General features: G+C 38.9%; 2 protein-coding genes, 1 long non-coding RNA gene and 1 pseudogene across 4 annotated transcripts; 3 read left to right on the plus strand and 1 right to left on the minus strand.

Annotated features, from left to right (window-relative positions):
- The first annotated feature begins 5,871 nt into the window (after nt 1-5,871).
- On the plus strand, nt 5,872-24,009 carry LOC128594613 (uncharacterized). The gene is made up of 4 exons (XR_008382609.1): nt 5,872-6,087; nt 6,543-6,582; nt 10,212-10,323; nt 17,335-24,009. It is a non-coding gene; the product is annotated as an uncharacterized LOC128594613 (long non-coding RNA).
- Nucleotides 24,010-25,502: 1,493 nt separating this feature from the next.
- LOC128594882 (olfactory receptor 10C1) lies at nt 25,503-26,526 on the minus strand. The gene has a single exon (XM_053603787.1). It carries the CDS (start codon nt 26,465-26,467, stop codon nt 25,520-25,522), a length of 948 nt encoding a protein of 315 aa, XP_053459762.1. The 5' UTR covers nt 26,468-26,526; the 3' UTR covers nt 25,503-25,519.
- A 35,224-nt stretch (nt 26,527-61,750) lies between these two features.
- On the plus strand, nt 61,751-62,959 carry LOC128593982 (replication factor C subunit 4-like; annotated as a pseudogene). The gene has a single exon (XR_008382434.1). The product of XR_008382434.1 is annotated as a replication factor C subunit 4-like (transcript).
- Nucleotides 62,960-68,963: 6,004 nt separating this feature from the next.
- Nucleotides 68,964-69,911, plus strand: LOC128593222 (olfactory receptor 11A1). Its single transcript, XM_053601052.1, has one exon. It carries the CDS (start codon nt 68,964-68,966, stop codon nt 69,909-69,911), a length of 948 nt encoding a protein of 315 aa, XP_053457027.1.
- The last annotated feature ends 2,178 nt before the right edge of the window (nt 69,912-72,089 follow it).

Here is a 72,089-nt window from a genome sequence, read left to right on the forward strand (position 1 = left end):
GACCTCCTGTGAATCCTAGAAGGGACAAGGCAGGTGGGCCAGGGGTTGGCGAAGGGAGAGGCGGGGCTTCCGGCGGAACGTAAGCGTCTCCATGGCAGCGGTGACGCATTCACGACTGGCGTGCCAGAGGTCCCCTGGCTTTTGAACCTCCCCCAACCCCGCCCCGGCTCCTGGTGTTCTCTTAGCGTGGTGGGTTTAGGCTGGCAGAATTAAGGATCACCGTTGCATTTCGTTAACTCAGAGATATCTCAAGAGCTCACATCTTAGCTACTTATAAAAGCGTGCTGAAACGGGTCCATTTTCCGGGTGAGAAAGCTGAGGAATCAGAGGACTTGCTCCTGGTGACAGTGTTACCAGCCCAGCCAGGCATCCAAGGGTTCTGGGAAGTTGCTGTCTTTGGGCGCTGTGTATGTGCGTATGGATGTGCTGTAATAGGTGTGAGCAGTAAGAAAAATGATTATTGTGTGTGTATGTGTGTGTATTGGAAAGAAACATTCAGTTATGAGGATATTAGAAGGAGAAAGAAAAATCTTAACTGAGAAAAATAATTTTATTTTGGGGGGGGCTTGGATAATTTCTTTTTGATGTTTGATGTTTTGAAATATTTTTGGACTACTTGACATATGTAGAGGTTAGAGAGTTTTGGTAATTAGGAGAGGACAAGATTGCAAGAGTGTCATTTAATGTAGAGTTATGAGGAGATATGTATTTATTTATATTTTTGAGATGCAGTCTTCCTGTTTTGGCTTCAAATTCCTGGACTTACGGGATCTGCCTGCCTCAGCTTCCCAAGTAGCTGGAATTACAGGCGCATGCCACGGCACCTAGCCCCAATTATATTTTGAAAGCAGTTTTGGATTCAAAGCCATATTGAACAAAAAGAACAAAGATTTCCTATATACCTTCTTCCTGCCGTAATGGACTCTTCCACTATCAACATCCCACACTTGGTATGGGTGTGATAATTTGTTATAACTAATAAGCTTACAACGACGCATCATTATCACCCAAAGTACATGGTTTACATTAGGACTCACTCTTGGTGTTGTGCATTCTTTGAGTTCAGACAAATGTACATACCAAATGGTTTGCCCTAAAAATCCTCCATGCCCCTATTTATCCTTCCCTCTCCCTATTATCATTCCCAGCAATCACTGGTCTTTTTACTACATCCATAGTTTTGCCTTCTCCGAAAGAGTTTTAAGGGTGTTGGATCAGGAGAGGGTAGAGGTTAGAGCAAAAGAAAGAGAAATAAAATGTTGAGTGATTAAAAATACAGAAATGGGTCAGGGAAAGCAAGAAAAATGTTGGGAGAGAGTTCAGGAAGAACATGAGTATCTTAAAGAGACATAGGGATGGGAGTACTGGGTGATATCAGTAAATTAAAAAAAGGAAGGTAGTCATTGGAATTTAAGATGGAAGTCATAGGGCTTCCATTCTTCTTTCATCTCTGCTCTTTCTTTTAGAGGTTTCCCTGGTTGGAGGTAGGCCCAACTAGCTCCCCAGAGCTTCTGATTTAGTGGTAATTCTAGGATATCAGATATCAATGTGTCCAGTATGATACCAAGAAAGAATACAGAAGGCTTGAAGAAGAATGGGAATTCATTAGAGGAGTTGAGTGGCATTCAGAACAGACACAGGAAATTCCCTGAACAGGCCTGGAAAAATGGGGTTCAGCCATCAGTTTAGTGGACTACTCAAGGAGAACCTATGGCTAGCCTGTTAGACATTATTCTGTACTGGCAAGTTCTTACACATCTGCAGTTTCCTTCCCAGATTTGTTGCTTTTGTTACCTGATCCATATGAGGCATTGATTGTGGCAATGCAACTACTCATAGGCCCTAGAATTATCTAAGATGGACTATAGAGACAATAGCATTGGAGAGCAACCCAAGACCCCAAGTGCTGCTTTCTGTTCTTGATCTCAACCTGGCATCCTCGTTCCCTTACAAAAGGTCATGTTTATCACTTTCTGATTTCTTTTGAGTACTGATGGAATGCTTTAGACTGGCTGAAAGGAAGAACTAAAGAATTATGATTGGTTTACTTCCTATAGAACACCACTGAGGAAGCCTAAGAATGCAAAGGAAGCGTATCCAATGTTGGGGAAGAACTGAGAAAGAGCCAGCACCTGAGGAGACCCAGCCAGGCTATCCTAGAAACAGGAAGACTTTTTTTTTTCCAATTCCCATTTGTATTTGGCTCTTCAGGGCAATGTCATCTTTTCAATATGAAAAAAAAAAAAAGCAAGTTCAACACAAAATAGAAATCTGAAGTGTAGAATGGGACAAAACCAAGGGTTGGGAGAAAAAAGACAACAGCAAAAGGAAGATGAGATACTGCAAAAAAAGAGAGGGTGGCCCGTCCCCTCTCTGGGGAATGACCCATTTAGGTGGCAGTGCATATCTTCCCACATAAGTGAGGGATGTTATTACTTTTCTTGTGGGTAAGAAAATGTGGGTATGAGGAGGGCATTTCTGGAGGCTTAGGAACTGAGGCTGATCCTCCTGATCCTCTTCTCCAATCAGGGAAAGGAAGGATTCCAATGTATGAGTGAGGTGAAGTGTAAGAGGGGAGCATCCCACTTCACTGGGGCAGAACTCTCCAAAGGACAGAGCTTGGAGGGAGATTGAAAATGAAGATAATACTGTTAATACCTCCCTCGAAGCCTTGAGACAGAACCCCCCTTGCTACTACTTGGGCTTAGGTGTCATCTACATTTTCAGCACCCAGTTGGGAACAGGAAGACTTAAAAGCCTTACTATGTAGAAGAAAATCAGTCTTTATGTCAATAATAATTTCTGTTTTAGGTTCTCTCTTTGCATAGTGCAGGAGAATAACTCTACAATGCCTTCATCCCACTGCCAGGGTATCCATAAAGGTGATTGTCTGAACAGTATATGGTCTGCATACTCATTCCCATTTGGGGTGAATCCTGTATTAATCTCAAGGCTTTGTCCAGTTCATCTCCAAATTCATGCTGGTGCAAAGCCTTACAAGTCCTCCACCCAGAAGAGTCTTCCACCACTCATTCAATTCTGTCCAACAAATGTTACTGAGCACAAAATTCCTATGTGGCATCAATGATATAAAACCATCTTTGCAAACTTCATTTCTCAAATTACATGTTTTTGGAAGCTGAATGAACATTAAAATGACAATGACCAATGCGTATTGCAAAAATTCTATGAATAATATAATGGTTGCTATAGAAAGTTTCCTAAATGTTGCAGGGTAGTAAAGAAGAGGTATCGGGCGGTGCCTGTGGCTCAGTCGGTAAGGCGCCGGCCCCATATACCGAGGGTGGCGGGTTCAAACCCGGCCCCGGCCAAACTGCAACCAAAAAATAGCCGGGTGTTGTGGCGGGCGCCTGTAGTCCCAGCTACTCGGGAGGCTGAGGCAAGAGAATCGCTTAAGCCCAGGAGTTGGAGGTTGCTGTGAGCTGTGTGAGGCCACGGCACTCTACCGAGGGCCATAAAGTGAGACTCTGTCTCCACACACACACACACACAAAAAAAGAAGAGGTATCATGATTGCCTAGTACAATTTTTTTTACATTTGGAGTTAAGAATGTTTAGAGTTTGCAGGGCTATGGTCTATGTTCCTTTATGTGAATGGGGAGTAAGACCCAGATAGCAGAAAGTTCACAGAAATGTCATCAATTAAAAAAAAAAAAGGAGAAAATACTAGTTTGGAATATAAGTTCCAGTCCTTACATTAATATTCTTGTTGTAGAAAATGTTTTGTTTACTGGGAGGCTGAGGTGGGTGGATTGCTTGAGCTCAGAAGTTCGAGACCATCCTGAGCAAGAGTGAGACCCTATGTCTACTAAAATAGAAAAATTAGCTGGTATTGTGGTGGGCACCTATCTTTCCAGCTACTTTGGAAGTAGGCAAGAAGAGGATCTTCCCAGCTACTTGGGAGGCAAGATGATCACTTGAGCCCAAGAGTTTGAAGTTGCTGTGAGCTATGATGCTACAGCACTCTAACCAGGGAGATTGAGAGAGAGACTGTCTCAAAAAAGAGAACAAAAAAACAAAAAGATTTGTTTAGGTTCATCAAGAGGCCTAAGGTAGACAGAGCCTTTAATTGTGTTCTTTTCTTTGTTTGGGTTTTAAACAACCCATGACTTATTATTTGGTTTTCTGAAGACAGTGATTGCAAAACTGATCCTACTACTTAGACCAGATGTTTTGTCTATTCAGAAGTAGTCTGTTGTTACTTTGGCTCTAAATCAGTCTTTGTGAAGTCGGTTTTGGTAATCAGTCACTTCCTGGACCTGGTCACTGACCAGTTTTTTATTGGTCACATTCTAGGCATGCTGAGACTGAAACAAACTGGGTTCTCCAAAAACAGGGAGAGAGGTGATGTAGCTTTTGTGTTTCCACCTCTTTGTTCCCCATGTGCCATGCCTCTACCCTTGCTTTTCTAAGTATAATCAAGACCATTTGTAGGCTGCTGTCCCAGCCCCCTGTTGCTTCTCAGCATTGCTTCTAATTGGCTTTCAAGACCCCTGGCAGGTGACATCATCAGTCCCAGCTTCTGGGAGAGGAAGCATCCAGGAAATGCCATTATATATGTAGGATAATATTTACAAATAAACTTATCCTACATCAAGCACACAAAGTAAATTCAGTGTGAGTTTAAAATGACATGCTTTTCTTCCAGAGGCTTAAGACGCTTGGACCCCCCTGGGTTACTCACAGAGTTAGGCTCTTTGGAAAATTCCTTAGGCCTTTTCTCTGAAGCAGTATACCCCGTGAAGCCTGAGATCCAAGGGCATGCCGCCCTTCCTCAGAGATACGGGCCAGAGGGTTGACATATGTTAACAACATATTGTCAGAGGTCTATAGGTGCTCTGCCCTGAAGGAAGGTCACAGTCGTTACTTCATACTGAGTAAACTGAGTGAATACTTGAAGATTAACTCTGTTCCCCTATAGCTATTTTTGTCTTTGTGCCCTGCTCGGAAAACTAGTCACTGTTTAGAGGAAGAGATTTACTACGCAAGTGGTTACATTGATATGATAAATTTCCTTTCAAGTTCAAATTCAGCTTATAGATAATGGATTAGGTGTGTACGTGACTGGAAGGGTATAAAACTTAAACGTGGAATAAAGAACTTTGCTATATGCCATCAAACGGTGTATAGTCTGTTTCTTGACTTAATAATTACAGGAGCGAGTTTACACCTACAGCAAAGCTGCTGCTCGTTCGCGTCTCGGTTCACGCAACAATATATGCTGGGCAGTGGCTATGGTTGATGAGGAAGATTGATATTATTGCCTATCCCAGCAGGGTATGAGATAGTCAAGGGAGGTTCATGGGGGAAGGAGGATGGGAGTGGTGGGGTTTGGGTGAGAGTGAGGGAGGATGAAGAACGTTGAGATGCTGAGTGGAGGAGGAAGGCAAAGGGAGTTTACCAGATCTTGAGGAATATTTAGAATAGGGAACATGTGGGTCCTTGATCATTGCTCACAGACTTGAAAGAAGAATATGGGGTTAGTCAAAAAAAAAAAAAAAAAAAAAAAAGAGGACTGAGAGTGAAACCTGCAGTCTGTCTGCACTGAGACCCCACCTCCTGTTTTTCTCAGCACCCAGAGGACCAGTCAGGAATCTTTGGGGCAGCAAGCTAGGTCAGCTCCTCTTCCTTTACCTATGGCTGGGGGTGGGAGTTGGGGTCCAGGGCCTCTGTTTCTCAACAGCCCTGTTGCATTACAATTCTCTTCCTTCTTCTCACCCATTTCTTTCTTCTTCCTACCCTTTTCTAGTTGTCCCTGACTGGGAAGAGTTAAGACCAGTGAGAGCACACACCCTAGAGAGGCAGAAAGTCTCAGCCACTCCCATTTCCTGGATAGCTGGAGCCTTTGTTCAGTATCTACTCCTGTATCCTACAGCCCTTTCCTGTCCCCTGTGTGACAACCCAACCCATTCAGCTCTGCAAGCCCTCCCTGGGACACTGATCTGTGAATCCTCTGCAGAGATCCTGAGGAAGAGAGTGAGGCAGGGGACCAGGCTGTACAGACTGCTCCAAGCTCTGAAAACAGGCTGGCCCAGGAAGTACATACATCCTTTTCCCTGTGAACTGGTGAGTTTTCCTCTGGGGTCTTCTGTTTTTGTCTTTACCCAATGGTTGAGCCTGCCTCTACCTCCTCTCCCTCTCCTTCTTTTCTCTTCCATCCAACTCCTGCCCTCCCTCCCCAACTCCCCAGTCACTTTCTACTTCAGTTTTCCAAAGCAAGGGAAAAAGGATACCCCTTGATAGCAGGTACCATCAGGGGCTGGGGACACACTTGAGACAGTGGGTCCTTTGGGACTGGGGAAATTAAGGAAGGGAGTTTCAGGGGATAGAGGCTGGAAGGAAGAAGCAGTGGGACAGGTCAATGCAAGTTCAAAAAGAGAGCCAGTGTTTTCTTAGGGCAAGGGCAGGGTGTGAGTTTGGGACATAGTTCTGGGTGTCAGGTTCAGGGAGGTAGAATGGAGTGGAGGGCTCAAGGTGGGCCTCCCTTAAGCTTAACTTTCTCCTTTCTTCACCCTCCACAGATTAACCATGGCATCCATACACTCTGCCCCCGGAGTTCAGGTGAGAATGTAGCCTCCTGACTTCCCCCTCCAGAATTTTCATTCACCTCTTCCTTTTCCTCACCGCTATGATCAATCTGTTTGTTTTCCTTTTTTTGCTTTTTGGGCCATCTCTTTTCCTTTACTCAAGTCTAAGCTTGGCCCCTTCTTTTCTCCTTAATCCTTGGCTTTGACTGAAGTCTCATGATGAAACTAAATAAGAAGAATTCATTCATTTGTTCATTCAACAAGTAGAGGGAACAGGAGCACAGTGGCCAGAGAACTTGTTGAGCCAAATGAGACCTGGGTTCTAATTCTAACACTGCCACTTGGTAGCTGTGTGACTTTAGGCACAGTTGAGCCACTTTAAGACTTTGTTTTCTCATCTCCAAAATGATGGAATTGGACCAGGAGAGCTTACTTTTCTGTTTAAATGCCATAATGATTCTAGATGCTGTGGTTATATTTACTGAACAGTGCTGGGCATTTTATTCATATTCCCTACATTTGGTTCCATATTCTCTATAGGTCACTCTGCCTTTGTCTGATTCTCATGTCATTTTTCTCTCTGTGTCTTTGTGTTTTGCTCCTCCTTCCATGCCTTTGGGTCCCTTCTTGTCTTTGAGTATCTTATGGGTCTCACACTTGGGCTGTCATGACATACCAGGGGTTGCCACTGACATTTGAGGTGGTAGCAGTGAGTTTCTCCTAGGAAGAGTGGAAATGTCTGAGCTCAGCACAGAGGGCCCTCTACAGGGACATCATGTGGGACAACTACAGAAATATGACTTCTGTGGGTGAGGCTTCCTTTCCCTTCCCTGGTTCAGAATTCTTTATAAACGGTACATAGATTCTTAGCACTACTCAATGACGGCATTCTCACTGACTCTAGCCCCAAAGCAAAGGATACTGAGCAGGGGTCAACTGAAGTTGGAGTGGCTTCATAATGCAGTATGTTTTTGGTCAGGACAGGTTGAACATCCTAATCTGAAAATCTGAAATCCGAAATGCTCAAAAATCCAAAAGTTTTTAAGTGCTGACACAATACTACAGTGAAAAATTCCACACTCAGCACCTTTGTTTTCTGATGGTTCACTGTACCCACAATTTGTTTTATATGCAAAATTATCAAAAATAATTGCATAAAATTATCTTCAGGCTATGTACATAGGTGTATATGAAATATAAATTAATTTCATGTTTAGACTTAGGTCTCATTCCCAAGATAACATTATGTACAGTCTGTGTAAATATTCCAAAATCTGAAAAAAAGAAAAAAAAATCTAAAGCATTTTTTGACCCAGGCATTTTGGATAAGGGATATTAAACCTGTATTACTTTTTTTTTTTTTTTGACACAGAGTCTCACTATGTTGCCCTAGGTAATGTGCCATGGCATCATAGCTCACAGCAACTTCAAACTCTTGGGTTTAAGTGATTCTCTTGTCTCCGCCTCCCAAGTAGCTGGAACTACAGGTGCCCACCACAATGCTTGGCTTTTTTTTTTTTGTAGTTGTCATTGTTGTTTGGCAGGCCCAGGCCGGGTCCCAATCTGCCAGCCCGGGTGCATGTGGCTGGCGCCCCTAGCTGCTGAGCTACAGGTGCCTAGCCAAACCTGTATTACTTTTAAAGAACTTCCTAGAAATTGACAAGATTTATACGAGAGCTCTTAGAACTGTGAGAAATAACTCCATATAATTCTTTCTAGAACTCTAGACTATTTTAAAGCAGCAGTATTCCTTAATTTGTTAAAGATATTCAGGAATCTAGGTCAAATCCATTACAATGAAAACTTCTGGGAGATTTAGTTGACCTTTGTCAGATCAGAGTCAACAAATTCATCGGCAGAAACAAGTTGTCACTAGCTGACATGCTTATAGTACGTGCTTTCACTTGTATTTCCTTCTTCTGAAACATCCATCCTTCCTACCCTCTTTGCCTTTCTCATCTTTCCTCTCTTCTTCGTTTTCTTCCTCCTTATTTCCTCTTTTCTTATTTTTCTTTACACTTCCCCCTCTTTTCTTTGTCTTTCTCACTACCTTCTTAGCCATGAAACTTTCAACCTTTACTCGCACCCAAATGCATATAACACTTCTTTCTTCCTGTTACTTTTTTTTTTTTTTTTTGAGACAGAGTCTTACTCAGCCCAGGGGTTTAGTACTATATAGCATTATAGCTCACAGCAACCATAAACTTTTGGGCTCAAGTGATCCTCTTGCCTCAGCCTCCCAAGTAGTTGGGACTACAGGTGCCCACCACAATGTCCGGCTATTTTTAGAGATGGGGTGTTGAGCTTGCTCAGGCTGGTCTTGAACTCCTGAGTTCAAGCAATCCACCTTCCTTGGCCTCCCAGAGTATAGAATTATAGGCAATAAGCCATTAAATTTTTATTGCAAACATTTTTGTTTCCCTAATAGTCCTAGGGGATATAATTGGAAATCTAGGCACCTTAATAGGCTGTATAAAATAAATAGGACTGTGAGTGGGAGATGTGATCCTGGTTGGACAGATGAAGACTTCCGAGTTAGTCAGTCTTTAGGTACTTATCTACTCCTGTTATGGGCATGAATTTTCGTAGGTGCTATGAAGAGATTAAGGCTATATGGGTCAAAGAAACTGGGAGCTGTAACAACTTTAGTCAGATCCTTAATTTACCAGTTCAGTATTATCTTTCTGATATTGATATCAAGATTATAATAGAGGGATTTAGTTGATTTCTATTACATTTTCCTTCCAATCTGAAATGTCCTCTATCAACCCTGATGGGTCCATCATTAGTCAGCCTATGCACATTATCTTTTGGGGTGGAGCAGGCTGGCTTCTGTCTGGTGGGACAAAGGTCTATACAGAAAAACCATCTGTTAAACATAGAAGACTAATATGTTTAAATTTGTGAGTGTTCTAGAGCTAAGTGTGACAGTCTGTGGAACAGTGCCAGTCTGGGAACTGATAGGATAAGTACATAAACTGAGAGAAAGCATTAAAAACTTTTATAGCAATCTGACATTTCCACAGCTTCCAAGCCCATGATCAGTGGACACATCTCATCAAGCAAAACAATGAAACCAAACAAAACTCATGGTCCTTTGCCATGGATAGCTTGAGAAGCAGGTGGAAAATGTTATATGATGTGGGGTAGTCAAGGATAGCTTTGTGAAAAAGGGAAGTAGAACTTGAAACATGAGCATAAATAATTAACTAAGGAGAAATGGGAAACAATGAAGGCATTCCTGGTGGAGGGAAGGGTGACAGCAAAGACTCAAAGGGAGGTAAATTCAATTGATGATGATAAATAGACCATTCTTTGTCTGCTTGAGAGTGTGAGAATGGTTACAAAAATTGGAGTTAGACAAAATGAATGAACTACATGGCCCAATCCTACCTTTGCAGGCAGTCTCATTTCTCATGACACTTTATGTTCCATGGGAAGAAATTCTAGAATTTTGAGAGTACAATGGACGTACATGTATGGAAGATACATGGGGGTGGATTAAGCTGGTGGAGGGGGTGGTAGTCACAAGGTGGAGTTATATTAGCTGAAGAATGGCTGTCTGAATTCTGTCTTTTAGTGTGTTGTGGCTCCGAGAATACAGGGAAGAATCACTGTAGGTAGTTTAGTAAGAAATTATTCATCTTCTGATTGATCTCACAGGACTCCTGTTTCCTAAACCTAAGCTGATCTCAGCTGGAGCAAGGTGAGGAGCCATGGATCCCTGATGCTCCCAGATCTCCTGGACTGGGTCTCATTCCAACCTTTTCTGCAGGTTAGAGTGCTGGGTCCAAAGTATAAACTGAGCAGAAGGGAGAGTGTGATGGTATTCAGTATTTGGGGAAGGGAGTGGGTGAGAGAGAATCAAATTTATTCCTTATTTTCCCGTTTTTACTCATACATCCTCTTACCAATCTACTCATCCAATTAATTTGTTGGGATATTATTTTTGTTAGCCATACCCTTCTACCCTTTATTGTTCCCATCCTCAGTCCCTACTCTCGAAGGCCTATGTCATGTATACCCCTTACCCTGGAACTGTCAATTCTGCATCTGTGTCCCACGTTGCCGCATATGGCTTCTCATCTGCAGGACTTATGTGTACTTTATAGCTATAGCTGAGTCCTGAAGGAGACTCATCTACATCCTTAACATCCAGATCATATTGTGTTCAAGTTCTTGCTTTGTTTGTTCATTTAGCAAGCACTTACGAGATGTATTGTGTCCTGGAATTGTGTATGTGCTTTCTGAGCTCTATCAGCATGTCCTGAGAAAGATGTCATTTGGAGTGTGAAGTAGATTTGGATTTGTTCTAGGGGTATAAGAGAGACACAGTACTTTTTTCTTTCTCTTCTAGGTAGCCTTGTAATTTTTTAAAAAATAAAACATTTTTCTCATTAAAAATGTAACTTCTGTTCATTATAGAAAAGTTGCAAATACACAAAGTTTAAAAATACCCATAAATACCACTACCCAGATATAACTTCTCTTTACATTTTGATATATTCCTCACAGACTTTTTTTTTTTGAGACAGAGTTTCACTTTGTCACCCTTGGTAGAGTGCTGTGGTGTCACAGCTCACAACAACCTCAAACTCTTGGGCTTAAGCACTTCTCTTGCCTCAGCCTCCCTACCAGCTGGGACTATAGGCACCCGCCACAATGCCCAGCTATTTTATTTATTTTTGTTTGTTTTGTTTAGCAGGCTTGGGCTAGGTTCTAACCCACCAGCCCCAGAGCATGTGGCCAGTGCTGGAACCGCTGAGTTATGGGTGCCTAGCCCCTCACAGACTTTTTAAAAGTTAGTTTAATACAAGTATAGAGACAATGTCCATCTTTTTTTTGTAGCCCAAAATGTCTCCAAGAATGAGAAGGTTAGAGTGATAGGAGGATAGAATACAATTACAGTCAATTTCTGAGGCTCTTTAAATCAAACTGGCTACTAAGACTAACTCTTGTATTTATATACTTTTTGGCACTGATAACCAGTAGTGTTTTGATGTTCACTTAAACTTGGATATTATATTCCAAACTCTATATAATTTTTGACATTTTGGTGATTTTTTAAAGCCCACGTAAGTTAGTTTAGTTTGAGTGTTGGAGGAAGTTTGGGGAAAAGTTTTTTCTGTCTTAATAATATCAAACCAGAAAGATCTGGTGTTGTCATTGGCAGGTGATAAGGGGATGTGGCTTCAGCTGCAGGTACATTCTGTTTTATTTAGCATTGTTTGTACCTATTGGTCACTGGCAGTAGTGTGGCAGGTTCACTGATATGCCACACATCTGAAATCATATCTCGCGAATTGTAAATATATAGATTATCTTCCTACATGGTATGTGTGTGTGCGCAGATCTTTTTGAGTACGTGTTTGTGCCTCAGGCTAAGGAAGAGAGAGTCATGTTTGATGACTTTTTATTGCTAAACAGTTAGAAAGGGTTCCATAGTCATAGACATGCCTGGCCCTATCATCCTGCACTAGCCTACTGAGATACTCCAGGTATCCATCCCATCCTTATTTATAGAGGGTATCTATCTATGCGTGTAATTGGTATAAATTGTTATACATGTGTTTTGCTCTCATTTTTTGCTTGAGAGTCCCAGAGGAAAAAGATGATTTAGAAGAACTCAAAGCCAAATGATACATATTAGGTATAGTTTATATGCAACCACTTTTCTGGTCTTCATTTAATAGAAGGGAATAATTGCAAAGATATCTAAAGACGTGGATAAGACAAAATAACAAAAAATTTAAAGAAGTAGTTTATTTGGTTTTGGAATGTGTTTTATCATGATTTTTATAAGAAACATCAAATTGGTTCAAGATTTTTTTCTAATATATCTGAGAATATCTTACCTCAACATACTTTAGAATCAAAATGGTAGCAAACATTTGTGTAGTACTTACTACCTGTGAAGAATTATCCTAAGTCCTTTAGGCATATGAATTCCCTTTTATACTTGCATTTATCCTATGAGTTAGATATTACTATCATCATCCTTATTTTTCAGATAAGGTAACTGAATTTCAAAAGGGGTAAAATACTGTATGGAAATTGCAGCATAAGTCACTGATAGAGCTGGGAATTGAGCTCAGGCAGTCTGACTCCAGAACTTTTAACTCTCATCTTTTAAGTTATATTTCCTCTTTTCTCACTTAAACATAAGCTAAAGCTGACACTGGAGTAACTTTTTGGGAAAAGTATGTCATGGAAAATCTTTCTTCTAGGAGGCGCCTGTGGCTCAAAGGAGTAGGACGCTGGCCCCATATGCTGGAGGTGGCGGGTTCAAACCCAGCCCTGCCCTGGCCAAAAACTAAAAAAAAAAAAAAAAAAAAAAGGAAAATCTTTCTTCTAAATTCCCTTGACTGTGTCCTCTACTTTTTATGATTACATCATCTGTTGACTTTAGTCTCTCTCTCTCTTGTTTTATTTTGTATCCTGTGGTTTAGTAGGACCTTGAACCAAGGAATAAAGATCTTGGTAATTAAAGAATTAAATAACTTCTTTAAGTGCAGGAGATGTGTGAGCAGTGTTCATGAAGATGGGGCTGCATGAGAAAATCAGGCCATTTCCCAGGGGTCAGTTGGTAGGGCTTTGCCATTTTTAAAATAATATTGGTCCCCAAATATCAAAACTCATGTGTAAGGAAAAACATTCCACAGCCAGCTAGTAAACATTGTGCAACAGCTTCTGATTTGGGGTATCTTCATTATCCAGCCTCTGACTATGGTGATATGGAGAATTATAACAACTTTCAATGGTTTTTGTGTGGATCCATCAATTCCTAGATTACATGTCTGAATCTTCTGTTGATATTTCTTTTTCTTTCTTTCTTTCTTTTTTTTTGTAGAGATAGAGTCTCACTCCACCCTCGGTAGAGTGCCGTGGCATCAAACAGCTCACAGCAACCTCCAACTCCTGGGCTTAGGCAGTTATTTTGCCTCAGCCTCCTGAGTAGCTGGGACTATAGGCGCCCACCATAATGCCTGGCAATTTTTTTTGTTGTTGTTGCAGTTTGGCTGGGGCTGGGTTTGAACCCGCCATCCTCGGTATATGGGGCCGGCACCCTATCCACTGAGCCACAGGCGCTGCCTAGTTGATATTTCTTTACCATCCTACTCCCAAGGCCACTCCACCCATCCAGAACAAGCACCCTGTTTCCTGGTGACTCATTCTACTTGCTCAAATTATAGAATGTTAGTGTTAAAATGGACTGTAGGAATAATTCTTAGAAAAATAATTTGAGTCATAACCTACAAACCATTATAAGTATACAATTTAATGATTTTGAGTAAATTTAAAGAATTGAAAATCATTAGCACAATCTAACTTTAGACTATTTCTGTCACCCCTAAAAGATCCCTTATGACCATTTATAGTCACTCTCTGTTCCCATCCATGACCCCAGGCAATTACTATCTTACTTTCTGTCTCTAAATTTTCCTGTTCTGGACATTTCATAAAATTGGGATAGTACCTTTTAAGAAACTGCCAAAATGTTTTCCCCAGTGGCTGCATTATTTTACATTTTCGTCAGTAATATGTGAGGGGTCCAGTTTTTCCACATTCTTGTCAACCCTTGTTAAGTAGAATGAGATGGTTGTAGTTTCATTTTAGATCTTTTATTTTTCATTGCATTTTAGTTTTTATTTTCCTAATGACTAATGATGCTGAGCATCTTCATGTGCTTTTTAGTCATTTGCATACCTTTTTTTGTAGGGTCTTTTCAAATTGTCCCATTTTAAAAGTGGGTGATTGGTATTCATTTTATTAAGTTTAAGAAACTCTTTATATATTTTGGATACAAGTATCTTATTCAATATATGATTTACAAGCATTTTTTTCTCATTCTGTAACCTTTAATTTTCTTGATGTTATCTCTTGTAGTGCAAAAGGTTTTAATTTTGATAATGATCAAGTTTATTTCTTTTTCTTTTCTTTTCACTGCATGCTTTTAGTGTCAAATCTAAAAAATCTTTGCTTAAACTAAGAAATAAAGATTTCTTTCTATATTTTCTTCCAAAGTTTTAGCTCTGTGTACGCTTGAGAAAAATGTATATTTTATTGTTTTTGTGGAGTGTTCTTTGTCAGGTCTAGTTGTTTGAAAGTGTTAAGTATTCTAAATCCTTACTGGTTTTCTGTGTTGTTATTGCATCCAGTATTGATTGTGGGATATTGAAGTCTCCAGTTATTACGTATTATTGAATTATCTATTTTTCCCACCCCAGAATATCTTTCTATTTGTGTAAACAACAACAACAGCAACTTAGCTCAATGTCATTTGAGAAACCATGATTTGGGGGGATATTTTTCTGCATGTTTGGTGCTGTGTAGGAATGGGGAGAGTAATGTCATGGAGAAAGTCTGATTCTCTTACTGTCTTCTTGGAGTTTTTTCCCTTCTCTGTGGCTTCAGGAACTGTCTTATACTATTATCTGAGTTTTGGGTTGTTGCTGGTGAAAATCTCAGCGTTGTGTATTTGTTTTTGGTTTTCTATTGGGGGTGGTTAAGCCAGTTTGCTTCTATACTGCATTTCAGAACTGGAAGTTCTTCCCTTTGATTTTATCAGTTTTTACTTCATGAATATGGGGTTCTGTTGTTAGGTGTGTATATGTTTATAATTGTTAATCCTCCTGATGAATTTATCATTATAAAATGTCCCTCTTTTTCTACTAACATTTTTTATTTCAAAATCTATTTGTCAGCTCGGCACCTGTAGCACAGTTGTTACGGTGCCAGCCACATACACTGAGGGTGATGGGTTCAAACCAGGCCTGGGCCAGCTAAACAACAATGACAACTGCAACAAAAAATAGCCAGGTGTTGTGGTGGGCGCTTGTAGTCCCAGCTACTTAGGGAGGCTGGGCAAGAGAATGGCTTAAGCCCAAGAGTTTGAGGTTGCTGTGAGCTTGTGATGTCACGACACTCTACCAAGGGTGACATAGTGAGATTCTGTCTCAAAAAAAAAAAAAAATCTATTTGTTTAACATTGATATACAGGGTAGCCATAAAATAGACAACTATTTTAAATTGCACACGAACTTTATGGCTACCCTGTAGTCACTCTGCTTCTCTTATCAGTATTGTTTGCATGGTCTCCTTTCAATTTTCTGTTTTCAGCCATTTGTGTGTTTGAATATAAAGTTTATCTTTTGCAGATAGGCTCTAATTGAATTTTTAATGGTGGTCTGACAATCTCTGCCTTTTTATTTGGTTCTTTGGTAATTTTACTTATGTATTGATATTTTCTATTTGATGAGATATTGTCATTATACTTAAAAACCTCTTCAATTGTTTAGTTTTTTGGATATATTTGCAATAGCTTCTTTGAGATCTTTGGCTGCTACAGCTTACTGATAGGCGCCCTCAGATATGGTTTCTGTTGATTTATTTTCTTATATATGGGTCACACTTTTCTTTTTTGCATTTCTCATAACTTTTTGTTGATTACTAGACATTTTAGATAATATAGCAAATCTGATTCTGATTTTCTCCGAGGGTGGTGATTGTTGCTATTTATTTGTTCAGTGACTTTCCTAGGCTAATTTTGCAGGGTCTTATTACTTTGTTTTGGCCACAGTATTTTTAAATTCTTGTTTTCATTTTTAAGGCTCTTTTCATAGAGGTCACCTCTGGGTCAACATAGTTTATTCGTTAGCCAAAGATTGGTTAGAGGTTGTGCTTAAACACTTTGAGGTGGTAAGTCTTTTTCCCTTTATTGATGGATCTGTGTCTTGGTGAATGCATTCAAAATTTGGGCAGTTTGTAAGTTTGTCTTGGCTTTTATTTTCTGTGTTTGCAGGGCCTCATGTTCAGCCCAAGATGAGCAGTTTGCTAGTGTGTATAGTCTTGCACATGTTCACAGCCTTCCAGATCACGATGGATATATAGAATGTTATCGAGAGCCATTTTGGATGTCTTATTCTCCAGATCTCCCTGTTGAATTTCTGGTTGGTCTCAGGTTTGTTGCTTCCTTCAATCATTGTGTAGACCTCAGGCTAGCTGAGGTATTGCCTTTCCTTATTGGTTGCCACTGAGATTGTTGTTGTTTTTGACAATTTCCTGTGCTTGGAATTTTCTCTGTTCTGTTCCAAATAAAGTCAACCCTTTCCTTATGATCTTTTTGGCCTGTCCTTTCCTGGATGAACTTTGAGGCCAAGGAGTTGGGTGGTGATAGGAACAGGTCCAGGTTAAAATGCCACGGTCTTATATTCTTGCTAAGGCTCAGAAAATACTTTTGAATAAACATTTTGTAATTTGTTGGATACCTCTAGATAATTTCCAGAGTTTTTGCATGGCTGTTTGTGACAGTTTGTCCAGTTTTATTATGGCCTTTCATAAGATTATTTGTTGAGTGCTTCACTCAGCCATTCTAGTAGTTCTCCTCCACATAATTAGAGTAAACCAGAATTAGGAATTTAAACCTAGTAAATACAAGTAGGAAGAACTTTATACTTTTTAAAAAAGTCGTGTTTCTGGTGAGAAGCTAGGTCGCTTACTTTGAAGTCATTGTGAATACTGTGAATGTGCATATCCCTTTATTCCTTTACTTTTCCAGATGCTCCATGAAGCAAACATTTATTTAGCGGCCACTTAATCATTCTAACAGACCTGTTAGTATGTCGTGTTTTCCCCACTTTACAGATGAGGGAAAAAGCGTATAGATATTGAGTGATTTGCCCAATGAGTCAAAAATAGCGTCAACACTAGGGCACACATCTCCAGATCTGCCCTCTGGTCCATTCCCACACATCTCTAATCCTGGCCTCTGTTTCACCCCCTGCAGGTGACGTGCATGAAGCCCCCAGCGCACCGAGGGAGAGCTGTGAGGTAGGAGCCCTTCAGGGACTCCTTTCCCCCGCCCTGCCCAGTGGGATCGAGGCCTCTGGGGAGTCTGGTGATAAGGTTTCCTACTGGCGTACCTTGGAGGACAAGATGTTGCTTCCCTGTGTTGCCATCAAACTTCCCTCACAACTACTTTCTCTCCCAGACCTGCCCAAGCCTTATCTGTGACTGCAGTGCGGCAAGGGCTTCAGCCACCCCTCCAAACTCAACCTCCACAGACGCAGCCATAGCGGGGAGAAGCCAGCGGAGCGTCTGCGGTGCAGCCTTAGCACTGACAGGCGCGTCCACACCCCTGGTGGGAAGCCCTATAAATGCCGGGATTGTGGGACGTGCTTCAGCCAGAGCTCGCACTTCATCATCCACCAGAGGGCGCACGCGGGCGAGCGTCCCTACCGCGGCGCGGACTGTGACACGAGCTTCAGAAGCAGCCGCTCCTACCTCCTGACACACCGCAGGGTGCACACCGGCGAGAAGCCCTGCTGCTGCGAGGTGTGCGGCCAGACCTTCAGTCAGAAGACGAACCTCCTCACGCACTGGAAGCTGCACGGGGCGCACAGGCGGCCGGGGTGACAATACCCCGCAGCCCGGCCAGGCTGGGGGCTGAAGCCTGAGATTCCCATGTGGGGTTGAGCCGGGGTGATCCATTTCCAAGCTTCAGCTGTGCTCAGTGGGACGTGTCAAGGCAAGATGTGGGGCCACAGTATGGAGTGGAGCAGCGGAGCTCATGCCGATTTTCTGTAGTGCGGTGACTAAGTGAGGTTTCTGGGACTCAGGCCTCTGCTTTTCTTGCCTCCTCAGAATCTCTCCCGGGTGCTCTATGGTGTGGGAAATCAATAAATCCCGGGTTGCTGAGTCACCAGGGGATTATCTGGGAGAAGGCATGAAGCAAAAGGATAGCAGGTAGTATGAGCTGGAAAAAAAACCCTTTTAGAGTTTTCTCATTACCCTAACTTGGCTTGATCCTAAGTCCCTGAGGGTCTCATTGGAGCCTCTGGTCTACCTCATGGTGATGTTAAAGGTGGAGAAAGTGATCCTCCTTCTTGTGTTTCCACCCTCAAAATAACCTGAGCTGTGTAGCACCAGGGCCCTCATTTACATCAGTCCATCAACTTGTTCTTTACTCACTCCACTCAAACCTTCAGTTTTTAATTAAGAAGCCAGAATATTGGCTCTGCACCCGTAGCACAGTGGTTATGGCGCCAGCCACATACACCGAGGGTGGTGGGTTGGAACCTGGCCAGCTAATCAACAATGACAACTGCAACAGAAAATGGCCGGGCGTTGTGGCGGGCGCCCGTAGTCTCAGCTACTTGGGAGGCTGAGGCAGGAGAATTGCTTGAGGCCAGGAGTTTGAGGTTGCTATGAGCTGTGACGCCATGGCACTCTACCCAGGGCGACATAGTGAGACTCTGTCTAAAAAAAAAAGCTGTAATATTCTGAACTTCAGTGATAACAGAGGATGTGATTTTTTCATAATACTTTTTGTACTTTGCCCTTTCCTCACTGGTGGAATTTCCTGCCCAGGTTTTCCACCTGGTCATGGTGGGAGTCTGAGTAATTTAGAAAGTAGAACAAAGCAAAACAAAAAGCACTTCTTGGCTTGGTGCCTGTAGTTCAGCGGCTAGGGTGCCAGACACATACGCCAGAGCTGGCAAGTTCGAATCCAGGCAGAGCCTGCCAAACAACAATGACAATTACAACCAAAAAATAGTCTGGTGTTGTGGCGGGTGCCTGTAGTACCAGGTACTTGGGAAGCTGAGGCAAGAGAATCGCTTAAGCCCAAGAGTTTGAGGTTGCTGTGAGCTGTTATGTCATCACATTCTACCCAGGGCGATAGCTTGAGACTTTGTCCCAAAGGAAAAAAAAAGCACTTCTTGTTGAGAAAGGAAAATAACTTTTATCTGAGAAATGATTTTTTTTTTTTTAAATTATCAGGTGTATAGAGGTATTAAAATGAGAGCAATCACATCCAACTTCCCTTTGGCTTTGCATTCATCTCTTCAAACTGATTCCTATTGCTAGAAGTAGCTCTAAGTTAACCTGACATTGCTGCACCAAACACTATAACCCTTCCACTATAACTTAACAATGTATGTAGCCAATTAATAATCAATGTCATTTCTGTAAACCAATGCAAATACAAACAACTGTGTATCAGCCCATTCCCTGTTCCCCCTTTTTTGCCTTAAAAAACCTGCTTGTAACAAAGGCTGAATGGAGCTCATATCCAAGGTTACTTTTAGGCAGCTATCCTCATTTGGCTTTAGGTAAACTCTTTAAGTTGTATGTTGTACCTCTTCCTTTTAAATTGACATTGTTTTTCACTCAGGGTAGAAGTTACACACAGGAAAGAGTGATGGTGATGGGGGCTGTCACTGGCCTCAACTTCCTCTCAGTACTTAATGTTTCCCACTTGAAGAGGCTTCAGAAACATTAAGGTGTGGTAGAACATCACCCTTCTCTCAGTCTCCCACCTGGAAAATCAGACTTTTTGGAGATGAAAGTTATTCCCAAATTCCAGGACTCACCTCCTAGTCATTGAGACTGCCCATCTGTTGTCTTGCACACCAGCTACTCCCTGTAGTAAGCTGCCTTTTCATTGGAGGTAGAAAGTCATTTTAACTGATTGCTCAAGCCAGTGTTTTTATTTTCAAATATGTTATTTGGCTCAACCCCAACTTTCCTGTTCTATATTTGAGATTAGCTTAAAGTTATTGTTTCCAACAACTTCTACCTTGGCTTTCTAATTCTCTTGGACTTTTTAGGAACCTACCAATTTTCTTGGTAGAGAGGTCTTTTCCTGCAGCGGTGCTGTCAGGATATCAGAATTGTTCTGCCATCATGTGGGCAGAGTGGGTGCAGGGATCCTCAAACTGCAGCCCGTGGGCCACACGAGGCAGTCTGATTGTATTTGTTCTCATTTTGTTTTTTTACTTCAAAATAAGATATGTGCAGTGTGCATAGGAATTTGTTCATAGTTGTTTTTTTTTTTAAACTATAGTCCGGCCCTCCAACGGTCTGAGGGACAGTGAACTGGTCCTCTGTTTAAAAAGTTTGAGGACCCCTATTAACTATAGTATGGGAGGACACCTCTGACCTTGAAATACTGTATGACAAACTTTCCTTTGAGGTAAGGCTTAGGCTAGTAGTTCTCAGACTGTAAACTGGTTTTTATTTACAGAATCCTTGATTTAGTAGGTCTGGAATAGCATGTGAGAATTTGCATTTTTAAGTTCCCAGATAACGTTGTTGCTATTGGTCAGGGGTTGAATTTTGAAAACCACTGGTCTGATGTAATGATAAATTAAAGAGTTTTGAGCCCACCACTGCAAATAAAGGGAGATCATAGGGTTTGTGTAAACTGTAAAGAAAAGAGGTGGGGTAGTCTGTTACATATTACCTAGCAACTAGGGGGTGATCTATGAAATTGCATATTGCCTCCTATAGATCATCAGGGAATGCCCAGAAGTCTTAGGAAATAAGGAGAGTGCAGGTGAGGTCATGCTTATCCAAGAGGAGTTGTATTGCTGATTGGGGCACAACTGGGACAGGAGCAAAGTTAAACTTAGCCACCTATCCCCCTTAAAGGACCCTTTCTTTCTAATACCTCTCCCCCTAACCTTTAAATGACAAATGGCTAAAGAAATGAACAGAGTTGGGGCAGTGCCTGTGGCTCAAGGAGTAGGGCGCCGGTCCCATATGCCAGAGGTGGCAGGTTCAAACCTAGCCCCGGCCAAAAAACACAAAACAAAACAAAGAAATGAACAGAGTTATCAGATACTTCTAAAGTGAAAAATAATGCAGGATGTAAAGGGAGGAGTTTTTGAGTTATTAAGAGTAGAATTTTAGGCACCTTATCAGACAATTGTGTTAATACTTCTAGTACGTGTGCCCAATTTGCAAGCCCATCATGTTAGACTGCCTTTTAATGACACCTGAGGCTGCTGAGCCTTTGGCCTTTTGGGAGATCTCACCCAGGCACTGAGCTGATGGCCCTGAGAGTCTACAGCTGTAGGTGATATTTTCTAGATTAGATACTGGCTGCTTAGATGTAGCTCACAGATATGATGAACATTCACTAGAGAGAGAGGGCAGAAGGCTCACTGGACTTTGGGAACAAGTGTCACCTGATCTCTTGGTACCTCAGCACTGGAGAAAGGTAGAACCTGGTCACCTAAAGATCTCCTCAATAAGTGATTCCTCCCTGTGTCTTTTTCTTCTCTACTGAAAGCACATGCATGTCTTCCCTATCCTGGACTCTCCATGTGAATAAAAGGAACAGAAATCTGTCTGCTTGATTTCTTTTAGGTTCGGGGTCATAGTTCTGAATTCAGAAACTTGCTACCTATTTTGATGTTAGCCCTGGCAACCAAGTGAACATGCTTATCTTTGGCCCAGAATTAATGTAGTTAAAGATTTCTTGGTAGTGGTAGTGGAGAACTTTCACCACAATTTTCTTTTGGTTCTTTGTGAGAGAATCAGATACAGCAAAGTGTTCTTGGGGGAAATTAAGTGTAGAGTAGTGGAGCAGGAACCCAATACAAAGCTCCTTTGACTCAGCATTTCTGTTTATTTGTTTATTTTTATTATTTTTTTGAGACAGAGTGTTACTCTGTTGCCCAGGCTAGACTGCCATGGCATTAGCTTAGCTCACAGGAAGACTCCTGGGCTCAAGTGATCCTTCCGACTCAGCCTCCTGAGTAGCTGGGTCTACAGGCACCATCCACAATGCCTAGCTAATTTTTCCATTTTTAGTGGAGACAGGGTCTCACTCTTGCTCAGGCTGGTCTCCAACTTCTGGGCTCAAGTGATCCTTCCACCTTAGCCTCCTACAGTGCTAGGAGTCACCACACTTAGCCAGCCTTTCTGTTTATTAATTACAAAGTCGAAAACCAGGAAGGTGTTGAATGAGTTTGCTTTGGGTCATGTAAAGTTTTAGTAACAGACTAGAGATCATGTTTTTTGGTCTTAACCCAGAGCTTTTCCATTCCATAATTCCCCTTACTGATTTTTTACCTGCTGATGGCTCTAAGCCTTGTGTCAGAAAGACTTTAATGTGCCTTGTGACAAATATGCAGAAAATAAGGATGAGAGAGACTGGACAAAGAAAAAGGTAGAATATAAAAAATAAGGTGAAGCCAGAAACTAAGCATTTCAAACGTATAGTGTGAGGAGTGGCACACTTTCTGGAAATGAGTTACAAATTCACGTGCAAACTTATGAGCTGTCATGCAAAGAGGAAAAAGTGAATATGTCTTTAAAAATTATACATACACCTGTATGATGTAGTCCTTTTACACCTATGTATTTACTCAAGAGAAATGAAAGCATACAGAGACTTGTACATAAATGCTCATAGAAGTTTTATTTGTAACAACTCTAAACTAGACACAACACAAATTTGCATCAGCAGGGGAATAGATAAACAAATTGTGGTATACCCATACAATAGAGTATCACTCAGATATTAAAAAGAATCAACTGTTACACACACCACAACATGGATGAATCTCAAAGTAATTATGCTGAATGAAAGAATTCAGACTAAAGAAAGTACATATTTTATGATTTCCATTATATAAAATTTTAGGAAAGCCAAACTCATCAGTAGTGATGGAAAGCAGATCAGAGGAATGAAGAATGGAGTGAGAGGTGGAAGGGAGAAATTATAATGGGACATGAGGAGACTTTTGAGGGGTGGACATGTTCATTTCATGATCGTGCTGATAGTTTGACATTGTAGGTGTATGTCAAAACTTACCAATTGTACACTTACATATATGCTATTTATTAATATTACACCTCCATAAAATTGTGAGAAAAAAAGTTATTGCTTACGTGACAAGAAAAGCACAATGATTCTGTCACTGATATGTGAGAGAAAATTTCCCTTTGAGTTTCATAGTGTTGCTTCTTGTAATCCTCCTCATTGTAATCCAATGGCAGGATGCTAAAACACCCTTTAACAAGACAGTTCTATGAAGGATGATCCAGTAGAAATAAGTAGAACGTGGAAACTTTTAAGTATTTTAAGAGTGCTTCCAATATATAAACAATTACATGCCCATAAAATAAAAAAAACACAAATATAATCTAGCAAGGGGGAAGAGTGAGAAGGGAGGAGGGGTGGGCACTTGGTGGCAAGAGGGAGGGCAATGGGCCGGATGTCACCTAATGTGTACAATGCACGGGTATTCAGCACGCCCCAGGCGTGAAGGGCTCTTCCTGCGTGAAGGGCTCTTCTACAACTTTTACCTTGCAATTGAGAACAATGTAAACTAAAAAAGTTGTACCTGCATATTCATTTGAAATAAAAAAAAGTGCTGCTCTCCGTTGGTCTGCTTTAGGCTGGGGTTAGTATTTTAGATTATCAGAGGAAAAGCTGTTTTGCCCATCCTTTTGGCAACCCTTTCAAAACGCTGGTCCTCTCAGCTGAAGTTTTGGTAAGTACTGAAGGACAGCAGTTCTGAGATTTAATCATGGACAAAATGAATATAGGGAAGGCCATTCTGTCCCTCTTGCGGGTGTAGATGGGGCGAGTAACACTTTTGTCTCTTCATTTTAGCATTTCAAGTAGGTCCTTACTTTGCATTACTTTCTGACAGTTGCAGGGAGGTCAGTGCTTTCTCTCTAATCAGACAGCAAGTGCTATTTGGGCAAGATCACACTCTGTATTTACTTGACAATCACCAGTGTCAAACAGAGCGATGGGCACATGGGAAGTTCACAGTAAATGCTGGCAAATTTGAATAAGTGTTGGGAATAATAAAAAGTATGAGGATTTGTATTTTTAGTTATTAATAAATACTTGCCTCTTGGAGGTATCTCTTTTTGACTAACTCCTTCTGCTTCTCTCACTTGTTCTGCCGGTCATTGACTCCCTGAATGTCATAGCCGATTATCCTGCTCTTTGGTGTCCTGGTTGCTTTTGGTTTATGTCTTTACTGGGCGGCAGTTTCCTGCAGCAGTGATGTGTAGAGCTGCTTGGTCCACCTTCCTTTTAGTCGCTTCAGTTCCAATACCACTGAAATCTCAACAATACCCTTCTTGTCCCCTACAAAAGGCATCCAGTGTGAGCTGGACATTACCTTCTGTGCTGACCTCTCTGACTCACTCATCTATTGAGAAAATAGACCGAGAAAACATCTATTGAGACACTATTTTGCACCAGATACTAAGCTTGGTGATTAACAGGACTGTGAATCCTTACAAACACCCCAAGAAATAAATTGTATGGTTATCCCAACTTTATGTACAAGGAAATTAAGGCTCAGTGAGATTACATAATTTGCCTGTGATCACATAGCCCATCAGTTGGAAGAATTAAGCCTTGAATTCCAGTTTATATGACATCAAACTCTATTTTCTTAATAGTGTCATACTAATTTCTATAAGAATTTAAATTAATTGAAACTTTTCTGGCCACTTTGAAGGAATTTGCTGTTTTCCTGGTGACAGATTTTTTTTTTTTGAGACAGAATCTCACTATGTCGCCCTCGGTAGAGCGCCATGGTGTCACAGCTCACAGCAACCTCAAACTCTTGGGCTTGAGCGATTCTCTTGCCTCAGCCTCCCAAGTAGTTGGGACTATGGGCACTACAGCTATTTTCTTGTTGCAGTGTCATCATTGTTGTTTAGCTGGCATGGGCTGGCTTCAAACCCACCAGCCTCGGTGTATGTTGCTGGTGCCATAATCACTGTGCTATGGGCACCAAGTCAGACAAATTTAATTAGTATAGTTATGTGTGCTGATGTATTACCAGTAGCACCACTGGAGAAACAAATATCTTACCTAGGATGTACAAATGTCAAATGGCTTTATCCTGTGGCTGAAAATTGTATTGCCTTGGTAGTCTGGTGGGGATGATATTTTGTAATTTGTCCCCTAGTTGTCAGCTTGCCGTTCTTATAAAATTGATCCTCCATCCTGGGGGTCTTGTTTCTTGCAAGAGAAGGCAGGATAGAGTGTATGTGTGCTGTGGGGTGGGGTCTAAGACAAAGACTTGACTATAGTAGCTCTTCAAAGTTAAATCTGTTTTTTGAAGCCAAGCCTGTTCTCTCTTTAATCCTTGGTTATTTGGGGGCCGAATGGGAGTTCCGAATAGCAGTCACATTTCATCGCCTTTTCAAATGTCTGTAGACCCCATTTTCTGGATGATTCTCTTCAAGGCAGCCTTGACGTCAGTGTTCCTCAGGCTGTAGATGATGGGATTGAGGATGGGGGTGACCACAGCGTAGAAGAGGGACAGAAGAGGATCAGTGGCTGGATCATAGCTGGCCTTGGGGCGAATATAGATAAAGATGGCAGTGCCATAGAAGAGGGAGACCACGATAAGGTGGGAGGAGCAGGTGGAGAAGGCCTTGCGACGGCCAGCAGCAGATGGGATCCGGAAGATAGCAGCCAGAATATGCCCATAGGAGCCCAGGATTAGGCCAAAGGGGCAGAGGATGATGAGGGCAGCAGCCAAAATAATCTGCAATTCATTAAGTGAGGTGTCTCCACACACCAGCTGCAGGACGGGCTGGATTTCACAGAAGAAGTGTGGGATGGCATTTGGGCCGCAAAAGGGCAAGGAGAAGATGAAGGCCGTATGGCCAAGCCCTACCATCGCCCCACAGGCCCACGCTGTCCCAGCTAGCTGCAGACACACCCGGCGGCTCAACAGCAGTGAGTAGTGAAGGGGTTTGCAGATGGCAGCATAGCGGTCATAGGCCATGGCTGCCAGGAGACAACACTCTGTGGCACCAAAAAAGAGAAAGAAGAACATCTGGAGAGCACATCCAGAGCGAGGTACGTGGCGCCGACCAGTGAGGAGGTGATGAAGCAGCAGGGGGACAGTGACAGAAGTGTAGCCAATCTCCAGGACTGAGAGCATTCGAAGGAAGAAGTACATAGGGGATTGGAGGGCAGCATCTGTGGAGACCAGCACCACGATGAGGAGGTTCCCTGCCACAGTCAATAGGTAGACGGTGAGAAAGAGAGAGAACAGCAAGTCCTGGAGGTTGACTAGGTGGGAGAAGCCTACAAGAATGAACTCAGTCACCACAGAGGTGTTTTCGCTCTTCCTGCTCATATTCCTTTGACTGGAAGGCAGAGATGGCAAGAAGATGTCTCAACTGTGGAACTGGGAAGTGGGCAAAGGTGACCTCTTTTTGCATCTGGTCACAGCATTGGAACTCCCTTTCTTTAGGTATATCATGACCTTTGAAATTTGTCAGCCCAGCACTGAGTTCATATTCCATCTGTGATTACTCTTGGAATCCTGGATAAATATCGCTCTGAGCCTAGATTCCTCACTTAATCTCTTCCTAATAGTGCCTTTCAGAAAACATATTGAACTCTTGTTTTCAGTTCTTCCTGGGCTGAGATTGGATTATTCTAGCTTTTCTACATTTCTTATCCCTCCTAACAGATGTTTTTTTTGCATACAGCCAGAATTGTTCTACGTTCAAGGTATGAAAAATCCCATTCCAAGTCAAAAGAATGTCCTCTCCTGTTCGTCTCCCTCTTGAATCTTTCTATTTCTTTTTCTTTTCTTTTACATGTTTTCTCTCTCCTCTCAATTTGTCTCCTCTCTCTGACCCAATTATCATCTCTTGCCCTCTATTTTCCTTTTCCTTTTTTGAGACAGAGTCTCACTTGTCACCCTTGGTAGAGTGCCGTGGCGTCATAGCTCACAACAACCTCAAACTCTTCGGCTTAACCAATTCTCTTGCCTCAGCCTCCCAAGTAGCCCCTGGTAGACTACAGGTGCCTGCCACAATGCCCAGCTATTTTTTTTGTTGCAGTTGTCATTGTTGTTTTGCTGCCCAGGCCGGATTTGAACCCACCAGCCTCGGTGCATGTAGCTGGCGCTGTAACCACTGTGGTATGGGTACTGATCCTGTTTTTCCTTTTTCTATCTCTTTCTTCAGTTACCAAATTCACTCAAACTTTCTGCTTTTTAAAATCATTTTACCATCAGATAAATTTCATAGTTTTCAAGGGGGAGAAAAGGAATTTGAGAAATCCTTTCTTCAAGTTCCTATGGGCAGTTAAGCAGTTCAGCTATCTTGAGAGATGAGCGTTTTGTCCAGTTTTAAAAAAGTGCTCAGGAAAGAGATGACCAGACCTTCCACGACTGCCTATTTATTGTCCTTCCACGACTGCCTGTTTACTGTCCCTTACAGACTCTCAAAGTTCATTCTCTTATATGGTAACACTTCAGAAAATTCCCAAACCACACACATAAACTCCAAAATCCACACACTAACACTCTACATTTCTAAATATAAGCACAGAAGAATAGCCCAATGTCATCAGATGCCAGGTTTATCTAAAGTCACAAATAAATCATGTATTTTATATATATATCATTACAGTGGAAGTCAAGATATAGTTAATATAAAAGTATAAACATTCAATGATCCACTTAAATATATACATAAATATAATCTGTGTACAAAAAATATAGCCATATTCAAGAATGTATGTTAGAAATACAAGCCCATTGATATCCTTTTGCAGTTGGAGAGTTTTTGGTTTATTCCACTTTGGGGGCTCTATCAGTGTCTTCCAGAAGACATCGTCTGAATAGCATCTCTCTATTTGGAGAAATAACAGTGTTGAAGGCAGCTGGAATTTGATGATGTGCTTATTTTCTCTTTTCCCTGTATCCCTCATGAGGAACGTTCTTTTAGGTTTGGTGTCTCTTTAAGGTCTCTGAGGACTTGAATCTCCCAGTGTATTTGGCTTTCCAGTGGGGAGAACTCTTCACATGACTAATTAATCATTATTTTGGAATCTGTTTCTTAGATTGCAAGAAGTAGAGGATGACCTGTCAAAGATATTTCAGAGAAAATGTCCAGAGCTCTTGGTTTCCCTTAGTTCTCCCATAATATTTCTGGTTTAATCATTTTAATTTTCTTTTTTCTTATGATTTTTTCCCCATCACTGTAGATATCCTAGTACATCTACAAAATTATACAATTTTACCTATCTTATTGTTATAATCTAGTAATTAATTTATTTGATAACCATTCATAGAGTCAGGCCCTTGTATATGAGAAATTTCAGTCATTCAACAGAGAACTAAGAATATAAAAGAGAAATAACATGTTTTTGATCTTAGTAAGCTAAAAATTGTCATTTTCTTGAAAAAATTTTCTATATTTTTTCATTTCTTATATAAAATATCTTTTGTATTATTATTACTTGGATTTATTATTTATTTCTTTTGTGTTTTTATACATTTTCAAAGATGTGATAGAGCGTGTCAGATGTGATAGATGTGTCAGATAGGATGTGTTCAAGATATGTAACAGCCATTGCTACAATAAGCTCCAAACTCCAACTGGTTTAAATAAAAAAATCCATTTAATAATTCATATAACTAGAAGTTTAGGGGTTACTTATACCAGATCTCCTACCTAGTTTCTTTCTTATTCCTTTGTATTTGCTCCTTTCTTAGTCCTTGTATTTGCTCAGTAATGGAAATACCTGTAGCTCAAAAAGATGAACATTTATTTTTCTGTTCATCATATTTTTCTTAAATGCATGAAGTTTTACAGTTCAAGGCAATATGATTGTTCTGATCCAAAAAGTCCTCAAGAATCTAATTTTCTTTCAGTTCATCTATTCCTGGAGTATGTTTCTCTTAGGGTTAAGATGATGGCATCAGTGTTACTGGGTACAGAATGTGTAGAATAATCTGGTCTCTCTATGTGACTTATGTAGTTTTGTTGCTGAAGATATTTAGTTGGAATATAATCATAAGGAAGCAATCAGACAATCCCAGATTGTGGCACATTCTATGGCCAACTGACACAATTGAAAAAATATCAGTATTTTTAAAGACAAAACAAAGGTGGGGGATGTTATTGCTAAAGATTGAAGAAGACCAAAATAGATGACAATAAAATGTGATCTGTGATTCTTGACTGGATCTTAAACCATCAGCAAGAACAATAAAAAAACTAAAATAACTTAAGAAGAGTTTTAAAATAGTTGGGAAAATTGACTATAGATTCTATGTTATTTTTTCTTTCTTTTTTTTTTTTTGTTAGTTCATGTCTTTTATTAACTCATATATAATTACTTGTCTTCTGGTTTATTGAAGGAGTAAGTTAGATAACATTTGCCACAATAATGTCTACCAAAGTGGCTGGCCATAAAATCTCCAGCACCACACTCATCTGAAAGGACACTCTAGACAATGGTGACTAATTTTTCCATTCTCGTCCGCCTCATAATATTTCAAGACAGTTGAAACCTTCTTTTTCTTATGCTTATTCTTCTTGGGAGTGGTATAAGACTTCTTTTTCTTTTTCTTAGCACCACCATTAAGTCTTTTTTTTTATTATTAAATCATAGCTGTGTACATTAATGCGATCATGGGGCACCATACACTGGTTTTATAGACCATTTGACACATTTTCATCACACTGGTTAACATAGCCTTCCTGGCATTTTCTTAGTTATTGTGTTAAGACATTTATATTCTACATTTACTAAGTTTTACATGTACCCTTGTAAGATGCACCGCAGGTGTATCCCACCAATCACCCTCCCACCATGAAGTCTTAACACAAGATGAAGAGTGGACTCCTTTTGAATGTCGAAGTCAGACAAAGTATGTCCACCTTCCAATTGCTTGCCAGCAAAAATGAGTCTTTACTGATCAGGAGGAATTTCTTCCTTATCCTGGATCTTGGCCTTTACATTTTCTATCATGTCTGAGGGTTCAACCTCGAGAGTGATGTTCTTTCCAGTAAGGGTTTTTATGAAAATCTGCGGTTTGGTGGCAGTTCCACTGCAAATGGCAGATCTGTCTATGTTATTATTTCAGTGTTAAATCCCTTGGGTATAATAATAGTATTGTGGTTATGTTGGTGAATGCTTTAGTCCTTTGAAAGATCAGAATGAAGTATTTAAGGGCAAAGAGTCATGCTTATTGCAACTTTTTCTTAAAAGATTCAACCAAAAAAATGCATTTGTACATATACATTCAAGAAAGTATATTCATCTGTGCATATGCATACAGATGTATGAATCCTTGACTCTGCTCTATGAAATGTTTGTCCTTGTTGATTATCTTCCTTGGCCTTGTCTAAGAAGGCTGTGTAAATTTTATACCCTTCTTCTTGCTATTTCAGTTTTGGAGTATATTAGCCACTAGGCTATGCTGCAGTGGCAAGCAATCTAAAATCTTTGCAGTTTAATATAAAACAATTTATTTCTTAATTATACAGAATCTGCTGTGGGTTCAGATGACTCATCAGGATAGTTGTCTTTTCAATACTGGCTCTGCTCTTAGGACATCTCCCTATCAACATTTGTTTCTGTAATTGTCGTAACAGGCAAGAATGGGTTGGAGAGTCAATCATTGGCAACTAAACTGCATCGTTTTTGATTACATTTTACTAGCTAGAGTGAATCACATAGCCATGCCTATCTTCAAAGGAAATGTGGCAGAGTGTACTTTCCAAAGATACCCGTAGGAATTCTTCCTCATCCACATGTTCTGTTGATGACAAAGTGGGGGAAAATGTTAGAGGAAAGTGAAAAAAAAAAAAAAAAAGCTATAGGAACATGAGGGAAAAGAGATCCTTGTTATGTAGTGGCAGAAAATTGTGGGAAACTCAGTAATGCAGAAATGTAGCAATAAAAAATAGACCTAATAAACTAATGAGTCTTAATAGACCTAATAAACTAATGGCTAAGAAGATTTCCAGATAGAATGTTGAAAGTGTCAACTGGGCTCTTTTAACTGCATATTAAATGTACAGATAGAAAGAGATGAACTAAAAAAAGAGTTTTTTAGTTCGTGAGCAAAAGGTCAAAAAACATGCAGTAGGCAGTATTTGCTGTGTTCAAAAATAATTATTTTTTCCCCCATATCTCCTAGAAGTTCTGAAAGTAGAGGAGGGTTTTAGGAAAACAATCACACAATTCTATCAGGAAAATGTCTCAGGGTAAAGATGATGCCCAGAGTATAACTTAAAAACCCTTTGTTAAAACCTCAGAAAGGGGCGGCGCCTGTGGCTCAGTCGGTGGGGCCCCGGCCCTATATACCCAGGGTGGCGGGTTCAAACTCTGCCCTGGCCGAACTGCAACCAAAAAAATAGCCAGGCGTTGTGGCGGGTGCCTGTAGTCCCAGCTACTCGGGAGGCTGAGGCAAGAGAATCACTTAAGCCCAGGAGTTGGAGGTTGCTGTGAGCTGTGTGATGCCACGGCACTCTACCGAGGGCCATAAAGTGAGACTCTGTCTCTACAAAAAAAAAAAAAAAAAAAACCTCAGAAAGATTTAGTATAGTGCCTCGTGGGCTCTTTCAAACAGACAAAGGGACTTTTAAGGTTCTTGAAGGCATGCTTTACAGATTTTTCCTGTTAAATAGTAATGTTTCTAAGAATATCAAAAGTATTATTCCACAGCAGCCTAATAGGGAACCCAAGGTAGAGAAAGGCTTGAAGACATTTTGGTACAACACTTGTACAATAAAATGAATAATAAGTTGATTCACAGGAAACCCATAAAGTTTCTAAGGGAATTGTATCAACTTAGACCTAGAGGAAGAGGCAATACAAAATGAAGGGAGGCCTTTCTGAACTATTGCATTCAGGAAGCCTGCTGAGAAGTTTACTTAGACATAGCAGAAGGTATTTGGTAAAGGAGAGATGATTCAGAAGGTAGAACCAAAAACCCAGAGGATGGAGCCAGTAGTCATGTTGAACAACTCTTGAGCCCTTACTAACAAACTGGGAACATGTACCTGGCTGCATTTTAACATTACTATGGTTCAGTAATGCTGTGTCCCTTTACTTTTCCCCATTTTGGGAAGTGTCATGTCTATTGTGATTATACCACAGCTGAAAGTTTTAAAATTTGCAAATGATAGGAGTTTTATTTTTCATTTTTATATTATTTATTTATTTAATTTTATTTTTTGAGACAGAGTCTCACTTTGTCACCCTTCGTAGAGTGCCATGGCGTCACAGTTCACAGTAACCTCCAGCTCTTGGGCCTGGGTGATTCTCTTGCCTCAGCCTCCCGAGTACCTGGGACTACAGGCACCTGATGCAATGCCCAGCTATTTTTGTTGCAGTTGCTACTGCTGTTTTAGCTGGCTGGGGTCAGGTTCAAACCCGTCACCCTTGGTATATGGGGCTGGCGCTCTAACCACTGAGCCACAGGCACTGCTCCTATTTTTCATTTTTAATGTCTAGTTTTATCACATTGTGATAAGAGTACTCTACATTTACTCATTCTCTCTTTTTTCAATTCAAAGTTGTCTTTGTGGCAGAATACAAATGTCTACATACAATAACTAAGAAAATGCTATGAAGGCTACGTTGAACAGTTTGATGAGACTATTTCAGATTGTATATGAAACCAGCACATTGTACCCCTTGATTGCACTAATATACACAGCTATGATTTAACAATAAAAAAAAATAAAAAAAAAAACAACAAAGTTGTCTTTGTGGAATGATATAAATTTTGGTGCAAAAATTTGTTGCATGTTTCATAGGCACTCATACAGAAGAGGGCAGAGCTTTATATTAATTTTGTATTTTCTTATTGGATCTACTACTGTGATAAATTATATAAATAGATTTTATTTTAATTATATTTTTGCTCTTTCATAGCTTTAAAGATTTGGAACATAATGAATTTATATTAATATTTCTCATATCTCCTGTACTTTTTGCTTCTTTGAAGGTTGAAACTTGTAATATAGGACACAAATATTCATCTCTGCTCTATTTTCATGGATAAATTTTATCCATTGGTATTATAAAGTGCTCTTCTGTCATTTAATATTTTCTGATACAAAGTAAACTAATTTAACAATAAAAGTATGATTTTCTTAATTTTTGTTATTTTATTTGCCTAATGTACATCCGATCATCATTTTTTGTTTTGATGAATCACATTGTTTTAGATCTGTCTCATTTAAATATCTATTGTTTTAGATCTGTCTCATTTAAATGTAGAAGTGAACTTTGTTTTGTGACCACATCTAAAATATTTTTCTTTTAATAGTTGAGTTTGCACTGTTCATGGGACTACAAGGGACTGCAAACTAGTGTAATCTCTGTGAAAAGAAATATGGAGATTCCCCAGAAAACCAAAAGTAGATCTACCATTTGATCTTGCAATCCCATTACTAGGTATCTACTTAGAAGAGAAAAAGACATTTTATCATAAGGACAGTTGCACTTGATTGTTTATAACAGCACAATTAACAATTGCAAACATGTAGAAACAACCCAAGTGATCTTCAACACATGAATGGATTAATAAATTGTGGTCTATGTACATGCTAGAATACTATTCAGTCATAAAAGGTAGAGATTTCATATCCTTTGTAATGACTTGGATGGATTTGGAGAACATTCTTTAAGTGAAGTATCACAAAAATGGAAAAACAAGCATTACATGTATTCAGTACTAAATTGGAACTAGTACTGAACTAGAACTATGTAATCTAATTTTATGTAACCCCATATTAATCTGAAATAAAAAAATCACTGAGTTTGACCTATTTATGTTTATTTTCAAATATGTTTGATCTTAGTTGTATTGTCATTTCATGTATAATTTCTGCTTTTATAGATTAATAAGCTGTAATCTTTTTCACTATTTATTTTTCCCTTTGATACATAAATACGACCCTATACCCATATGATCTCATTTTTTTAACTTTTATTTATTTATTTTTGTTTGAGACAGAGCCTCAAGCTGTCACCCTGGGTAGAGCTGACATCACAGCTCACAGCAACCTCCAAATCCTGGCTTAAGTGATTCTCTTACCTCAGTCTCCCAAGTAGCTGGGACTACAGGTGCCCACCACAATGCCTGGCCATTTTTGGTTATAGTTGTCATTGTTGTTTGTCAGGCCCAGGCTGGATTCGAACTCGCCAGCTCTGGTGTGTGGCTGGCACCTTAGCCACTTGAGCTACAGGAGCTGAGCTCCCATATGATCTTTAAATACAGTCTTTTTCTTCTATCTTTGCTGGCTTCTTTTACCAAACCTCCTCCCAGATCAGTTCTCTGTCTTTATTCTTTCCTAAGCTTAACAGCAGTTGCTAAAATAGGTTTTTCTTTCAGCTTTATTGAGATATGATTGACAAATAATAATTGTATATATTTAAAGTATACAATTGTATATATTTAAAGCATACAATTGATATATTTTTCACAATATATGCACAAGTATGCATATATTGTGAAATGATTGTTATATCAAGCTAATTAACATCTATCTCCTTGTCTTATCATTTTCTGTTGTGGAGGTATTGAGAATACTTAATATCTACTCTCTTAGCAAATTTCATATATGAATATATTATTATTAACTATGGTTACCAGGAGACACATTAAGTATCCAGACTCTAATCATCTTATATATGAAATTTTACACCATTTGCCCAATATCTTCCCATTTCTTCCACCCCTTCTCAACCCCTGGTAACTGCTCTTCTCCTTTTGATTTTCTGAGTTTAACTTATTAAGATTCCATATGTAATTGAGATTGCATATTATTTACCTTTCTGTGTCCAACTTATTTTACTTAGCATAGTATTCTCTTGGTTCATTTATGTTGTAAATGGCAGGATTTCTCTTGTTTTTAAGATTGAATAATATTACTTTGTGTGCATGCATCAAATTTTGTTATTTATTTATTTTTAAATTGGTAAATCAAAATTATAAATATTTATGGTGTACAACATGATATTTTGATATCTGTATACATAGTGAAAGGGCTAAGTCAAGATATTTAACACATACATTATTTTACAAACTTACCGTTTCTTTTGTGGTGAGACCATTTAAAATCTACCTTCTTAGCAATTTTTAAGTAGATAATGCACTATTTTGTTTTGTTTATTATTTGGAGATTGAGTCTTGCTCTTTTTCACAGACAGGAGTGCAGTAGTGTGATCATATTAAATAGATTACTGCTCCTGGCTTCCAGTGATCATCCCACCTCAGCCCAGGTAGCTAGGGTTATAGGCATGAGTCACCATGCCCAGTGATCAATACATTGTTATTAAACACAGTCACCATATCCTACAATAAATCTCCTGAAGTTATTCCTTTTATTTAACTGAAATTTGTAACCTTTGACCAACATCTCCACAAAACCCAGTCCAAATTTTAATAGAAATACTTTTTAATATTTTATCATTTAGATTCATATTTTTAGGTCAATAGCTTTATTACATTAAAGTAGCTTTTATTTTACTTAGAGTTTTTATTGGATAAGTCACCGGTGAGTGACTAATAACTTTTTTTTTTAAGCAACAAGAACTTGCTTTATTTTTTCCAAATACGGATACAGAAGTTTGCATTTTTTGCAAATTTGCTTTAAGGCAACGTTCTATATACAGTGCCTTCTGTTCCTATAATGCTTACGATAGGTATCCACAGTACAATCTTGGCTCATCAAGGATCCACCGTGCATACACATGACTTAAACAAAATGATTAGTTAAACCAAAACTGTTTTTGTCAAGGCAATCTTTTATAGGTAGATAGTTTTTCTCAAAATACAAATCTAGGTAGTGCACATATTTCTAAATGGTATTAACAATATCTGCAAATAACAGTTTTCAGTATTTCAACCTGGGGTTAATCAACTTGAGGGGGTAATGGAGCCCCTCAAAATGACTTTGAATTAGCAAAGCACACTGAAGTTATAAGAACTTGGCGTGTCTCCTTCCCTAAGAACGAAAGTCACAATCAGTGAAACGAGATTATTTCCTTTACAAAACTTAATAAACCCAATAATGGCCTTTTGGTAAAATTATTGTAATTCATTTTCTGCTTTCATCTTTGAACAAGACATGAAGTCAAGTACCTTAAAAGTTACAGCTTCCACAGATACTCAAATTTATTTTCATAAGAGAAAAATAATTAGACCCCACAGTATGGCTATAGAAAATCATCCTGTTTCTTCCCTTTTCAGACAAGCAATCACACAAATGCAGCTGTCTGAACATAGATACCAGGCACGCTCCTTGAGCATTTCTTCCCATTCCAGAAACACTAATGTTAGCAGTGTGAAACAGACTCTGGAAGAGAAATTATGTCAGCTTTGTTAGAGATGTTATAGCCACATCCATTCCATCTTATGGATAACCTAGAATAGGTCAGCTTATGCGTGTTCTATAATTCATTTCATATCAAATGGTGAACAAGTCACTAGAGAGAGAATTCCCTGAAACAGATCTTAGTACTGGGGCCTGAATTCAAGACTATAATGACCTGTGCCTAATCATTCCAAAGGTTACTTCTTACTCCACTTCTTTGTAAATTCATGTTTACAAAGTAAATATTTGCAGCAAATAATATTACAGAGGCATAAACCCATAATTAACTTGTAAGTCTTCATGAACAACTGTGTTTTGCTTTTTGACTTTAGAGGTAAGAAAACTAAGTAGTGAAAGGGGTCTCTTTTCAAAGCATGGCACATTTTCTTTAACTTTGCCTAGTAAGGAAAAACAAAACAAAAGATAGCAATTACATGTGGAACTGTAACCTGCAAAAGTTAGACAAATACTATCTCAAAAGGTACAATAGGTTGTACCTGGGCCATCAAGTAGCACAATCACTGTGATCTCACAAATGAATGCAAACAGGAAATTTAAAGTGTTAAAGTATATTAACAAAACAACTCTGAACATATACTTTAAGGAAGGAGAAAAGCAGCACATGTAGAATCTGAAATTTGTTTACAACAAATAAAAGAAGGTAATTCCTCAGACCACATTCTTTGTAACAAATCTTTATAATGAGAGAGTTTGACATTTTGGAAGACCCTTTTTGGACATTAAATAGAAGTGAGAAGCTGTGAATATTAAGAAGTGGGTAGAAAATGCTATCCTTTGGGTTTTGACCCTGCCTGTTTCAGGTTGAGATTCTTATTGCAGTGAGATTCCAGTTCCTCAAGTTGTAAAGGTAATGACTTTTAAAAAATCCTTTGACATCATACGGCATTCCTCTGTAATTTGCTAATATAATTACTATGTTGAGAAATTTCTTGATACCCTGTAGTCAGGCAATAGACTGTGTATGTTTATAACATTTTTTAAAAATATGTGATTATAATTTTCTTTCTATTTTTTTTCCTGAGACAGAGTTTCACTTTGTCGTCCTGGGTAGAGTTCTGTGGCATCATAGTTCACAGCAACCTCAAACTCTGGGGCTCAAGCAACACTTTTGCCTCATCTTCTTGAGTAGCTGGGAGTACAGGCGCCTGCCATAGCACCCCAGCTATGTTTTAGAGACGAGATCTTGCTATTGCTCAGGCGGGTCTTGAACTACTGAGCTCAAGCAATTCACCTGCCTTGGCCTCCCAGAGTGTTAGGATTACAGGTATGAGCCACCGTGCCTCACTATTATATTTTTTAATAACATTTTATTTTGAATTTACAGCTATATTTAAAAGTGAGGTGTATGTACACTTTTCTTCTGTTATGCTCTTTATCAGGTTTGGGCATTAGGATAATGGCTTTATAGAATGAATTGTAGCTAACATTTTGAATGTGTCTGTTACCAGTGCTGATTTTTTTTTTTTATGTTAGATCTTCATCTTCAGTTGAAATTGATTAATGTTTTTAAGATACTCTTGGTTAAGAGGGACTTTACCTAACAAATGCAATCAGTGTAACCTGGCTTATTGTACCCTCAATGAATCCCCAACAATAAAAAAAAAAAAAAAAAGTTACTCTTGGTTAATTTTGCTAGTTACATCTCACCAGAAAATTATCCATTCCCTGTATATTTTTGAATTTACTGCACAAGTGTTATCAGGTGTTTTATAAAAATGATAAATCTTTTTCAAATGAAGTGACTTATGACTCTGTTCTCATTTCTAACTGTGCATGTTTTCACTTTCCTCTACATTAATCAAACTTATTTATTTACTATGACAATCTTTAAAAATAACTTTTTATTTTAAATTATATTTTGTTATATAATGTCCCTCCTGATTCTGATTAGTACTTTTAAGCCTAAATTATAACTTTTCTGATATTAAAACTGCCACTGCAGTTTTATGCTTGCGCTTGCCTTATATTTTATGTTTTTAATCCTTCTTTTACTACATTCCCTAAGCATAGTTTTTGTTAACAATATATTTTAGAAATGTAGTAAATTTTTTAGTTATTTTTTATTTTATTTTTTTTGCAGCTTTTGGCCAGGGCTGAGTTTGAACCCACCACCTTCAGCATATGGGGCCAGCGCCCTACTCCTTTGAGCCACAGGTGCTGCTCAATATTTTAGTTATTGTGTTAAATTTTATTCCTTATATTTTTCTTTTTATTTATTAATTATCTTATATATTGTTTCCTTTTATCTTTTTCTCTCTTTGTTTGTTTTACTTTTGTTTGATTAGGTCACTATTAATTCCTCCAAATCTTCTGGTTAATTATGACTTTCTAGAGTACTTTTCCACCTCAATAATTGTTACTAGATCAGTTTGACTTCAGCCTCCTTCCCCTGCTGGGATAGAGGGAAATTCATTTAAAGGAAAGCAGAATTACATCCTTTTCCTTTGGACCTAGAGCACCTTGAAAAACTGTTAACCAGGGTAAACATCTAAGAGCGGAATTGCTGGGTCGTGTAGTAGCAACGTGGTTGGAACTGAAGACCAAGTATCCTATATGAAGTATCTCCAGAATGTAAAAACACCACATGTAGCGGCATCAGGACCTCCGCAAGAGCTGCAGGCGATGAGCTATCGGCACCTGGACCTCCTTAAGAGCTGCACATGATCAGCTATTGGTGTGCCCCGACCTCCGTAAGAGCTGCGCACAATCAGTGATCAGCACCTGGACCTCCGCTGTGATAAGCAATCTGCCCCCGCCCAGACCCTGGTAAGAGCTGAGTCCGCTGGGCCTCTGCACACCCTGACCAGGAACTCCTGGAGCCAAGCAACCCCCTTGTCCTCCCTTCTATACCCTCCTTGCTTCCACACCAGCCTGCTTGTCTGGCCAGGGACTCTGGTAGCCGTGTGCCCTCTCAAACCCTCCTGCCTCTGTGCAGAGCCCTTCTCCTGGCCAGAGACTGCTGGAGCCTTGGGCTCTCTGTGCCAAAGTCATTGGGCACCAGGCACTCCCAGAACTGTGTGCAACCCCTCCCTGTTGCTGAATCCGGGTGTGTCACACCTCAGAGCTGCTCCCACAACAAGAATTCTCTGGCTGGGGCAGCCCCAGAGGAGCTACACAGGGTCACTCCCTACAAAGATCCAGCAACAATAGAGTGATCCCGCTGGGGTCTAATCTTGGAGAGGCACCTCCCCAACTCTGAGGGCAGCTATAGGCAACAGTGAAAAAACAATCATGAGGTGAAATCAATAGATAAACTCTGGCAATATGAATAATCAGAGTAGATCAACTCCCCCAAGTATCAATGGGGCAGACACAGCACAGGATCCCATGCACAATAGTTGAGATGTCAGAAATCGAATTCAGAATCTGGATAGCAAATAAGATCGAATTAGAATTCCAAGCAGTAATCCAAAAGATATCTCAAGAATTCAATGAATTCAAAGACCAAACGACCAAAGATTTTGACACATTGAGACAAGAAGTTGCAGCCCTCAAAGATCTGAGAGACACAGTTGAATCCCTCAATAAAAGAATGGAGCAAGCAGAAGAAAGGATTTCTGACATTGAAGACAAAGCTTTTGAACGCTCCCAAACTCTCAAAGAGGAAGAGAAATGGAGGGCAAAAACAGATCACTCTCTCAGAGAGCTCTGGGATAATTCGAAGAAAACCAATATTCATCTTATAGGGATCCCTGAAAGTGACGAAGTAGCTTCACAAGGCACAGAGTCTCTTCTCCATGAGATTATGAAAGAGAACTTTCCAGACATGCCAAAAGATTCTGAAATTCAGATAGCACACAGTTTCAGAACTCCAGTATGACTCAACCCAAATAAGACACCCCCCAGACACATCATAATCAATTTCACTAAAGTTAACATGAAGGACAAAATTCTGAAAGCAGCCAGATGAAAGAAAATCATCACCTACAAGGGGAAGAATATTAGAACAACTGCAGATCTCTCTGCTGAAACCTTTCAAGCCAGAAGAGGATGGTCATTGACTTTTAATCTCCTAAAACAAAATAACTTTCTTTTTTTTTTTAGAGACAGAGTCTCACTTTATGGCCCTCAGTAGAGTGCTGTGGCCTCACACAGCTCACAGCAACCTCCAACTCCTGGGCTTAAATGATTCTCTTGCCTCAGCCTCCCAAGTAGCTGGGACTACAGGCACCCGCCACAATGCCCAGCTATTTTTTTGTTGCAGTTTGGCCGGGGCCGGGTTTGAACCCATCACCCTCGGTGTATGGGGCCGGTGCCTTATCGACTGAGCCACAGGCGCCACCCAGAACAAAATAACTTTCAACCCAGGATCCTGTATCCAGCTAAACTGAGTTTCATTTATGACAGAGAAATTAAATACTTCAATGACATTCACATGTTGAAGAAATTTGCCATAACTAAACCAGCTCTCCAGGATATTCTCAAACCTATCCTCCATAAAGACCAGTGTAATCCTCCACCACAAAAGTAAACCTACCCAGAAAATTTTATCAAATTCCAACTTCCACAGTCGCAAAAGGATTAAAAATATCCACCAGACTTTTGAAAGGCTTATCAATATTTTCAATTAATGTGAATGGTTTAAATTGTCCTCTAAAGAGGCACAGGTTGGCTGACTGGATACAAAAACTCAAACCAGATATCTGCTGCATACAAGAATCTCATCTTACATTAAAAGACAAATATAGACTCAAGGTGAAGGGATGGTCATCTATACTCCAGGCACATGGAAAGCAGAAAAAAGCAGGCATTGCAATCCTATTCACAGACACAATAGGCTTTAAACCAACTGAAATAAGGAAGGATAAGGATGGACACTTCATATTTGTTAAACATAACAATATGATGAGATCTCAATTATTAATATTTATGCACCTAACCAGAATGCACCTCAATTTATAAGAGAAACTCTAACAGACATGAGCAACTTGATTTCCTCCAGTTCCATAGTAGTTGGAGATTTTAACATCCCTTTAGCAGTGCTGGATAAATCCTCCAAAAAGAAGCTAAGCAAAGAAATTTTAGATTTAAACTTAACCATTCAACGTCTGGACTTAACAGACATCTACAGAACATTTCATCCCAACAAAACTGAATACACTTTCTTCTCATCAGCCCATGGAACATACTCCAAAATTGACCACATCCAAGGCCACATATCTAACCTCAGCAAATTAAAAAAAAATAGAAATTATTCCTTACATCTTCTCAGACCATCAGGGAATAAAAGTTGAACTCAATAACAACAGGAACCTGCATACCCATTAAAAAAAAAAAAAAGGAAGCTAAACAACCTTATGCTGAAGTATAGATGGGTTATAGATGAGATTGAGAAGGAAATCACCAAATTTTTGGAACAAAACAACAATCAAGACACAAATTACCAGAACCTGTGGGATACTGCAAAGGCAGTCCTAAGAAGGAAATTTATAGCACTACAAGCCTTCCTCAAGAAAACGGAAAGAGAGGAAGTTAATAAGTTAATGGGACATCTCAAGCAACTGGAGAGGGAAGAACACTCCAACTCCAAATCCAGCAGAAGAAAAGAAATAACCAAAATCAGAGCAGAACTAAATGAAATTGAAAACAAAAGAATTATACAACAGATCAATTGATCAAAAAGTTGGTTTTTTGAAAGGTCAAAATAGATAAACCTTTGGCTAACCTAACCAGGAAAAAAAAGAGTAAAATCTCTAATTTCATCAATCAGAAATGGTAACGATGAAATAACAACAGACCCCTCAGAAATTAAAAAAATCCTTAACGAATGTTACAAGAAACTCTACTCTCAGAAATATGAAAATCTGAAAGAAATCAACCAATACCTGGAAGTATGCCACCTACCAAGACTTAGCCAGAATGAAGTGGAAATGTTGAACAGGCCTATATCAAGTTCTGAAATGGCATCAACTATACAAAATCTCCCTAAAAAGAAAAGCCCAGGACCAGATGGCTTTATGTCAGAATTCTATCAAACCTTTAAAGAAGAACTAGTACCTATATTACTAAACCTCTTCCAAAATATAGAAAAAGAAGGAATATTACCCAACACATTCTATGAAGCAAACATCACCTTGATCCCCAAACCAGGGAAAGACCCAACAAGAAAAGAAAATTATAGACCAATATCATTAATGAATATTGATGCTAAAATACTCAATAAGATCCTAACAAACAGAATCCAATAACACATCAAAAAAATTATACACCATGACCAAGAGGGATTTATCCCAGGGTCTCAAGGCTGGTTCAATATACGTAAATCTATAAATGTAATTAAGCACATAAACTAAAAAATAAGGACCATATGATTCTTTCAATTGATGCAGAAAAAGTTTTTGATAATATCCAGCATCCCTTCATGATCAGAACACTTAGGAAAATTGGTATAGAAGGGAGATTTCTTAAACTAATAGAGACCATCTACAGCAAACCCACAGCCAATATCATATTGAATGGAGTTAAATTGAAATCATTTCCACTTAGATCAGGAACCAGGCAAGGTTGCCCATTGTCTGCATTGCTCTTTAACGTTGTAATGGAAGTTTTAGACATTGCAATCAGGGAAGAAAAGGCGATCAAGGGTATCCGCATAGGGTCAGAAGAGATCAAACTTTCACTCTTCGCAGATGATATGATCGTATATCTGGAAAAGACTAGGGATTCTACTACAAAACTTTTAGAAGTGATCAAGGAATACAGCAATGTCTCAGGCTACAAAATCAACACCCATAAATCTGTAGTCTTTATATACACAACGATAATCAAGCTGAAAAAACAGTCAAGGATTCTATTCCTTTCACAGTAGTGCCAAAGAAGATGAAATATTTGGGAGTATGCCTAACAAAGGACGTGAAAGATCTCTGCAAAGAGAACTATGAAACTTTAAGAAAAGAAATAGCTGAAAATGTTAACAAATGGAAAAACATACCGTGCTCATGGCTGGGAAGAATCAACGTCGTTAAAATGTCTATGCTACCCAAAGCAATATATACTTTTAATGCAATTCCTATTAAAGCTCCATTGTCATATTTTAAAGATCTTGAAAAAATAATACTTCGTTTGATATGGAATCAGAAAAAAACCTTGAATAGCCAAAACATTACTCAGCAATAAAAACAAAGCAGGAGGAACCACGCTACCAGACCCGAGACTGTACTATAAATCAATAGTGATCAAAACAGCATGGTACTGGCACAAAAACAGAGAAGTAGATGTGTGGAACAGAATAGAGAACCAGGAGATGAATCCAGCTACTTACCGTTATTTGATCTTTGGCAAGCCAATTAAAAACACTCAGTGGGGCAAAGATTCCCTATTTAACAAATGGTGCGGGGTGAACTGGCTGGCAACCTGTAGAAGATTGAAACTGGACCCACACCTTTCACCATTAACTAAGATAGACTCTCAGTGGATTAAAGATTTAAACTTAAGACATGAAACTATAAAAATACTTGAAGAAAGTGCAGGAATCGGCCTGGGTGAATACTTTATGAGGAGGACTCCCAGGCAACTAAACCGTATCAAAAATACATTACTGGGCCTGATCAAAGTAAAAAGCTTCTGCACAGTCAAGAACATAGTAAGTAAAGCAAGCAGACAGCCCTCAGAATGAGAGAAAATATTTGCAGGTTATACCTCTGATAAAGGTTCAATAACCAGAATCCACAGAGAACTCAAACGTATTAGCAAGAAAAGAACAAGTGATCCCATCTCAGGGTGGGCAAAGAACTTGAAGAGAAACTTCTCTAAAGAAGACAGATGCACAATCTACAAATGCATGAAAAAAAGCTCATCATCCTTAATCATCAGAGAAATGCAAATCAAAACTACTTTGAAATATTACCTAACCCTAGTAGGAGTAACCCACCTAACAAAATCTCAAAACCAGAGATGTTGGCATGGATGTGGAGAAAAGGGCACCCTTCTACACTGCTGGTGGGAATGTACACTAATACTTTCCTTCTGGAAGGATGTTTGGAGAATACTTGGAGATCTAAAAATAGACTGCCATTCGATCCTATAATTCCTTTACTAGGTTTATACCCAGAAGACCAAATATCACAATATAACAAAGACATCAGTACCAGAATGTTTATTGCAGCCCAATTCATAATTGCTAAGTCATGGAAGAAGCCCAAGTGCCCATTGACTCACGAATGGACTAGCAAATTGTGGTACATGTATACCATGGAATATTATGCAGCCTTAAAGAAAGATGGAGACTTTACCTCTTTCATGTTTATATTGATGGAGCAGGAACATATTCTTCTTAGCAAAGTATCTCAGGAATGGAAGAAAAACTATCTGATGTACTCAGCCCTACTATGAAGCTAAATTATAGCTTTCACATGAAGGCTATAACCCAACTATAGCACAAAAATATGGGGAAGGGGTCAAGAGAGGGGAAAGGAGGGGGGAGGTTAGGGTGGAAGGAGGGTAATAGGTGGGGCCACACCTATGGTGCATCTTAGAATGGGTACAGGTGAAACTTACTAAATGCAGAGTACAATGTCTACATAGAATAACTAAGAAAATGCCATGAAGGCTATGTTGAACAGTTTGAGGAGATTATTTAAGATTGTATATGAAACCAGCACATTGTACCCTTTGATTGCACTAATGTACATAGCTATGATTTAACAATAAAAAGAAAAATAAAAAGATGTAAGAAAAAAATTGTTACTAATTTCCCCTAGCACTTATAAACAAATTTCTCAACTATTATATGAAAACGAGAATATCCATTTCCCTAGGCAACTGATTTGCCCCTCTACTGCTTCTTCTTACAGGAGGATGAATTTCCACAGTGCTTCACTTCCTTACTTTCTCCCTCTATAGATAAAATCATTGGAATATTTTATTACTTTTTCCTCTCTACTCCCTCAGTTCCTAAGTTTGGTTGAGGCAGTTCAGTCCTTTAGTTCCAGACTACTGTATGTAGGTTTTCCCCTTGCAGATCAGCATTTCTATATCAAAAATATGTATTTAGCACTTTAATCAACCTGTAGTGGTTGTGGACAGTGGTTGGCTGACAATGGTCATACTTCACATAATTTTGTATTTTTAGTTCTGTTGTGTCTCAGTTTCATGCTTAGGCTACATCAGAGTAGACAATAACTTAGCCTTGGTTGCAGTAGAGACACATTGGCTGGAAATTAGACCCACAAACACGAGAAGCCCGAAAAACTTTGTAAGAAGAGTTCTCTACAATTTGTGGTCCACACTGAATGGTGCAGAAAGATGAAGAATGGTAAAATCCAAAATCTGAAAAACGTCCATAGGATTTAGCAATTAGGTCAATGTTGTTTCCTAGGGAGAAATTATTTATTGGAATCATAAGGGGGTCTCTATTACAGATGCCTCCAACTGCAAGTTGTAAAAAAATCTAATAGTAGTCTAAAAATAACAAAAGGTCTAGTATTTGGCGTGGATCCAGTTAGTTAATGATGTCTTCAAGGGTCCATGTGCTTGGTAGCTGCTTTCTCACCTTTGGTGTGCTGACCTTTTATCCTTATGCTTTTCCTCTTGTGGCCACATGATGCCTGCTGCAGCTAAATATATTTATCATGTTTACATTAAAGTCTGATAGAACGGGCAAGTGTAGATTCTGGTTGCTTCTATATTTATGTCTTCAAAGAAAATCTTTCCTAGCATCCCACCAGTAGTCTTCTTCTTATTTACTGGCCACTACTGGCTGCAAGGGGATTGAAGAATTGAATATGGCCTTATGGCAAGTATAGTAGGAGATGGCGAGAGAAAGGGAGGTTGAGAGTATCGCTTGTTCAACAAACTGGCAATGACTCTTAGGGTCAAAGCTAGATTTCAGGATATTGAACAGTACTTCAAGAAATCAGGGCTTAAGTAAAACCAAGGCTTAGCTAAGTCTCACACCACTGACATCTGGGCATTTATTTGACCTCAGCTATGATGTTTTTAAAAAACTTTAAAGAAGCAACTGGAAATGGTAGAAAGTGTGTGCAATTTGGAACCAGACAAATTGGTTTATAAATATTGGCTCTGAGTCTTCTTTAAGGGCAATTACTTAAATTCAGGGGTAATTTAATAAGACTTATTAACAATGAATACTACACTAAGCATTTTTCATGGAGTAAATACTCAATTAACATTAGCTCCTCCTCTCTTCCTCTTAATCCTAGAAAAAAGTGTTTCCTTTATGGTAGTATCCATCTGTGGTATAAACTTAGACCTTTTAAAAACATGTATTTTATAGAATTTTACATATTTATACATAGTGAACTCTAATGAACTCTAATCTCAGTTTTTCTTTCCAGGCTTGGATGTTATTTTGTGCATGTCAGTTTTAGTGTATTTACTAGACTGAAATAAAATAAGTTTTCTTTTAATCATTCAAATGTATGTATGTACATATGTACGTATGTTACTGCAAAAGTCGCAAAATGCTACAAATAAAATAGGCCACAAAGCTAAATGCCTGTACTTTCCATTAATCAAGAGGCAATGTGGGTATATAACAATGTGGGTCTGATGCCACAGGATGGCGGTAGCGAGCTGCAGTCGGCGCCCACGCATTACCGTTACAGGACTTCCTCTGCCTTTTCGCGCCATCAGCATTTTGTTCTCCACTATTTCTGTGGATCTATCTTTATATTAAACAATTTTACTATGGGGCCTCTTTTTATATGGCCTCTGAAGTTTGTTATGTGGTATTTCACCCCAAGTTTCAAAGCCAAGGGATAATTGTAGTGACTGAGTGAGCCTGAGTCAGAATGTGCTATGTGTTTTATTAGCTTTTGAATCATTTACTTTTCACAACAACCCTAGGAAGTTACTATTGGAACTTCTTTTTAAAATGAAGAAGTTGAAGTCAGCACATTTAGAGAAATGCGTGCGGTTAAAAACTGGCAAATTTAGAATTTGAAGTCAGTCTTGTCAGATTAACACCAGGTGAGGTAACTGAGGAATGTTTCTCTTTCCTCTTAAAACTTTCTGTAAGGAAAGGGCTCTTAATCTGGATCTAAAGGTTCATGAACTTGAATGGAGGAAATTGCACCTTTGTTTCTTATTTAAATTTATTAAATTTCATGATTCTTTATTCATGAATTTAGTGTTATGAACCACAGCAGCATTAGTAGTATCTGTAACTTTGTCGCTGATAAAAAGTTTAATTTTCATATCTCATTAAAGTTACTTCAGATAATCTCAAAATATTGTTTATACTTAATATTATTTCAAAAATTTTAGTAGTTACTAGCCTTTCTGCTGCTGATTGACAAAGCTGACCAACTGTTAGGCAACTTGGTGGTGGCTGTCCATCAACCTAACAGTGACACAACATAGTTGGTCACTCAGATATCTGTATTGTTATATAGTGCTCCTTGATGATCAGTTTTGACACCTCCTGGTTGTATGATAAAATTATTTTCAGTAATAATCATGCAATGAAATTAATAATAATAATGATCAGAAAGGAAATTCAGGCAGTGAAAATTTTTTTATTAATATTAAATCATAGCTGTGTACATTAATGCCATCATGGGGCACCATACATTGGTTTTATAAACAGCTTGACACATTTTCATCACATTGGTTAACATAGCCTTCCTGGCATTTTTTTAGTTATTGTGTTAAGACAATTATATTCTACATTTACGAAGTTTCACATGTACCCTTGTAAGATGCACTGCAGGTGTAATCCCACCTATCACCCTACCTCTGCCCATCCGCCCACCTCTCTCCCCTCTCTCTCCCCATTCCCCATATTCTTAGGTTATAACTGGTTTATAGCTTTCATATGAAAGCCAAAAATTAGTTTCATAGTAGGGCTGAGTACTGTGGATACTTTTTCTTTCATTCTTGAGATACTTTACTAAGAATATGTTACAGCTCCATCCATGTAAACGTGAATGAGGTAAAATCTCCATCTTTCTTTAAGGCTGCATAATATTCCATGGTGTACATATACCATAATTTATTAATCCATTCGTGGATGGATGGGTACTTGGGCTTTTTCCATGACTTAGCAATTGTGAATTGGGCTGCAGTAAAAATTCTGGTGCAAATATCTTTGTTATAATGTGATTTTTGGTCTTCTGGGTATATACCTAGTAGAGGAATTATAGGATCGGATGGCAGGTCTATTTTTAGATCTCTAAGTGTTCTCCAAACATCTTTCCAAAGGGAATGTATTAATGTGCATCCCCACCAGCAGGGCAGAAGTGTTCCCTTTTCTCTACATCCATGCCAACATCTCTGGTCTTGGGATTTTGTGATATGGGCTAATTTTACTGGAGTTAGATGGTATCTCAAGGTAGTTTTGATTTGCATTTCTCTGATAATTAATGATGAGCATTTTTTCATATGTCTGTAGGCCGTGCACCTGTCTTCTTCAGAGAAGTTTCTCTTCAAGTCCCTTGCCCAGCCTGCGATGGGATCACTTGTTCTTTTCTTGCAAATACATTTGAGTTCTCTGTGGATTCTGGTTAATTAAACCTTTGTCAGAGACATAACCTGCAAATATCTTCTCCCATTCTGAGGGCTGTCTGCTTGCTTTACTTACTGTGTTCTTGGCTGTGCAGAAGCTTTTTAGTTTGATCAGGTCCCAGTAGTGTATTTTTGAAGCTGCTTCAATTGCCCCGGGAGGGGGTGGGTGGGTGGGGAGGGGGTCCTCTTCATAAAATACTCACCCAGACCTACTTCTTCAAGGGTTTTCCATGCACTCTCTTCTAGTACTTTTATAGTGTCATGTCTTAAGTTCAAATCTTTAATCCAGTGAGAGTCTATCTTAGTTAATGGTGAAAGGTGTGGGTCCAGTTTCAGTCTTCTACAGGTTGCCAGCCAGTTCACCCAGCACCATTTGTTAAATAAAGAATATTTTCCCCACTGAATGTTTTTAATTGGCTTGTCAAAGATCAAATAATGGTAAGTAGCTGGATTTATCTCTTGGTTCTCTATTCTGTTCCAGACATCTACTTCTCTGTTTTTGTGCCAGTACCATGCTGTTTTGATCACTATCGATTTATAGTATAGTCTGAGGTCTGGTTGCGTAATTCCTCCTGCTTTGTTTTTATTTCTGAGTAATGTCTTGGCTATTTGAGTTTTTTTTTTTTTATTCCATATAAAACGAAGTATATTTTTTTGAGATCTTTAAAGTATGACAGTGGGGCTTTAATAGGAATTGCATTAAAATTGTATATTGCTTTGGGTAGTATGAACATTTTAACAATGTTGATTCTTCCCAGCCATGAGCATGGTACGTTCCATTTGTTAACATTTTCAGCTATTTCTTTTCTTAGAGTTTCATAGTTCTTTTTATAGAGATCTTTCACGTGTTTTGTTAGATAAATTCCCAAATATTTCATCTTCTTTGGCACTACTGTGAATGGGATAGAGTCCTTAACTGTTTTTTTCAGCTTGACTATTGTTGTTATATATAAAGGCTACTGATTTATGAATGTTGATTTTGTAACCTGAGATGCTGTCGTATTCCTTGATCAGTTCTAAAAGTTTTGTAGCAGAATCCTTGGTGTTTTCCAGATATACAATCATATCATCTGGGAAGAGTGATAGTTTGATCTCTTCTGACCCTATATGGATACCCTTGATCGCCTTTTCTTCCCTAATTGCAATGGCTAAAACTTCCATCACAATGTTAAAGAGCAGTGGAGACAATGGGCAGCTTTGTCTAGTTCCTGATATGAGTGGAAATGATTTAAGTTTAATTCCATTCAATATGATATTGGCTGTGGATTTGCTGTGGATGGACTCTATCAGTTTAAGAAATGTCCCTTCTATACCAATTTTCTTAAGTGTTCTGATCATGAAGGGATGCTGGATATTACCAAAAGCTTTTTCTGCATCAATTGAGAGAATCATATGGTCTTTGTTTTTTAATTTGTTTATGTCCTGAATTATACTTATGGATTTACGTATATTAAACCAGACTTGAGACCCTGGCATAAAACCGACTTGGTCATGATGTATAATTTGTTTGATATGTTGCTGGATTCTCTTTGTCAGGATCTTGTTGACTATTTTTGCATCTGTATTCATTAGTGATATGGGTCTATAATTTTCTTTTCTTGTTGGGTCTTTTCCTGGTTTGGGGATCAGGGTGATGTTTGCTTCATAGAATGTGTTGGGTAGTCTTCCTTCTGTTTCTATGTTTTGGAACAAGTTGAGTAATATAGGTACTAGTTCCTCTTTAAAGGTTTGGTAGAATTCTGACGTGAAGCCATCTGGTCCCAGGCTTTTCTTTTTAGGGAGATCTCATATGGTTGATTCTATTTCAGAACTTGATACGTTCAACATTTCCACTTGATTCTGGCTAAGTCTTGGAAGGTGACGTGCTTCCAAGTATTGGCCGATTTCCTTCAGATTTTCATATTTCTGAGAATAAAGTTTCTTGTAATATTCATCAAGGATTTTTTGAATTTCTGAGGAGTCTGTTGTTATGTTGTCTTCGTCGTTTCTGATTGATGAGATTAGAGATTTTACTCTTTTTTTTTTCCTGGTTAGGTTAGCCAAAGGTTTATCTATTTTATTCACCTTTTCAAAAACCAACTTTTTGATTTATTGATCTGTTGTATAATTCTTTTGTTTTCAATTTTATTTAATTCTGCTCTAATTTTGGTTATTTCTTTTCTTTTACTGGGTTTGGGGTTGGAATGTTCTTTCTTTTCCAGTTGCTTGAGATGTCCCATTAAGTTGTTAACTTCTTCTCTTTCCATTCTCTTGAGGAAGGCTTGCAGTGCTATAAATTTCCCTCTTAGGACCGCCTTTGTGGTATCCCAGAGGTTCTGATAATTTGTGTCTTCATTGTCATTTTGTTCCAAAAATTTGGCGATTTCCTTCTTAATCTCATCTCTGACCCAGCTATCATTCAGCATAAGGTTATTTAACTTCCATGTTTTTGTATGAGTGTGCAGTTTCCTGTTGTTACTGAGTTCAACTTTTATTCCATGGTGGTCCAAGTGGATGAAAGGAATAATTTCTATTCCTTTAAATTTACTGAGGTTAGACTTGTGACCTAAGATGTGATCGATTTTGGAGTATGTTCCGAGGGCTGATGAGAAGTATGTGTATTGAGTTTTGTTGGGATGAAATGTTCTGTAGATGTCTGCTAAATCCAAATGTTGGATGGTTAGGTTTAAATCTAAGATTTCTTTGCTCAGCTTCATACTAGAGGACCTATCCAGCACTGCCAAAGGAGTGTTAAAATCTCTGACTGTTATGGAGCTGGAGAAAATCAAGTTGCTCATGTGTGTTAGAGTTTCTCTTATAAATTGAGGTGCATTCTGGTTGGTTGCATATATATTCATAATTGAAATTTCATCATATTGAGTATTACCCTTAACAAATATGTAGTGACCATTCTTATCTTTCTTTACTTTTGTTGGTTTAAAGCCTATTGTGTCAGCAAATAGAATTGCAACACCTGCTTTTTTCTGATTACCATTTGCCTGAAATATGGATGACCATCCTTTCACCCTGAGTCTATATTTATCTTTTAAGGTAAGATGTGACTGTTGTACGCAGCAAATATCTGGCCTGAGTTTTGTATCCAGTCAGCTAACCTGTGTCTCTTTAGAGGAAAGTTTAAGCTATTCACATTAATGGAGAATATTGATAAGTCTGGTAAAATTTTGAGTATCGAGTTTTTCAAAAGTCCAGTGGACAATTTTAATCCTTTCACCATTGTGGAAGTTGGAGTTTAATGAAAAGTTTCTGAGTGAGTTTATTTTTGTGGTACAGGATTGGGGTGGTCATTATGGAGGATAGGTCTGAGAATATCCTGGAGAACTGGTTTGGTTATGGCAAATTTCTTCAACATATGAATATCATTAAAGTATTTAATTTCTCCATCATAAATAAAACTCAGTTTAGATGGATACAGGATCCGGGGTTGAAAGTTATTTTGCTTTAGGAGATTAAAAGTTGATGACCATCCTCTTCTGGCTTGAAAGGTTTCAACAGAGAGATCTTCAGTCATTCTAATATTTTTCCCTTTGTAGTAATAGATTTCTTGCATCTAGCTGTTTTCAGAATTTTCTCCTTCATAATGACACTAGTGAAGTTAATTATGATATGCCTGGGGGATGTCTTATTTGGATTGAGTCATGCTGGGGTTCTGAAACTGTCTGCTATCTGTATTTCAGAATCTTTTGACATATCTGGAAAATTTTCTTTCATAATTTTATGGAGAAGGGCCTCTGTGCCTTGTGAGGCCACTTCATCACTTTCAGGGATTCCAGTGAGGCAGATATTACCCTTCTTTGAATTATTCCAGAGCTCTCTGAGAGAACGATCTGTTTTTGCTCTCCATTTCTCTTCTTCTTTGAGAGTTTGGGAGCGTTCAATTGCCTTGTCTTCAATGTCAGAAATCCTTTCTTCTGCCTGCTCCACTCTGTTACTGAGGGACTCTACTGTGTTTTTCAGATCTTTGAGGGCTGCAAATTCTTGCCTCAGTGCATCAAAATCTTTGCTGGTTTTGTCTTTAAATTCATTAAATTCTTGAGACAAATTTGAATTTCTCCTCAAATTTCTAATTCTGACTTTTGAATTGCTCTTCAGATTTCTAATTCCAAATTTTCCTCCATTCTGTTAATCTTGTTTGCAATCCAAATTCTGAATTCGATTTCTGACATCTCGGCCAGCTGTTTATGAATGGGATCTTCAGTTACATCTGCCATATCTTTCCTTGGGGGGGGAGGAGGGTTGATCTATTCTGGTTATTCATGGTACCAGAGTTTTTCTGCTGATTGTGCCCCACGATTACTTTACACCATTTGATTTTTCCCCTGGAGCCTTGTCGAGGACCCGTGCAGTGCTACGGCCTGAGATGTTAGGGACCTATTTGATGTGGTGGGGCTAAATGGTTCTGTCTTGTTTTCAGCTGGTCTCTGTTCACCCCTAGTGAAACAGTTTCTCTGGGTTGAAGTATCAGCTGTGGAGAAATACCCACAATTAAGTCACTCTGCCCCCCACAGGCAACAATTGGAAAAGGAAAATCAAACCTTCCTACAACCACACACCCAGGGCACCACTTGAATAGTCCTCAGGTGATTTGCTCAGTTAAAAAGGTCCAAATCAATTGCCTCAGTCAGCCTCTGTCTCAGGTGGGAGAGTTTAAAAGGTCTCTGGCAACTGGAACGCAGGGGTCTGGTGACAACTCAAATATGACTTGCTCCAGTGCTCCATGAAGTCCGGAGGACCCACCCAGCAAACAGATTAGTCTGGGAACCTTTATGCCTCCTTCCCCACCTTGCAGCTCTGTCACGCCCAGTCACTGCTAGCCCCTCAGGGCTGTGACCCAGTTAGTTGTCTCCAGTGAGCAGATACTCCAGAGGTTTGCACCTGCCTAAATCACAAGGAAGTCTGTATTTGCTTAGCCATGCCACTGCTCTCTGCCTCTATCCAGCCGGGAGTGGTGAGGCCTGTCAACCTTAGGCATTTGATGGAGGCTGGGTGGGTGTTCACTCAGTTCCAGCCCTGCCCTTGATTGATGTTACTGGCAGAACAGAACAACCCTGTGGGAGTTTTTTTCTGTCCCTGCTAAATTCCTCTGCAGAAGAGGGGCTGATTTGAGTTCCCAGAACCTGTGTCTCAGGCCCTGTCTTTACTCCTGCAGGTTTGTATTTGCAGCACGGTTAGCTGTCAGCTGTAGCCTTCTGTCCTCCTTTGTCATAGGCTGATGATCCCCTGAGGGCTGGGTGCATTTTAGGCTCAGGAAAGTGGTCCTCTGGGTCAGCCCCACCCTGGGAATTTCCCGGCTCTGCATGTGTGTTTTCTAGTCCCTGCATCCCATCCAGGCCAGTACTGCCTCAGGCAAACCCTTTACTTACGGGGCTTGTGTTTCAGTCCCAGATCTGTTCTGCGGTGATTGCCATCTGAGAAGATGCCCGGCCTCCTCTGGTTGCCCAGGGAGACAGGGGGAGTGGCTTTGGGATATCTGGGGGTGGGCCTTGTTTTTGCTAAAGATGGCTGCTGCTCTGCACCTCAGGCCACTTCCATTCTGGCGTGATTCCCTCTCAGCCAACTGTTGTCTCCTCACTCCCGTGCTGTAGAATCAGCACTGTCCAGCTGCAGTCTAGGTCCTGTCTACACCTCTTGAGAAATCACCCAAACATCTGGACTCCTGGGGGACAGGCCTCCAGACCTCAGAGTGAGAGTGGAGGGGAGTGCTGGGAGCTCAGAATTGCAGGTTGTAACACCAAACTCATTGAGACCAAATGAGCATATAAACAGATACAAAGGCTTCCAGACACACGAGCCCATAGATGCACAAACAGACGGAGACACATAGACATACAGACAACACCCATGACAACAACAAAAAACAACTACAATAAAAATAATGATAATCATAAAATAATTGACAAAAAAGAAAAAAAGTGGTGTTCATAAAAAAGTTAAAAACGAAGAAAGGAGAAATTAAAAATAGAAAAAATATAAATAAAAAATATATCTATAAAAAATAATAAAAAATTAACAATAGCTCCTCCAAGAAAATGGTGAGGAAAAAACAGAACAAAAAAAAAAAGAGAAAAGGAAAAAAAAGGCACCAGCCACAAAAATATTATTTTTGTATATATGTAGAAATATACATCTATAAGTATGATGTAGGGATCAATCTTTCGTAGGAATATATTTATAATGCAATATACTTTCTGGACACTAGGTGGCACTGTGACTGGTTCCCAGGCTTATACCTGATTCACAGTTTATACTGTTATCATGGTAACCACCCTACCTGGCTGATCGCCATTTTGGAGTTTCTGTAAAAGTTTGTCACCTAACTATTGTGCAACCTCAGCTGCTCTGTTCCAGACAGCACTCCTATCTGACCTCCCAACTCAGTGCAGGTGTCCATGCTTCACAAATCTTTCCACTCTGCTTCCACTTTCTCCTGCAAACTGGTGACTGCAATCAGCTGTGGGGGAGGGTGTTGGCTGCTGCCAGCTTGCATGGCTGCTGAAGGGTCCCGCGGCTGCAGCCAGTTCCCACAGCTGGAGCGCTCGGGGACCTTATTCTCAGTTTTGTGGTTCAGAGTCTCCCTTGTGAATCAGGACTTTTGAGTCCAGCCACCTGCCAGTTCGCCACGCAGCCTGAACTGCCAGCCCCCTCCAAAATTCCCCACCAGGAATGCTCCAGTCTATTTAATCACTCCTGTTGTTCTGGGGGAAGGTGTCCGCCAATTTGGATAGTTCAAAATGTCTGTTTCCCGGGCAGGATCCCTTCCCTTCAATTTTCCATCAGGTTGCTCAGCTCCCCGTGGTTTTGAGTGGCTCTCCTTTCGGGTGCCACCCTCAGCTCAGGAATAAATTTTCATCAATTGGGTTTTGCCAGTAATTGTAAGCTGCTGTCCTCTGTAAGGGAGGGGCCTGCCGGCCAGCAGGCCAAGCAGGGAAAAATCTCTACAACAGAGTCTGTGGTTTCAAATTACCCCCTCATATACAGCAATCCACCAATTCGCTGAGTGTCTCCAGCTGTCCGTCCACACCAATAATCCATGCGTAGGAAAGGTCCAGACCCCTCTTCCTGCTGAGGGATTCTAATGGGGAGCCAGGCAGTGAAATTTTCCATACATATTCATGCCAAACACTTAAAAAGGAAAAAGCAAGGAATGATATATGAAAATTATATTTATTTTTTTTTGAGACAGAGTCTTGCTCTGTTGCCCTGGGTAGAGTGCAGTGGAGTCAGTCTAGCTCCTTGAAATCTCAAATTCTTGGGCTCGCATGATCCTTCTGCCTCAGCTTCTTGAGTAGCTGGGACTATAGGCATGTGTCACAGTGCCTGGCTAATTTTTTTTTTTTTTTTTGAGACAGTTTCACTCTGTCACCTTGGGTAGAGTGCCATGGTATCATCTTAGCTTACAGCAATCTCAAATTCCTAGTTTCAAGCGATCCTCTTGCCTTGCCTCAGTTGGGAGTAAAGGCACCCACCACAATGCCCAACTAATTTTTCTATTTTTAATAAAGATGGGATCTCACTCTTGCTCAGGCTGGTCTCTAACACCTGAGTTCAAGAATCCACCTGCTTAGGCCTTCCAGAGTGCTGGGATTACAAGTATGAGCCACGGGCCAGGCCTTGATATAGTTTTTGAAAAAAGAAAAACCTTATATCTACATGTTGGCCTTTGTAGTAATAATCCTAAAATGGATTAATTTTTCTTTTTGGTTGACATGGCTATATGCAATTTCTCAACAAAACTTTCATTTTATTGTCTTAAAATTCTTTTCTCAATTTTATTATGGTATAATTGACTGTCTTTATGGTGCACAGTGTGATGTTTTGATACATGTATGCATTGTAGAATGAATGACCTGATCAAGCCAACTAACTTACCACTTCACATATTTATTGATTTTGTGTGTGATGACAACATTTAAGGCCTACTTCTTTATCAATTTTCAAGTATACAATGCATTATTGTTAACAATCTTGCTATACAGTAGTTTTTGAGAATGTATTCATCTTGCCTAACTGAAGTTTCATACTCTTTGACCAACATCTCCCCTTTTCTGCCCACCTGTCCCTGACCCTTGGCAGCCATCATTCTATTCTCTGTTTCTATGAGTTTGACTTTTTATATACCATATATAAGTGATATTATGTAATTCTGTATCTACCTCATTTCACTTAGCATAATGTCTTTCACATTCATCTATGTTGTCAACAATGACAGAATTTCTTTCTGTGTAGAAGCTGAATAATATTCCATTGAATATATACATGATATTTTATTGATCCATTTATTCATTGTTGGACATGTAGTTTGATTACATAACTTGATTATTGTGAGAAGTTGAAACTTCTGCAGTTACCATTGTGAATGCTACTGAAAAATTAAATATTTTCTTTATTTAACTGGAGGATGGTCTCTTTCTATATCATGCAGTTCTGTGTTATTTGCCTTCTTTATAATGAGTATATTTTTCTTTATATTCAGAAAAAATTGAGTTTGTTAAAAAAATACATATTTGGCAGAAATTTTATCTTTTTATTGTAACTATGCTTGGTATAGGTTAATGTAATCAAACAAACCAACCCTTGTTCATTGTTTTACATATTACTAGGTCAATTAACATCAGAATAGTCCTCTGAGAGAAGTAAAAGGTTTATGGTTCTTTGGACATTTCCACAGAACTCTCGCCGGGTTGATAATGAGTCTAGTTGATGCTAAGTGGGAGAGCATTTAATCCTGACGCATAGACTGCAAAACCTGTGCCATGTCCCTACAATAATGGTAACATGAGATTATCCATTCCTTTCCCCCCGGGAAAAGCTGAACAAGTGAAGGAACAGGAAGCATATAGACATGTCGGATAGTAGGACAAACAGTTCTTTCACATAAAATATGCTACCGACATCTCACGAAATTGAACATCTGGGCTTACTGCTTTAAAAAGCTATGGATAGAGTCCAGGTATAGTGGCTCATACCTGTAATCCTAGAACTTTAAAAGTCTGAGGTGGGAGAATTGCTTGAAGCCAGGAATTTGAGACGAGCCTGAGCAAGAGTATGATCCTTGGTCTCTACCAAAAAATAAAAAAACAAAAACAAAGAAAAAGGAAAAATTAGCAGGGTGTTGTGGCAGGCACCTTAGTCTCAGGTACTTGAGAGGCTGAGTCAGGAGGATTGCTTGAACCCTGGAGTTTGAAGTTGCTATGAGCTATGATGATGCCACTGCATACTTGTCCAGGTGACAGAGTAAGATCCTATTTCAAAAATAAATAAATGAATAAATAAATAAATAAATATCTATAGTTACAAAGTGGGATATTTATGTCACCAAAATCACAATGACATAAATGGTTATCAAATTTGAGCTTGAAGTTAGCTCCTCTTAATTGTCCCGTAATTATGTCCGAGAGTTTGTAAGATGTGTTCAGGAATGAGCTCCTCTTGTCCTTCCTCCCCTGTGTCTTCACCATGCCTTTAAGCTGCTGCTCTGTGCGAACACGGACTGCCTCCCTTTACTTAGCCATCTTTTGCAGGAGATACATTGCTTTCCTCACATTGGCTGTGGAAAAGGTACCTGCATTCTCAAGCAAGGATATAGGTTGTTCAAGAATTCCTCTTTGAAAAACCAAGTTAGCTTATAGGAGAATTTGTTGAAGAGTTAATTAATGGGAAGTAAATATAATGCAAAAAATGATTTGATATTATATTGACTCATGCTGACTTTGTCCAGGATAATTCATATGGCCAAGGGTGTACTACATCTCATCTGGAGCTGCTCATTATATTTTAAATCTTTCAGTCTGGGAAAAATTGACTCCAGTACACAAAGAAAAGTAGAAATTTATTGCTCATGATAATACAGCCCCTACTTTTGGAAGCCTCATTTTCTGATCCAGAATTAACCTTCTCACTAGGGTGGTTAACAAATTTGAACATCTGATACCCACAGATCTTTGCCTCTATTCATGAGATTGTGGTTTGGACTGATAGTCTCAACAAGACAAAAATGTTTGCCAAATATCTCTGTAAGTTATGATTATTCAGATGTTCCCATGTTAAACTTGATCATTCTCTGAAGTGATGCTTATCAGTTTCGTATTTGGATCAGATCTGCTCCATGTTAAAAGCATAAAATGGAGGCCAAGGATCTTGAATTTCCTTCAGCTTGGATTGTGTCTGAATTGTGTTGATTATTAAGGGTCCTTTATATAAACCACAAAAATTGCTCAGAAATAAAATTAGACAACATATGTACAATAAATGGAAGAGTATGAAATGCCCAAGGCATATTTGTGTTCTCCAATCTCATCTTCTTCTTCTTCTTTTTTTTTTTTTTTGCAACAGAGCCTCAAGCTGTCACCTTGGGTAGAGTGCCATGGCATCACAGTTCACAGCAACCTCCAACTCCTGTCTTAAGTGATTCTCTTGCCTCAGCCTCCCAAGTAGCTGAGATTACAGGTGCCTGCCACATGTCCAGCCATTTTTGGTGATAGTTGTCATCGGTGTTTGTCAGGCCTGGGCTGGATTTGAACCCACCAGCTCTGGTGTATGTGACTGGCGCCTTAGCCACTTGAGCTACAAGTGCCAAGCCTCCAATCTCATCTTTTACACTGAGACCTCTCAGTGAGTTTGTGTTTTGTGGGGTGGGAAGGAGAGGTAAAGTGGAGACATGACTGAACTCAGGCTCGACAAAATCCATGCTCCATGTTCAGTGGAAAATTGCTCTAGGCGCTGTAATTTAAAAGACGTAGTTATCTAAAGTAGTTTATACCCTAGTTAGACAAAGGATAAAGTTTTCTATAATACAAAAAGAAATTCTGTAATTACTAAGAAAAATAATCCAAATAAAAATAGCTAAAAATGTGACAAGGCAAAGCACAGAAGATATAAAAATAGATAAATGGAGGAAGAAATTCAATTGCTCATTACTTGTCAGAAATGTTAAAACAACCATAAAGTTTTAGACGAGACTGGAAAATATTAAAAGAATATTAAAATCCAATTCTCATGAAAAAATCTGGAAATTTGCTTTTATTTCTTTTTGAGAATTACTGCTGCCTCTGTGGAAAGCAATTTGGCAATATTTATTATAATTTAAGAAGTACATGTATTTTGAAATAATCCAGAAGTTGTACTTGCAACCACCCCTTTCTTCCTCCCACAATCCCTTGCCCTCTTTCTTTCCAACTTGGACCCAGTAGAATGGCTCCCGCACTGAAGGGTAGCTAGAAGAAGGGCGTGTCTGCCACCAATGAGGTGGTGACAGAGAATAGACCATCAACATTTACAAGTGCATCCATGGAGTGGGCTTCAAGAAGTGTGCCCCTCGGGACTCAGACCTAGAAATTTGCCATGAAAGGGATGGGAACTCTAGATGTGTGCATTGATACCAGTCTCAACAAAACTGTCTGGGCCAAAGGCATAAGGAATGTCCCATACCATATCCATGTGCGTTTGTCCAGAAAATGTAATGAAGATGAAGATTCACCAAACAAGCTCTATACTTGGTTACCTATGTACCTGTTACCACTTTCAAAAATCTACAGTCAACATGGATGAGAACTAACTGGTGACTGTCAGACACATCAAATAAAGTTATAAAACCAAAATAAAATAAAACAAAAAGTACATGCATTCTTGAGTCAGAAATCACACATTTGCAAATTTATTTGCCGAAAGTGAAAGATTAGATAAAAATATAATTAACTGCTATTTCACCATTGCACTATGGTTGGTAATTAAGTTCAATGTATTACATTTATGTTATAGATTCCATACAGTTACTAAAACAAAATAGTAGTTATATTGGCACCCATGCACGTGTGTGAGGGTATATTTGTAAATGACTTTTTCTACTCATGGAGAAAAGCATAGAAAGATATATGACTGATTCTGAACATAGATTACATGAGGAGGGACTGCACATATTTTGGGTGCAGGGCATACTTATAATATTGACTTAAAGTGTACAAATTCAGGAGTGGTGGTCTTATGGTAAATCTGGATATATATATATGGAGAAGGAACAGGAGGAAACCATAACAAGAAAGACTCAATGGATGGATAGCTCTAAATGTCCCCTATACCATACATGACATGATACCATTTATATAAAATTATATGTTGTGCATATTTTTATATAAAAACACATTTCCATTTGGGGAGATATATAGCTACCACTTTGTAAGGACATCTTACATGAAGTGTATGAATGTATATACATATTGTTTATTATAAAAAGTAAATCCAATAGTAACATGTATACTGGTTTTTAAAATTTTTTATTTCAGAGTATTACAAGGGTACATATATTTGGTTACATAATTTACATTTGTACACTTTAAGTCGATGTTATAAGTTGCCCTACACCCAGAATATGTGCATTGCTTCCATAGTGAGTTTACTCTGCCCTTCATATTCTCTCTCCCCTTCTAAATTTCCCGAAGTGTTAATTGACTGGTTCTAATTTAGTATTGAGTACATGTGGTATTTGTTTTTTCATTTTTGTGATACTTCACTTAGAAGAATGGTTTCTAGTTCCATACAGTTTGTTAAAAAAGATACTAGATTGCCATTTTTTATGGCTGAATAGTAGTCCATGGTATACATACACCACATTTTATTAGTACATTCATGTATAGACGGGCACTTGAGTTGTTTCCACATCTTTGCAATTGCAAATTGTGCTGCTATGAACATTCAAGTGCAACTATCCTTTTGATAAAACATCTTTTTTTTTTCCTTTGGGAAAATGCCTAGTAGCGGGATTGCTGGATCAAAAGGAAGGCCTAGGTTTGGTGGCGGGAACTGAGGTGGCAGTGGGGACAGCGGTGACTGAGAAGTAATAATGCAGGCATTTCTAAAAGGCACATCTCTCAGTACTAAACCGCCAGTGACCAAGGATCATTGAGGAGTAGCTGCCACTGCAGGAAGCAGTGGAGAGAACAAGAAAGCCAAGCCTGTTCCCTGGGTGGAAAAATATCGCCCAAAATCTGTGGATGAAGTTGCTTTTCAGGATGAAGTGGTTGCAGTGCTCAAAAAGTCTTCAGAAGGAGCTGATCTCTCTAATCTCTTGTGTTACAGGCCACCTGGAACTGGAAAAACATCTACTATTTTAGCAGCTGCTAGAGAACCTTTTGGGCCTGAACTTTTTCGATTAAGAGTTCTTGAGTTAAATGCATCTGATGAACGTTGAATACAAGTAATTCGAGAGAAAGTGAAAAATTTTGTTCAATTAACTGTGTCAGGAAGTTGTTCAGATGGGAAGCCGTGTCCTCCTTTTAAGATTGTGATTTTAGATGAAGCAGATTCTATGACCTCAGCTGCTCAACCGGCTTTAAGATGTACCATGGAGAAAGAGTCTAAAACCACCCGATTCTGTCTCATTTGTAACTATGTCAGTCGAATAATTGAACCCCTGACCTCTAGATGTTCAAAATTCCACTTTAAGCCTCTGTCAGATAAAATTCAACAGCAATGATTACTAAACATTGCTGAGAAAGAGAGTGTCAAAATTAGCAGTGAGGGAATAGCTTATCTTGTTAAAGTGTCAGAAAGAGACTTAAGAAAAGCCATTACATTTCTTCAGAGTGCTACTCGATTAACAGGGGGAAAAGAGATCAGGGGGAAAAGAGATCACGGAGAAAGTGATTACAGACATTGCTGGGGTAATACCATCTGAGACAATTGATGGAGTATTTGCTGCATGTCAGAGTGGCTCCTTTGACAAACTAGAAGCTGTGGTAAAGGACTTAATAGATGAGGGTCATGCAGCAACTCAGCTCGTAAATCAGCTTCATGATGTGGTTGTAGAAAATGATATCCTTGCTGATAAACAGAAGTCCGTCATTACAGAAAAACTTGCTGAAATTGTTAAGTGCTTAGCGGATGGTGCTGATGAACATCTACAATTAATCAGTCTTTGTGCAACTGTGATGCAGCAGTTAACTCAGAATTGTTAGAATACTTTCAATTTCTTTGTATAAGTATGGGGTTATGAGAAAAATAAAATGACCAAAGTACCTTTAAAACAAACAAACAAACAGCAAAACAAAAGGAAGGCCTATTTGGAGAAAGGAAATATGTAAACTCTTAAATCAACCAATTAACCCAACAGCCACTGCTAAGTCATCTATGTGTGTGTGTGTGTGTGTGTGTGTGCATACCATCACCTGAGTGGGAAGAAAGAATATTCATTTTATTTGAGGGACTACTATTTTATTTAAAATGTCACTACATACATGTATATGATATATGGTACATAATATATGTATGTTTGTATGTTAGTGCAAGAAAAAATATGCAAGATCTTTGTATTGGCTACTGTGGGCAAGGGGAAGAGGGATTAGAGGCATAATGTTGGCAGAAACTACTATATTATTATTCCATTTTTGTTTCCTTTTTTTAAATTTATAGTTTTTACCTTTATAATTTGATAACTATAAAAAATTAAAAAGCAAACAGCTTACATGGTAAATATGTAAAAAATTAAATATGCTAAAATATTTACATGGTAAAAAGTTAAGGATGCATGCAAAAGAAATTATATATTTCTAGTATCCCAGATTACTGCTATCCTTTTTTTTTTTTTTTTTTTTTTGTGGTTTTTGGCCGGGGCTGGGTTTGAATCCACCACCTCTGGCATATGGGACCAGCGCCCTACTCCTTGAGCCAGAGGCACCGCCCTACTGCTATCCTTAGCTGGAATCTAGGTGCAGCTAGAGTTAGTAGTTTCTTGAATATGCATGTACAAACATAAGTAATTTGTACATATATACACACACAGAAATACATGTAAGCACACATCTATATATAAATTATAAATGGGAACATTTAAAAGAATGCTGTTGTCTGGCACCTGTGAAAATAGTCATACTGTAATAAGTTTGCATGTTTGCATAAATTAAGGAAAAATATGTAAAGACAGGTATTAACATCTTATCACAGGTTTCATCAATTGGTTGGAGTGTTGGAGAGAAGAAAGAATTAAAATTAATTTTTCTTAGGACCTACTATTTTATTTTGATTGTTATAATAAGGATATATCATGTTTATGATTTAAGTTATTGAATTTTAAAAAGTAGGGTGATTCCCAGGCCAAAATCACTAATAAAAACAGCTGCAAAAATCTTCAGCAAAACACTAGCAAACTAAATTCAACAGTGTATTGGAAGGATCATTTGCCATGATAAAGTGAGATTTATCCCTGGGAAGCAAGGATAATTTACCATATATATTCCAAAATACATAAGAAATTCAAATATGCACAAATAAGTGTGACATAACACCCTCACCACAAAAAATGATAAGTGAGGTAACATATATTAATTAGGTTGATTTAGCCATTCTGCAATATATGCATATGTCAAAACATCATGTTATACACCATAAGTATGTATTTACAATTTTTGTCAATTAAAAAGTACAACTTGGGCTAACTAAAAAAAAGCTATGCCATATCCACAAAATTTGTTTTCAGGACACATACCTTTGTCTTTTATTATAGCTATAGTTTGATGAATAAATAATTTAAGAGAAGGCTTCCCCACCAAAATAAAATAAAATAAAATAAAATAAAAAAATAAAAAGAAAGAGAAAATAGTAGACATACAGTAGAGTAGTTAAAATTTTTTCCTCGGTTGTTATGTTGGTGAGTGAGAAAGTGGGACTGAAGTAAGTGCCTGAGTTTGATAAATGATAGAGAAGTGCCTTAAATATATAGTCCTGGGGATGAGAAGTGAAGTAGATTGGCCTGATTTCTGTGGAAGGTTCAAAGAAAGAAGTAGTGGGAGACAAGTTGTCAGGCAGGTATTAAAGCATGAAGAATACCAAACACCATAACCATTTAAATTTTCATTTGTAAGACCATGCCAACTTCCTTTTCCTTAAATCAGGCTCAGAGTTTACAAGACTTTGAGAATTGCTTTATAAATATCCCTACTAAGGGTGGTCATTATTGAAATAGCCTGGAGGCTGCAAATTGGGGAATGCAAATTAAGAGCATGCTTCTTAAAGACCACTACTGGTGGTGGGGAATTAGGGATGCTGCAGAGAAATTAGGAGAATTTGGTAGAGAGTTGTGGGGAAGAGAATGGGAATTTCAGAAACAGATGCTTGGAGAAATGGAGAGCATTTTCCCCAAGGGGATGAAAAGGTGGGTTCCCAAATGGCTCTTTGGTTTTTGCACTATTTTGAGGTAAGCCAACGGGTCAGGAATCTCCCCTGAAAATCTCTCCTCCTCAGGGGTCTTCTATGTCTTGTTCATTTAAGGCTGCTCTCCAGTAAATCTGTAATTGGTTCTCAGGGGACTATCCCTTCTTGGCAATTGCCCGCCCTCTCTTGTGATAAAGGGAAGGGCCTATGGTAAAAGGACAGAATGTTAGGAACGGGCAAAGCAGATGAAGGGTAGAGAAGGGAATGGCTCTGGAGTGGAGGTTGACAAGAGTTACACTCCCATTTGAAGTCCTCTGCTATTTCAGATTGAGCTTAAGGAGGGAGGGAGCTAAAGGCGGGAAACTCCAACATTCTGACATCTTCAGCAAAACTTAGTGCATCATCTCCTTTTGACAGTTGTGTCATTAGAGAGCAGGATTGCTATTTCAGGTGAGTTTCTCATTTTTGTACAATTCTTTTTTTTTGCAGTTTTTGGCCGGGGCTGGGTTTGAACCTACCACTTCTGGCATATGGGGCCGGCGCCCTACTCCTTTGAGCCACAGGCACTGCCCTTTTGTACAATTCTTTACAGTTTAGTTCACAAATCCTTTAAAAAATCCGGAGGATTGGCCTTTATAGCCATTTCCCCTCTAATCAGTAACAGATTTTAATTAACTCAGAAAGTCAAAAGTCTCTTAAAAAAAATTTCAGGAAATCCCACAGTGTTTTTCCAGAATCCTAGTGCTGTTACTTCCTCCACTGGACCTTTAAAAAGGCAATTTCAGATCCTTCCTGTAGCACACCAACTTGTCTCCCCCACCTCTTCTCTGCTGAGGATGGGAACAATGACGTTCACACTGTCAGAGCTTCAGTTGGTATTTTTTATGAAGAAAGAAGAAGCAGGACGCCCTCACACAAGTTTTTTCATGGTGGGAATTCATCCTTTTACTTTCTGGTGGCATAAAAACATCTGGGGTATCCTTGCTATCATTCTATTTTCTTTTAAAACATTTTAAGTGTATTTTCTGGTTTATTTTGGAGTAATTACTAAAGATATTTGAAGAGATTTAAAAGGTTAAAAAACCAAACTAAAATTTATTTACAGTTTCTTTTCTATTTATAAAATAATATTTTTATCAGGCATTGCAAAATATGTGAGGTAAGCTTTTATTTCCTAAAGATAAATTAAAATTTATAGTTTGGTATATAGTTCTTCAAATAGTATGTTTTTTTCCTGGAATGTTTTCTGAATTGCTTTTCCATAAATGAAGATAGTTTTAACTGAGGGCTCTCTGTTGTCTCAGTGTCTGTATTGGACGAGGGCTGTGATTTTTACCTAGAATTGATTCTGTGTTCTTCACACACTATACAGATACTTTGTGCTATTCTCATTTATCTACCAGATGCTATGGTGAAATTACCCTTGATTTCAGATTCTTCTTGTATTTTTTTGAGTTTTGTAACTCTAAATTAAGTTTGCAACTCTAAATTAAGCATTCCGTATCCTCCATTCCGTATCCCTCTGTTTCTAAGGGAATGATGGCCTCTCTTCCACCCTGTGCCATGTCTTGCCCATTGCTCTATAGTCCTCACATCCCACTACCTCCTCCCTACTTCCTCTTTCTCCCCACTTCTCCACTCCTTGAACAATAAGTTGGGAATGGGGTATTCTGAGATTCTAGGATGATGCTCTTAATGTAAAAATGGATTTCACACAGAGGAACATTTAAACACTCTAAAGAATAATCTGGTTATGGAAATGAATATAACCATATTTCCACACACTGCAGACTCTGAGATCCCCCATTTGTTTATATTAGGAATTCAATTTGGGGATTGGAAGTGGAAGTTTTCTTTTGTTTCAAATTGACTAACTCATGTGAAGGGGGATTACGTTTGAAAACAGCTTAAAACTGATAACTACATTTAATATTTATATTTCACTCTCTGCTTTCATTCCCATCTAAGCTGCTATCTTCTAAACACATCCCTAGACAAATAAGCATTACTTAGCTTTTGTTTCGTATATAATGAAGGTAAGAGATACCCAGGGATATTGTAAGACTGGAGTTTCTGTGGTGCCCTACAGATTGCTACCCAGGGACAGGTGGCTTTCAGAGCTGCCCCTCTTTATCCTCTTGCACCTAGAAGTCCATAAAACTTCCTTTCTTCCTCATTCTACATTACTTCAAACAGACTTCCCAAGATGGTTGGAATGAGACAGATGAGAAAATGTTTCATGAAATGGGTTAAGACAGGCACATGTCAGTTTCACAACAAAACCACGAAACTTACATTTGTCTTTTATTCTAGTTCTTCCTAGTATCAATGAACTGAATGTTTGTTACAGAAAAGAAGAATTTTTATTTATTTGTGAACCGGAGGATGAATGAGTGGAAACTACAGGAAGGCAAATCTTGGCTCACTATAGGAACAAATTGTTAAAAATCAGCATGATCCAAATGGTGCATTGGTTTCCCGGGAAGGTGGTCATGGGTCTTTGAGGACTTGACAGTAGTAATGAGCAAGGGAGTGGAAAATGGGATTCTTTACAAAAGGCAGATTTTAGCTTAGACAAAAGTACAAATTAATATGAGCAAAGTCTCCTGCCACCTTTGGTCCTGAACCATCCAGTTTTCATGTCTTTGGCAACTGATGTTGTAGGGTGTTTATATTAAAGAAAACTTACATTTTATATAATAATAAATAACACATTTATCAGTCCCATAATCTAGAAAATAACAGTTATAATTATATATGTAAATATGTATGAGAATATCTTCTTTTTTTCTCTGCCATTCCCCTCTGCTCCCAAATATTCCTTGTATTCTCATTGTCTACATTAAAAAAACAAACAAACGTGCATTTGGATCACATATGAAGTCCTCCGTGCAGGTATGCAGACCCATTTTCATTACTGTAGCAGTGCCAGTCTCAGTTTACTTTGCTTTCACATATGCCTTTCCTGCCAGAATTCCCTGCCTAGTTCCCTATCTTTGCCTGGCCAGCTCCTACCTGGCCTTTAAAATTTAGCCTACATGCTGCTGTCTTCTGACCTTGATTCCCACACCCCTACCCCACAACCCCAGCCTGGGTTTGGGCTTTCTCTGCTCCCACAGCTCCTACATCTCCCATTATTATAATTTAGCATATTTTCACTTTAGACTCTCCAATGGCCTGGTGAAGCTAGTATTTAAAGAGATATTTTGATAAGAGAGAGGAAAAACTTGAGACTAGAAGGCTACACAGTGCTAGCACATTGTGCTCTTATAGGCATGAGATAGAGAGGAGAGAATACACAGAATTTTCTAAGAAACAGTTTGTAAGATTTCACAGCTGGGAGGTGGGGAATGAAAGAGGAGGATGAGATAAAGATGATTATGAGATAGTGATTATGAGAATCAGGCAGAATTTTCAAACCACTTATAGACTTGGTGGTGATTGGGAAAGATAACAGTTGGCTGTTTTGGGGGCATTTCTAGCTGGCATGTGGAGGATGCTACACTGGTGTACAGCAGGAGGCTATGGCAGATTACAGATTGGGATGATGGAGTTTATTATATGATTGAGGTAGCAGATTGAATTAAAAAGGTAAAGGTCTTCAAAAAACTAAAATTATGAATTGTATGAACTTGAGCCTTGAAGAATATGCACAATGAAGGAAGGTGAGGAAGGATGGGAGCTAAGGAAGGAGTGACAGCCAACAAGAGGGAGAAATAAGGACTTACATGAGTAATCCTTGTTTTGGAGGCTTATTTTTACCTTTTTTATTTTAGATCTATCAATATGAGACTTGGTATAGAAGATATATAGACGCACTAAAATTTTTCTTCCAGTTACTGGAAGAAAAGTAAAACTTAGATGATGCACATGGAAATTGTGTCCATAGGAAACCAAACTATTACTGAATTTATCCTCCTTGGCTTCTATGACATCTCTGAGCTGCATCCACTATTCTTTATTGTGTTCACTGTCATCTATGCCTCCATCATCACAGGGAATATGCTGATAATCATGGCAGTGATTAGCTCCCAGAGGCTCCACAAACCCATGTATTTCTTTCTGGCTAATCTGTCCTTTCTGGAGATCCTCTACACCTCCACAGTGATGCCAAAAATGCTGGAGGGCTTCCTGCAAGAGGCAACCATCTCTGTGGCTGCTTGCTTGCTCCAGTTCTATGTCTTTGGCTCTCTAGCCACAGTTGAATCCTTTCTGCTGGCTGTCATGGCATATGATCGCTACCTGGCCATCTGCTACCCACTCCACTACCCGCTCCTGATGGGGCCCAGATGTTGTTTGGGGCTGGTGGTCACAGTCTGGTTCTCTGGATTCATGGTAGATGGACTGGTTGTAGCTCTGATGGCCCAGCTGAGATTCTGCGGCCCCAACCACATTGATCACTTTTACTGTGACTTCATGCCAGTGGTGGGCCTGGCTTGCTCAAATCCCAGAGTGGCCCAGGTGACGACATTCATTCTTTCTGTGGTCTGCCTCAGTGTTCCCTTTGGACTGATTCTGGCATCTTATACTTGGATCATGGTAGCAGTGCTAAGAGTTCCTGCTGGAACCAGTGGGAGAAAGGCTCTTTCCACATGCTCCTCTCACCTAGCTGTAGTGTCCACATTTTATGGAACTCTCATGGTCTTGTACACTGCACCCTCTGCTGTCCACTCCCACCTCCTCTCCAAGGTGTTTTCCTTGCTTTACACTGTGGTCACCCCCATCTTCAATCCTGTGATCTACACCCTGAAGAACAAAGAGGTTCATCAGGCACTACTGAGGATTTTCTATATTAAACAAACTGAAGCACTCGATTGAAGAAGGAAGGTAGTGAAGATTTTATTTTGAACTTTGGACACCTCCATTGGGAATTCTTCCAGGATTGATTGGAAAGGAAGAATTTTGTTCTATTCCAACATTTTCAAACTCTTCGGAACTTAAACTAAAATTAAGAATGGTAGGGCAAACATTTCCAAATGATAGTTTAAATAAATTATTTAGACTTTGATTAGTTAAAGTGTGTCATAAATATTTAATCTAGAAAAACAGATAAAAACAGCAATACCAAACCAACCAAATAACTTTCATTTATATTATTGTTGTATAACATTTCAAAATTTCTCCCTAAGTATATATATTGATAGTAAATTGATATATAAAACAAATTGGATCATGGAGTTTGTAATCTGATTTTCCACTAAACATATCATGAGCAACTTTTATAAGTGTCTACTTCTTTATTCTTCTGTGCTTTGTAGTACGGCTACACACAATTTGTTTAAATGAACTGTTGCTGGGAATTTTTAGTCATATGCAATTATTTCAATATATAAACATTGTATAGTAAAATTTTTAGGACTTAAGTTGCAAGGTTTAAGCATACATATATATTTTTAAAGTTTAAAGCTGAATTAATTTTTACTTATGTGTTTTGTAACTTTTTATTGTAGAAAATTTCAAACATACACAAAAGTAGAGAGAAAAGCATAGCGAATCCTCCTGTAGTCATCATCCAGCTTCGACATCATCATTTTGCTAATCTTGTTTTTATTACCTATAGCTCTTTTTTTTTGCTGAAAATCTTTAAAGCAAATTCTAGGTGTTGTGTTCATATTGTGTTGTGTAAGTTGTGTGTCTATATATTCCACATGTAAGTATTTAGTATGCTCTCTGATTGATAGACATTTTTAAAAGCTATGCCCACCATTACATTATGATACTCAGCACAATTATCAATATTTCCTTAATATCATCTAGATATAAAAGCCATATTCAGTTTCTCCATTGATTATTTAGATCTTAAATTAATTAATTAAATTAAGATCTAAGTGTTTAGAAAATATTTTTTTTATGTTTCTAATCCCTTTAATATGTAGCAGACTTCCTTTCTCTCTCTTTTTGTTTTCGTGCCATTGACTTATTGGAGAAATTGTTTTATAAATCTAGATTGGATTTATTTCTTACTCATAGTTTAACTTCTATCTCTCTCCCTCTATTTTTAATATAAATTGATAAAGAGAAACTTGATTGGATTTTAGCTAACTTTTTTTCAGCAAGGATATGCCAAGGTTTTTATATGTGTGTGTTTTTTGTATCACATCATGAAATACGCAATGTTTGGTTGCCCCACTTTCAGAGAGGCTATTAATATTTATGTTATTGCCAGTGAGTCCCCAATTAACCTTTCACCTACTATTTTTATCACATATTGATGGAAGTTGACAATTAATACAGACAGTGATTTAGTTCTTTGAACCTATTTCCCTTAATGTTTTGAATGTGTTCGTGCGTAGCTTTGTAAAGTATTTGTTGGCAGATTTCTACTTCTAGCCCATGTCAAATTCAGTTATTATTGTCTTCTTTTTTTTGACTTGAATGTTGATAAGATTTTCCCGTGTCTTTCTATGAGTAACATTTTTTAAAATTGAATACAAGTTATTATAAAGATTCCAGATTCTTTCGTCTTCTGAAGAACGTTGAGTTTTTTTTTCCTAGTAGGCATTTCAACTCAAGGAAGATCATCCTGAACGTAGGTAGGCTTGATCTTATGGTAGTGTGGATTTATGGAAAGTAGAGTGTTTTGCAATTCCCTCTTCAGTTTTTCTCTTTCTTATGAACATGGTCAGGGCTTAGTTTTGGGCAGTTAAGCCAGATCTAGGGTAGGTCTCATTCAAGTGTGTGTAAGGTTTGGCCTTTCAATGTCTCACCTGGTCACAGGGGTATTAGTGAGATGTTCGTGAGCTCTACTTACCTCAACTGGGCAGAAAGAACACTCTCCTGGTACTATTGCCCATTCTCAAGCCTGATCGCCCTCTAGTATCAGTTTCATTTCCATCCTGTAATGGCTTCTCATCCATCATGTGAACAGTCTAGCTGGCAGTCATAGCTCACAGATCCCTCCATCAGACATGCTCTTTCTACATGTAGCTCTTGACTCTCTGATTCCCTTTCCTGCAGCTTCAAGTGAGTGGCTTCAGATACTCCAAATTCACTATG

Source organism: Nycticebus coucang, chromosome 9 (genome assembly GCF_027406575.1).
Source record: "Nycticebus coucang isolate mNycCou1 chromosome 9, mNycCou1.pri, whole genome shotgun sequence".
Lineage (NCBI taxonomy): Eukaryota > Metazoa > Chordata > Mammalia > Primates > Lorisidae > Nycticebus > Nycticebus coucang.

What these genes read in the sequence shown, in the direction of transcription:
- LOC128594882 (XM_053603787.1), bottom strand. Translation starts at nt 26,467, where the DNA reads ATGAGCAGGAAGAGCGAAAACACCTCTGTGGTGACTGAGTTCATTCTT.
- LOC128593222 (XM_053601052.1), top strand. Translation starts at nt 68,964, where the DNA reads ATGGAAATTGTGTCCATAGGAAACCAAACTATTACTGAATTTATCCTC.